Source organism: Cenococcum geophilum (assembly GCF_001692895.1).
Source record: "Cenococcum geophilum 1.58 unplaced genomic scaffold K441scaffold_1, whole genome shotgun sequence".
Taxonomy (NCBI): Eukaryota; Fungi; Ascomycota; class Dothideomycetes; order Gloniales; family Gloniaceae; genus Cenococcum; species Cenococcum geophilum.
In genome coordinates, this window is record NW_027137559.1 from 128,869 (window position 1) to 199,632 (window position 70,764).

The 70,764-nt window shown below is 38.1% G+C and overlaps 8 protein-coding genes across 8 annotated transcripts; 4 read left to right on the plus strand and 4 right to left on the minus strand.

The window, feature by feature from the left end:
• Positions 1-32,687: 32,687 nt before the first annotated feature.
• On the minus strand, positions 32,688-33,191 carry K441DRAFT_650094 (uncharacterized protein; the record flags this gene model as incomplete). Its single annotated transcript, XM_067646977.1, has 1 exon — positions 32,688-33,191. A coding segment is annotated over exon 1 (268 nt), but the record flags the coding sequence as incomplete, so codon positions are not given.
• Positions 33,192-33,376: 185 nt separating this feature from the next.
• Positions 33,377-34,337, minus strand: K441DRAFT_268 (uncharacterized protein). Its single transcript, XM_067640858.1, has one exon. The coding sequence runs from the start codon at positions 34,030-34,032 to the stop codon at positions 33,730-33,732; it is 303 nt and encodes a 100-aa protein (XP_067510173.1). The 5' UTR covers positions 34,033-34,337; the 3' UTR covers positions 33,377-33,729.
• Positions 34,338-35,173: 836 nt separating this feature from the next.
• On the plus strand, positions 35,174-36,898 carry K441DRAFT_599535 (WD repeat-containing protein jip5). The gene is made up of 2 exons (XM_067645151.1): positions 35,174-35,562; positions 35,655-36,898. Exons 1-2 carry the CDS (start codon positions 35,216-35,218, stop codon positions 36,547-36,549), a joined length of 1,242 nt encoding a protein of 413 aa, XP_067510174.1. The 5' UTR covers positions 35,174-35,215; the 3' UTR covers positions 36,550-36,898.
• A 674-nt stretch (positions 36,899-37,572) lies between these two features.
• K441DRAFT_599537 (kinase-like protein) lies at positions 37,573-39,398 on the plus strand (the record flags this gene model as incomplete). The annotated part of the gene is made up of 6 exons (XM_067645152.1): positions 37,573-37,754; positions 37,827-38,131; positions 38,199-38,414; positions 38,488-38,600; positions 38,657-38,726; positions 38,785-39,398. The coding sequence occupies 6 exons, from the start codon at positions 37,573-37,575 to the stop codon at positions 38,988-38,990; spliced, it is 1,092 nt and encodes a 363-aa protein (XP_067510175.1). The 3' UTR covers positions 38,991-39,398.
• On the minus strand, positions 38,929-39,398 carry K441DRAFT_650096 (uncharacterized protein). The gene has a single exon (XM_067646978.1). It carries the CDS (start codon positions 39,344-39,346, stop codon positions 39,176-39,178), a length of 171 nt encoding a protein of 56 aa, XP_067510176.1. The 5' UTR covers positions 39,347-39,398; the 3' UTR covers positions 38,929-39,175.
• A 244-nt stretch (positions 39,399-39,642) lies between these two features.
• Positions 39,643-40,932, minus strand: K441DRAFT_650097 (uncharacterized protein). The gene has a single exon (XM_067646979.1). It carries the CDS (start codon positions 40,894-40,896, stop codon positions 39,889-39,891), a length of 1,008 nt encoding a protein of 335 aa, XP_067510177.1. The 5' UTR covers positions 40,897-40,932; the 3' UTR covers positions 39,643-39,888.
• A 116-nt stretch (positions 40,933-41,048) lies between these two features.
• K441DRAFT_624584 (uncharacterized protein) lies at positions 41,049-43,483 on the plus strand. Its single transcript, XM_067646081.1, has 3 exons — positions 41,049-41,095; positions 41,146-41,185; positions 41,237-43,483. Exons 1-3 carry the CDS (start codon positions 41,083-41,085, stop codon positions 43,224-43,226), a joined length of 2,043 nt encoding a protein of 680 aa, XP_067510178.1. The 5' UTR covers positions 41,049-41,082; the 3' UTR covers positions 43,227-43,483.
• Positions 43,484-44,400: 917 nt separating this feature from the next.
• On the plus strand, positions 44,401-46,477 carry K441DRAFT_532512 (uncharacterized protein; the record flags this gene model as incomplete). The annotated part of the gene is made up of 3 exons (XM_067642237.1): positions 44,401-44,493; positions 44,693-44,705; positions 44,748-46,477. The coding sequence occupies 3 exons, from the start codon at positions 44,401-44,403 to the stop codon at positions 46,475-46,477; spliced, it is 1,836 nt and encodes a 611-aa protein (XP_067510179.1).
• Positions 46,478-70,764: the final 24,287 nt, after the last annotated feature.

Consider the following 70,764-nt stretch of genomic DNA (forward strand, 5'->3'; position numbering starts at 1 on the left):
ACTTATGCTCTTCACTAGAGAGGCAATAGGAGGGCTTTATTAAATTGATAATACTCTATAAGTTGGCTATTTTCTTAGCCAGCTTATCTAGCTCCTTTATATTAGCGGTATTAGATAGGACGCTAATAACCTTACTAAGCTCCTATTAAGCCTAGGTATATAAGTCGAACTAGTCTCTAGCATTTATAGATATCTAATCGTTTTAGGATTTAGAAAATGGCTTAAATACTACTAGTGTGCTTCTAGCGGTTTCGTCTACACTAAATCCTAAGGTATTCTGCGATTGTATTACTAGCGTATTACCATCGGGTATAGGCGTCGGTTTTCTTTTCGGAGGCATTATAGAAAAATTAAACCGGCTATCCTCCTAAGGGGATTGGTAAGGATTTAAATATAAGGTAAGGATATAGATAGGGAGTCTAATAATAGAATAATGGGTATATTGTATAGACAGAGACAAATCCTTAAGGGAAAAGGAGGAGTCTGTGTGCGAGGTAGGAAGGGTTTTCCCTAGGCATATGTAGAGCACGTGCCTCACGGGCGAGTCACCCCTGGGTTACTCCAGGGTTGCCCGTACCTTGCGGCTATATAACTATCTACTTAGGTTTTACCTAACAATACTATAATAAATTTATCTAAGTGTTCTCCTAATATATTGTTAATACGTTTTTAGAACGTTACTAGTGCGTTTATAAGCCTAAATTGTATAACTAATAGCTTATATAGTCCTTCCTTTAACCTAAAGGCTGCCTTTTATTCGTCGCCTTCCTTAATTCTAATCTAATGGTACGCCTATCTTAGATCTATCTTTGTAAAGATTTACGCATTACCTATCCTATCTTAGATTTCGCTAATTAAGGGTAAAGGATACCTATCCTTTCTAGTAATGCTGTTTAATTGTCTATAGTCGATATATAGCCTTAGTTTACCGTTCTTTTTTGGTACGAATAGTACTAAATAACCCGCTAATGACTGTAATGGTCTAATATATCCCTTCCGTAGATTTTCTTAGATAAACTCTTTTAACGCTTTACCTTCTTCTTCGGTAAGCTTATAGATTAGAAAAAACCTTAGACTTATTTCTAGTTCTAATTCTATCTTATAGTTCTATGCTATATACTCTAACAGCTTCTCACTTTCTAGTAACTATAGTTTCTTACTATACTTATAGTATCTCTTTGGTATATAGCTTAGTCCTTTTTCTATTTCTTTATAGGTTGCTCCTTGTTATAGGACGGGGGCAGTGGCTACAAAGCGTATGTATTCGAGGAGTCTACAAGACGTTGCGCGATCGATCGTAAGGGTCGAGGGCGTAAGGAGGTGATATACCTACGCGTAGCTGATATAAGCTGTACGCGAGGTATACGCGAGAGCACGGGGCTCTCCTATAGAGGCCCCTGCGGTAGGGTTCCGTGACACTCCAGACCTGCGGAGGATAGATTATCCTATCCGGTCGGGCGGATAATAATCCTATCCGAGGATAGCCCGGATATCGGATAATATCCGGATAATATCCAAATAATATACTACCTATAGCCCCACTAATATAACTCTATATTTTATAAATAGAGGCCTAATTTATAGCTCTATTCTAGGGCTATAAAATAAGCCTTTATTTATATAATNTAAGGCCGTTTTGGTAGAGTTATAGGGGGTACTTATTTCTAGGAATGGAGGGGCCGGATAAGTCAGCGGAGAGCCTTAAGCCATTGCAAAGCACCCCCTATAACCCTACTAATAACGCTCTATATTTTATAAATAATAGCTTATTTTATAGCCCTAAAATAGAGCTATAGAATAAAACTCTATTTATAAAATATAGAGTTATATTAGTGGGGTTATAGGGTGTATATTGTTTTAATAGAGGACAATACACGCCGCTACGGCTTGGCGATTTTTACCGATCTTTTATAGTACGTAGATAGTAGAGGCTCTACATAAAGCTCTGCACGAAGCTCTGCAAAAGCTCTCCATAAAGCTCTGCTTAAAGCCCTATTTAGATCTCTAAGGCTTTACTAATACGTAGCACTAATATACTATAACGCTCTATATAACGCTCTGCACAATACTCTATATTAAAAACTCTATATATAGACGCTCTATAGGACGCTCTATATAACGCTCTATATATAAAGGCTATATATATAGAGGCTTTACGTATAGGGCTCTATACGACGCTCTATATTAAAGACTCTATATATAGAAGCTCTACGTATATAGCTTTATATAAAGCCTAGTACTAGCTATATTTATAGTGTTATATAATAGAAATAAAAGATTTAGTTTTATAGTTAAAATTTTATAGATACTAAGCCTTATCTAAATATTATATCTAGGCTATCCTTAGATAGGATTATTATCCACCTAACTAAATAGGATAGTTTATTCTTTATAAGTATATCTTTAATAGACTTATAAAGGATAGGCTAGATAGGCCTCTTAGATAATAGACCTATTAGCTAATAGTATTTGGAGACTATCTGGATAGTCTTTAGATAGCCTTAGCTATATTTCTTAATATATAATTATTTAAAGCTTAGTAAGGTCTAGATGTCTATAATAAAATAAATATTTATCTTTACAAAAATAATATTTATTAGCTAAGTAGTTATATATATTTTTAATTAAATATTATTATATTATATAGAGGCTCTGCATATAAAAGCTTTATATAAGGCTTTATACGAGGATCTACACGAATCTCTACGTGCAGAGGCTCTGCGCGACAGCTCTGCGTACGACGGTTCTGCGTACGACGGCTACTACGGGAGGCTCTATATAAAAGCTTCGTGCAGAGCTTCGTGTAGAGCTTCGTGCAGAGTCTCCATACGCAGAGCCCCGTGCAGAGCCTCCGTACGCAGAGCTTCGTGCAGAGCCTCCACGCGCAGAGCTTCGTGCAGAGCCTCCATACGCAGAGCTTCGTGCAGAGCCTCCATATGCAGAGCTTCGTGCAGAGCCCCCATACGCAGAGTCTCCGTACGCAGAGCTTCGTGCAGAGCCTCCATACGCAGAGCTTCGTGCAGAGCCTCCATACGCAGAGCCTCCGTACGCAGAGCTTCGTGCAGAGCTTCGTGTAGAGCCTCCGTACGTAAAGCTTCGTGCAGAGCCTCCGTATACAGAGCTTCGTGCAGAGCTTTGGTAGAGCTCCGTGCGCGGCTCTTGTTCCGCAGAGCTCTTGAAAGCTTTATATCTATAATATATTACTTATCCTTAGGATATTTAGATAAAAGTGGTACCATTTTAAAGCGCTTTATAAGCTCTATAAATCTATACTAATAGAAAATTTATTTATTTAATATTGGGAGGTGCATTACAAGTGTAAGCATATTAAGGGGATTTTGCCAAGACTATCCGGAGACTATCCGGATAGTCTCCGGATACTATCAGCTGATAGGCCTATTATCCGAGAGGCCTATCCGGCCTATCCTCCGCAGGTCTGTGACACTCCTACTTAGTACCATACTATCTTAGCTTATTATTATATCTTACGGCGTTAAGTATCTCTAATATTAACCTAACCTATAACCCAATCAATCTTTAGATTATATTCCTATAACTAAGGTATTCTTAGTACTGCCTTATTATTTCCTAATGGTAATATATTAAAAGACATCTCGATTTATCTTCCTTTAATGGTTAACTAAATAGGTCCTGTTTTAAGATTAATAATGCCTCCTCTATAGGCTATTGGATCTCCTAAAATTGTTACTAATAGGTAAGAATGCTCCTTTTTCCAGTGTGGTAAACCTATCCTTTTAACTACCGTTGGCGAGATATAGTTCCTTATTGCTCTACTATCTATTAGTACCTTAAACTGTTAATCTTGCTATTTAACTTATAAATTTAGGTACCGTCCTTAAACTCCTTTAAGGGTCTAAGGCCCTACTACTAGTTCCCTTTAGTCCCATAGGCCTCTACTTTTCCTAACTATTAACTGCTTAATCCTGTTTATACTTAGTCTAACTTAGGCCAATACTTAATTCGCTTTTTGTCTTTAATATGCTATAGACACGTATTTTCTAGGTATTCCTACTACTATTGTCCGTTTAGGCATTCTTCCGTAAGGAATCTTCCTAGCTAAAGTATTAAGTCTTCTAACTCCTAAACTTCTACTAGATGCTAACTATATATATACTTAGCGTTTTAATACCTCTATTCTTCTGCCAACTAATATATTTTTATAGGGTATTTCCAATACTTATCCTTTAGTGCTCTATATATATTATACGTATCATCTATATATGCAATCTACGTTAATATATAATATGCTAGGTGCTTTAGGTTAACTCTTAGCTCATCTTTATCCTTAAGTTTAAACCTCTCTTGTGTTAATCTAAACGTTATAACTTTATTTATAGGTACTAAGATGCGCCTTTTACTTCTCTAGTCCTCTAATTATTCCTCTAGATCCTTTAATATTATAATTAAGGCTCCTTTAATGTAATTTATGGCCTTCTCTATAATTGGGTAGTTTTAGATAACTTTTTCATCTAACTATATATAGAAATTTTCCTACTTATTGTTATGCCTTTGCCTATACCATTTTTGGTATAGCTGCTAGAGTGTATATAGCTTGTTTATAAGGAAGTATCTTCTTATTACTATATCGTGATAACCTTTAGTATATCGTTCCTTAAATCTAGTCGGAATCCCTAGATTCTCTTTATTTTCCAGTTCGGTAAGCCACTTAGCTCTTAGTATGCCTGCCCTAGGCCTATTAGTAATTCTTTGTACTAGCGCTCTATTCCTTATATATCCTAATATGCTAGATCTCTTATCTAGTTTCTGTTCTTACTATGCGATAATTCTTCGTCTAAATTCTTCTATGGTTTCCTTTGGTTTGCGTCTTGCGCTTAGATCCTTAAAATCGTCTTATTTCTTAATCTTAGTATTAATTTTTCGATCTTTAGGCCGAATACCGCGTTCCCCTAGTAAATCCTCTAGGTCTATATATCTGTCTCCTAGTCTAGTTACTATTTATATTATAGATTCTCTAATCTTTTTAATAGTCCTTATTTGTGTCTTAAAGTCTTGGTCCTATAGGATTCTTAATTCTAAGCTCGCTTCTAACTTAAGCTTCACTCCTACCTTAGTCCAACTAGGCTTACTTAGTGTTCTTATTTTATCTTAAAAGTCTTAAATCTCACTTATCTCTTCTTAAGAATCTTATGCCTGTGGGAATCTCTGTCCTAAGCTTATTTATATATCTTTAAACTAAGCTACTGCTCTACTCTATCGGTTTTCGTCCGTTATGGGTCCTTAAGCTTGCCTTATCTCGTCTTAAGAATCTTAGTCGTCTCTTATCTTATCTTAAGAATCTTAAGCCTTTAGCCTTTTGCCTTTATTAAGTGCCGAAGTGGTTTACTGTCCTACTTCTCTTATATCTTATAAAGTAATAGACATTATGTCTAGCGGGGTCTTAATCCCTACTAATGTTCCCTATTCTATAGTGGAATTATCCTTTACCTCTAGTATAATATCTCTAAGGTCTGCTTACTTCTAGTAAGCGGCCCTTATTGCCTTATCGTTATAAAATATTTCGCCTTTATTAAATTTATCGTCCTTAATGTCCGATCTGCGAACTAGTTTATTAATTCCTCTATACTCTATAGATTTTAGCTCCTATAGCTAATAGCTTACGCTATACTTAGCGTCTTTATAAATTTGGTATGTATTATTATAACAAAACGCAAAACTTCTAATTAAACATTCTTTTGTTCCTTATAGTATACTATTATCCTTCTATACATATATATCTTCTACTATTAGTCTAATTCCCTTTATTATATAGTAACTCTAACTATCTTTATAATCCCTTACGAAGTAACCTTATTTTCTGCAATTTATATAAGCTCTATTTTTAAACTATTAACTTTGCTATAGAGTCCGCCTAAACGTCTTCTGCTACTAAGATCCCTAGTTTAGCCTCTGCTTTTTAGTCCTGTAATTACTAGATCCTTAACCTCTAGGTTTCTATAGTTTTTTACTCCATCTTTTATGGGCTTCTTTAGTACTACTTAGGTCCATTGGCTCTGCGCCATACTATAGTTTCTAACTTAGCTTTTATTGTTGTGTACTCTACGCCTTATATAACTATAGAACTCTATCCTAACCTCTTTTAGTCTGTTCCCTTTAGTAGATCTAATTATTAATCTTAATCGCTTAATCTATTAGTTCCCTTAGGGTGTCTGTATCTTCCATTAGGATAATTACATCCTAAACTTTAGCCTTAAGTCCCTGCTTATACTATGCTATAAGTGCCCTATTATTCCACTCTACTTATATCGCTAGCGTTTAGAACTGTATTATATACTTAATTACTAAAGTTCGTTATATAATATCTTAGAGTTTTCTTTCCGCCGTAGTTATTAATTCTAAGTCTCTAAATATTTGCGTAAGTCGCTCTATAAACCCTTTCTAGCTTAAGAATATAAATGTAAGGGATATTATTGCGGACACCTCGGGTTGCCCTCAGGACAACCCCCGGACGCCCCTCGGATGGTCGCCAGGCACGTGCCTCCGGCACGTGCCCGTAGTATATAGTCTCCACAATCCCAGAGGCCTTACCTCCTTAAGGATTCGTCTCTCTTACTAATCTATCTTGTTCTAATCGTGTCCTTATAGCCCCCTGTCTACAAGATCCCCTCACATTTAAATTTTTCCTACTCTTTTTTAGAAGGGTAGTCGGCTTTAAGGACCAGATTGTTTATTTATATCATTTATTTACAACTACTATCCTCCCTTAAAATCTCGCGACAACCTAAACGGAAACTCCACGGATACCTTATAGAAAGCCGTCGCGTAAAGGCAGGAAGGTCCCTTTAATAGCGAGAGATTACAACAATACAACCCTCTAGGTAAGACGGCTAAATAAGCCCCAATACCTAGATGCTCTAAGAGCTCGAAGACTCTCGCACACCTACGGTTACTAGCAACGCTAAGGAAAATACAGACACCCTCTACGACGGTCACAACACTGCTAAAAAGCAGCTAGAACCCCTCCGGCCCTACCTAGGCTAATTAGAAGATTAAGCGCCAGAGGCGACTCTAAGATCTTCCCCTAAGCCAGAAATGCCAGAGGAATATACTAATATATCCAACCAGGGAACCAACCGGAACCCTCCCGGAAGACTACCGGCCTATAATCGGCACAGTAGCGGTATATAGACTGCTTACGAGCCAAGCGGGCCTACCCCTTTAGGTAATCTAAGCTAATTACTAACTTAAGACCCAAGCCCCGTTGGGAAGCCCACACCAGCTACTAGTACTAACACTACCTCTATAGCAGGAGCCTCCCCGGGCCCAAGTTCGGAAGGTTAAGAGCCCTACACCAATCTCCTTTAAAATAGATATTAGGAAGCTGTTGTAAGGCTCTCAAAAGCTATACGGGAGAAAGCCACTAATAAACATATTAGAACCCTTTAAGGGCAAATCCAGATCTGGCAGGGTCTAATCCAAGCTAGATAAATTCTTTTATAACCTAGTTAAGGCTAAGGGCTTCCTGGGGGCTACCTAGTACCTACCTAAAGAGGTATAGAAGACTTAGAGAGGCACCTATATAATAAATAGAAAAAGGATATAGACTAACTAGCTAAGGCCTCTAATAGTCTAGAACTTCGTTATAGACCCAACGCCTAATAGCTGGACGATTGGGTTCGCAAGGTAGACAACTTCTTTAAGATGCTAATAATATAAGATAATACCAAAGAGCGTATACGCTAGATTATTAGCAAGATTAAAGACCGATCGCTAAACCAGATCGCGCTTAATTAACTTAATAAAGAGCAAATTATAATATGGCTATAGCTATAGACCTTCCTAAAGGGTTAGACCTAAGATCTATATATTATATAATACGACAATACAGAACAATTCTAGAATGGTACGCAGCTAGACCGTTAAGACTTCTACTAGTTTATAAACTTTATAGAAACTTATACTTAACAGATAGATCTAAAGCCCTTTAAAAATAAGGACGGCAGCGTCTATAAGAAAAAGAAGATCGGATTTATCTGGGCTAAAATTAAGCTAGTAATTCATAACAAAATAAAGCGCGTAGGAGCCCTACCGCAAATTACCGTATATACGGATTTTGAACGAGCGGTTCTAAACGCTAAGGATACAGTAAAGAACTAGACCTCTTCCAGTAGAAAGCTAGGGGGTTACCAAAAGCATAGGCACTTTAGTAGTAACGCAGGGCAGACCTAACCTTTAAAGAAGCCGTTCTTAAAGAGAACTTCAAAAGGGTTAAAGTTAGAAACCTTAAATAACGGGAAAGACTCCTAGGGCCAACCTAATACCCATCTAGCACCTTTATAGGAACACTCTAAGAAGTTAAGAGAAAACTCTAGAGGCAGATCCTATTAGAAAAACAAGTAGGGCAATAACCGCACTAATAATCTAAAAAAAGAAAAGCCCTAGTTACGGACTTTTCCTAGCTATAACTAGGGCAAGATACAAAAGGAGAGACTCTCTATATTACTGTTAAGCTAGAAATAACACTCCCTATAGATAAGGTATAATAGTTCTAAGCACTATATAATAGCAGCGCCAAAATTAATCTTATACAATATAATTTGGTAAAAGAGCATAAACTTATCCTATTATAAAGGTGGTAAAAACCTATCGTAGGCTTTCTAAATAAGCATTGGATTAAACTATATAGTGCCTATAAGCTTACAGTGTTAGTGGCCGATATATATAACTGCACCAAGGTAGTCGGCCCGCAACCCTTCTAGGCAGCTAACTTCGTAGGTTACAACCTTATTCTTAGATACCCTTAGCTAGCGAAAGTAGATCCTAAGATACGCTTTAAAACTAAAGCCTTTAAATAGTAGAACGATAAAGATTTAGAAGGGCGCATATTACTAATAAGCCTAAAGGACATCCTAGAGAATGTAGCCCTAGGCAAAACAGTGTATACTCTATACCTAAAGGAGTATCGGATTTAACCCCTATTTGGTAGCAAGATAGGTATAGAGCCTAGTATAGGTAATAACTCCTCTATAACGGAGACCCTATAGGGAACTGCTGGATAGGTCGCAGAGATATTATAGGGAGGCGGCGATCTTAAGGATCTTATAAGATACTTTAACCGCTACGGATTACTCTGGCTTAAGCAATATATAGAGAGCATACTACAGCACCTTAAACGCTGCGTTAAGGAGTTCCCTACCCTCCACTAGCTACTGCATAAAACGGTTTAATATATGGTGGCAACTATATATAAGCAACCACTATAGCGTATAACGCTGCCTATAAGCATCCTAAGAGAGCTCCGGGACCTACCCGATAATAATATAAAGAATAAACACAACCCTAATTTATTAAATATCCTAGTAGGCCTAAGGGACTTACTAAGGGTATTTTCGGGTAGGAGAGCAAAAGTCCTACCATAGAACTTAAAGTACGATTATGCAATTAATTTAAAAGAAGGCAAACAACCGCCAAACCTTCCTATCTATAACCTCTCGCGTAAAGAGCTTGAGATCCTACGGGAGTACCTTAATAGGTCACTGGAAAAGGGGTAGATCCGGCCCAGTAAGTCGCCGTTAGGCGCACTGATCCTCTTCGTCCCAAAACCAGATAGAACCATAAGGCTATATATAGACTATTATAGTCTTAACAAGATTACAATTAAGAACCATTACCTACTACTACTGGTTAGTAAAATGCTAGATTAACTATCTAGGGCGAAGATCTTCACGAAGCTGGATCTATAAGACGCCTACCATAGGCTCCGTATCAAAGAAGGGGATAAATAGAAGACCGCTTTTAAGACCTAATACGGCCACTTTAAGTATCTGGTAATGCCTTTTAGGCTAGCCAATACGCCTGCGACATTCTAATTGTACATTTACAGAGCCTTAGGGGGACTAGTTAACCGCATATACGTCGTCTATTTAGATAACATCTTAATCTACTCGGAAGACGAGGATTAATATAAATAACACGTCCGCGAAGTGCTGAAACGTTTAAATAATTAGGGCCTCTACGCTAAGGCGTTAAAATATATCTTTAATACTAAGTAGGTTAAGTTCCTGGGTTATATTATAACGCCTATAGGTGTAGTTATGGACCTAGTACGGGTGTAGACGATTTAGGAGTAGCCGGAGCCAGAGAGCTACTAGGATATTTAAGTGTTTCTAAGCTTTACCAATTTCTATAGGCGCTTTATCTATAACTACTCGGACATTACCCGACACCTATTTAACCATATTATAGAAGCTTCCTAAGACCCAACCTAAGGAGTAAAAAGCTTAAAGGCGGCAAGGAAGAAAACTAAGAAGGGACTAACTAAATGGTATAAGCTATGGTTATAGCCCGGAAAGGTTTAGGAGGCCTTCCGGGAACTTCGCGTAAAGTTTATAGAAGCTTTATTACTGCGGCATTTTAACCCAGATTAGCCATTAATAATAATCACTAATGTATTAAATTTTGCCCTTGCCGGTATCCTATTATAACCTAATAGGCATCTAGACGCTACCCAGCTCCATTAGAGACTAGTAGCATTTTATAGTAGAAAATTCCAGGGACCTAAAGTTAGGTATTATACCCACGATAAGGAACTGCTGGCTATAGTTAACTACTTTAAACAGTGGCGACACTACCTTGAGTACGCGAGCCATACCACTCGTATACTCTTAGATCACTATAATCTATACTACTTTATAACTATAAAGGAGCTTACACCTCAATAAGCCAGATAGGTAGAGGAGCTCGCATAATTTGATTTTAAGATCAAATATAAGCCAGGGGAAAATAACCCTACTAATGGACCGTTATGACGGCTAGACTATGCCAAAGGCTTTAAAACGGGAGAAGGAAAATAGATAATAGATATCTTACTCCCTATATTGTAGAACAAGCTCTAGGTATAGGATGCTTAAGCACCTACAGCTTTATATACTAAGTCTTAGGCGGTATAAGCCCTATTGGTTTCTACTGATATTCTAGCTAGTACCCGGTCCGTTGCCAATAAGGGTCCAAATATACCTAGACAGGACGTCCTTAATACATTCTCGGAACCTAGTAATACACTATCTCTAATTGCTAAGCTATCCCCTTAAATAAATAGCGAAGCTATAGAGCAATCGGAACTCGGAGCCCTGTAACAACTAAAGGACTTTAACCTCGTAGCGGCCTTCTTAACGCACGCGTATTGAAGAGTTATAAAATCTATGGTACCATCTAGTCTTATACTTAGAGCAGTACGGGATGAAACAGCTTTTACCTAGGAACTATCCGAAGGGTTAACGGATCTTATCTATAAGGTGCAACGGAGGGACGCTTCCTATGCCATTCTTAATACAGAAGTAGACCGGAAACGTAACGGAAAGGAAGCTGCTAGGCGCCACTATTAGGAACTAGACCTAATGGGCCTACTATATAGAGGTAATAAGGTTTAGGTGCCATAAGAAGCAAATCTACAATAGAAGATTCTTATGAAGAATTACGATGATCCTTTGGGCGGCCACTATGGTTAAGTAAAGATAGTGGAATTACTTTAGCGCAAATACTATTAGCTAAGGCTTAATTAGGAAGCAAAGGAGTATATTAGCTATTGCGAGAAGTGTTAAGTATACAAGATCCGCAGGTATAAGCTATAGAGTCTACTTAAATCAGTTCCCCCCGCCAGTAAGCTATAGTGACATTACGCCATAAACTTTATCACGGATCTCCCGCCATCTAAAGATAGCTAAGGACAAATATATAATTCGGTCCTCGTACTTATTAATAGGTTTTTAAAGTACGTCCAATACCTTCCTATTAATAAGACGATTAATATATAAGAGCTCGCCAACCTAATTAAGGAGAAATGCTTTCTTAAAGTAGATTAGCCGCACTCCATTATTACTAATAGGGGCAGCGTCTTTATAAGTCAGTACTGGTCGGATCTATACTTCCATTTAAAGATAGACCACCGGTATAGTACGGCTTTCTACCTATAGACGGATGGGCAAACGGAACGCCAGAACTAGAAACTAGAGTCTTACCTACGGATATATTTAAACTACTAGTAAGATAACTAGTGCGAGCTACTTCCGTACGCGGAGTACGCTTATAATTTAAAGCAATATACATTATATAAGTATACACCAATCCAGATTGCCTATAGCGTTCAACTATTTGGGTTTAATAGTATACCCAACGATTACTAGCTAAGGCCGTATAATTAGTTATAGGATCCTACCAGAAAGTCTAAGGACATCCACCGGAGAGTATAAGGATACCTCTAGGAATAGGAGGAGTAATGGAAGCATGCGAAGTAGAGCCTACAAAATGCCTAAGAGTAGTAGAGACTTTAGTATAACCGTAAGCACCAAAATAAGCATTTCGGAGTAGGCGATAAGGTTCTATTATGTTTAACGAATATCAAAACCCGTTAACTATTAAAGAAGCTCAATATAAGATACCTAGGTCCCTTCCAAGTTAAGGAACAAATTAGTAAGCTAGCCTATTGTCTCCAGCTACCCCCATCTATAGCCCATATATATCTAGTGTTTTACATAAACCTACTAGAGCTATGGTATAGACCACCGCTAGAAAAGAACTTCCGTCTAGGTCCAATTAAACACCCTAAAGTGGTAGGCGAGTAGTATAAGGTTGAAGCTATACTACGCCATAAGTCTATTAAGAACAAGCTTTAATTTAAAGTCAAATGGCTAGGCTAGCCCGCTAAGGACTTTATATGGGAACCAGAGGATCACCTCAATTATTGCGAAGATATTCTAAAAGAATATTAGGACCAAGGTCCACAATCTATAAGTTATAGAAAGCGCTCTAATACTATGGTGTTATCGCGACCTATAAAGAAAGCTCGCAAAAAGAGTAAATAGGTTAAATTAGATATAGAACGGATAGGCTCCGGAAACTATAGGGATAGGGCTACGGCCCAAGGCAGGACGGGTCCTTAGCCTTTTCACGTACATAGCATAGAGTTAATAGGGCATTTTGCTAGAATTGCATTCCCATTTATTAATCTATACTAGGAACATTGTTCCTAGGGCTTCCAAGTCCTTTCCAAAAGCCTTATAAGGCCTTCCTAAGCACCTAATTAAGGTCCTTAATTGCTACTATATATAAGAACGAATCCCAAAAGTCTAAACCATAAATGCCTAATCTAAAAAGCCACTATGCCTTATCATTAGGAGTAGGATTAGTATCCATCAGGCCACTAAGTGATGGCTGACGAGAATGGGATCTAGATGCCTTGGTAGGCGTACGAGTAGGCATAAAAACAGGGGTAGGACGATAAGGTATAGCTAGAGCAGAGACTCTTAAACGCTTAACACTAATATTAGGTCCAAACCAATACTAATAAAGCTCTTACGGCGTAAGCTTATAGTTAATAAAGACACACTTAAGCCCAGAATAAACAGAGACGTTAGCTAGCTGGTATAGTCCAGAACTACCAAGACCTTACTATAGCAACTATTAGTTACCTATCCGGCAGGTATCTAAAGGGTAACCTACCTAATAACGTATTATATTATGCTCTTTCAAAACTTAACACGCATACGTAAACTCCTTCCTATAGTAGACAGCAACCTTCTTCTTATCACCCCCATCCTTTACCCTATCCTCAGTATACCAACCTTACTCTTATATCAGGCGTTACTAGCTAGCTTACTAGGAATTATAGGCAGTATAGATGGCCGTAGCATAGTCTTAAATTCGGCTAAGTCATTTAGCATTTGCGCTAGAATAAGAGAGAGCCCGGGCGATATAGTAGTTAAGGATATTAAAGGAACGTCGCCACTCAGGCCCAGGCTATTAAAGCTTAAAGTTAGCAATGGAAATCTATTAAGAATAGAAAAGCTCACCTTAACGCAACTGCCGCTCTTAGTACGCATGCATCAATTACAAGGACTAAAGGTATTGGATCTAACGTAGTGCGTCTTATTACAAGCCTCCAGAATCCTATTATTAGATTTCTAGTCTTTTAAAGACATGCAGGCAAAATTATTTAGGCAGGACTAGCACCAGTTATAAGTTAGCGGAGGTTAGGGTTCTATATACAAAGGTAGGGCTAGGATACGCTGTGGAATCTGCTTAAAAGAGCAGTTAGCAGGAGAACAAAGAGGCATATTAAATTATTAATAGAAAAAAAGAAAATCTTAATAATATATTAAAGATACGTCCAAAATTAAATAAAGGTTAATAATGGGAAAGTAAGGTGTTAAGGAAAAGGAGCTGCTCGATAAGTAAAGGTGTCCTTATACTTTACCATCCAATACCCTTTCAGTAAATAACCGCAACCTTACTAATATAACTCCGTTACAATAGCGCTATTTAGAAGGAAGGAAACACGCGTATAAGTTATTTAACCATTACTTCCTTACAAAAACTAACTACGCGGCCGGGGGAAGGCAATTAAGACGTTAAATTAAAGACGCATATAGGTTAAATTAGACCTAAAACAATACCACAGTATCAAAGAATAACGTCATAGACGTTCTTAACAATCGCATAATAGCTACAATTGCTATTACGAAATGTCCCTATTTACTAGGTAGTAGAGCTACGCTAAATATACGGCATAGGATTACCAGATTTAAAACCATATACACCAAATCTTAAGAGACAAGTCTCTTTAACTAACTAATTGATACCTTAACCGCATCTAATAACCTAAGGGCAAATGCGGGAGCAATACGTTAGTAACGCAGGGGATCATAAGAAAAGGATTATAAGAAAAGATCATAAACTATATCTTAGCAGTTAAAGACAACGGCAAGCCAAGGCTCCGTACGTTAAATCCTATACCAAAGGTTCTATGGAACTATACTGGAACACCAAATTGCCTATAATACTCGTGATTAATTATAGACCGGCATAAAGGCTTAGAAGCAGAGTTATATAAAAATCCCTATATCAGCCCAGGTAGTCACTAGCATGCTTCCGATAGGCTTCTAATAGGTCTCTTAGCAATCCTTACGTCTTTTCTCCAGTTATATTTTTTCCTTATTAAGGTTTTTTAGGAGTTTAAAGTAGGGGTTAGATAGATAGATGATATACAGCGGCATGCCAACACCTCTCCAATATCTCTCTGAACCTCTTCCGGGACGAGCCCTTATAATCTCCCTACCGCAAGGTAATGGCGATCAGGGGCCGACCGTAAGAAGGGGGGGGGCAATGTAAGGGATATTATTGCGGACACCTCGGGTTGCCCTTAGAACAACCCCCGGACGCCCCTCAGATGGTCGCCGGGCACGTGCCTCCGGCACGTGCCCGTAGTATATAGTCTCCACGATCCCAGAGGCCTTACCTCCTCAAGGATTCGTCTCTCTTACCAATCTATCTTGTTCCAATCGTGTCCTTATAGCCCCCTGTCTATAAGATCCCCTTACAATAAATCGCACGTCTTAATTAGTAGTCGTTATTCTGTTCATTTATATCTCTATAGGATAAGGTTTAAACTACTCTAGTGCTCTTCCTAATAGGAATAGTTCTATATAGGCTATTCAATCCATAGGTATTAGTAGCTTTACCCCTTCCTATAAAACTTTAAAGTGCATTTATATAAAAAATCCCTTAAGCTTTAATCTTTCTCCTAAAAATCTCTTAATAGATAGTAACTTAACCTTTACCGCTCTAATCCCATTAACCCTTTCTTCTAACGCTGTATTATTAGCTATTAACTAGTTAATTACCTCTTATAACTATCCAACCGTTATAGGTTGCTATAAGTTAGTATCTGCCATACTAGTGTTACCTAACCTTAAAGTAGTTGCCGCCGTCAATGGCGTTATAGTGGCTACTTTTGGTGGTATATTGTTCAACTTTTTATATTTAATACTATAACTAGGTAGTGATTATGTAACGGAACCTAATAGTAGGAACTACAATAGGTCCTATTATTGGGCTAGGTGTATAGGAAATATAAGTATAAAAGTTAACAACGTAATAATAACTGGTGGAGTGGTTGCCTAATAGATTAACTCTAATTGTATTCTAAGAATTACTATAAGGAAGGAACTATCTAGGTAGGGACTGAGGGTCCTTAAATATATAACTGTACTCCTATAAAATCCTTCTTATACGTAACATACGTATACTCTATCTACTCTGTTATAGATTTTATAGATTATATAGATTATACAGATCACATTATGTAACCTCGGTTACTATTTCTCGTCATATAGTTCTATCGGCTCCATCCTAGACCGTGCTTAAATTAACCAACTAGCTTCTTTTGACTCTTCCCTAAGTAGTTATAACATTGTACTTAAAGCGTTCGTAATAGATCCTATCTGGGAAATATATATAGTAAAGTAGGAGTATAAGCCTAGTATAGCTTTAGAGTTAGTTAAATAGCGTAGTAGTTTATTAATTGCACTATTGTAATACGAAGACGAATTAGACTAGTTATTACTTTTTATTTTTAAAGGTAAACTAATAGAAGATTTTATAGGCAATTTTATATGCAATAAGTTCTTTTATAATAAAGAACGCTATTTATAATAATACGTATATTCTATAGCTGCTATAGTAGTATAGGTATTTACTATATTATAGTAAATAGAAATATAATTAGTAGAGGTTGTTGTTAGGTGACGAAGTCACCTTGCCTATATATATTGTTCCGCACAGCCGTGTCTAGCATTAAGCCAGTCACCCGTTTACCTTTTATGGGTTTATATAGCTGAGTGGTGCGGAGCTTATCACCTCACATTTGTAGATAAGATTTAATTTAAAAAGTAAGATTATATAGCGCTATACAGTTTTGTGGTTGATACCCCCGATACCTAGTATTAGGATACCCGAGTATCGGCCAATACTATCGCCGATACCCCGATACGTATCCAATACTGCAGTATTTTACGCCACTATTACGGGATACCCCCGTGACACCTTATATACGTCCACCTATTTCTACTAACCTAGCAATTAAAGACCAATTATAATATTGCAATATCCGCAATATTCGCAATATTTATGATATCCGCTCGCAATATCCGTAATACCCGAAATATCCGCGACTTCTGCCCCGTATACTTATTATACTCGCTTTGTAACAGCTACTATAAAAGCTAATTTTAGGCTGTTAAGGATTCTCTAGTAAGCTAAGGAGGTAAAAAAGTAGATTTCTACTTTATATAATATAGAATCTAAAGTGGAATACTTAGAATCTCCTCAGCTACCCAATCCTTAAGCATTCTACTGCCTTAAGTATTTTTATATTAGTCTTTGTACGATCCTATAAAACTTAACGTTAAGTACCTAAAAATACCCTTTCTAGCTTATTACTTATTCCAGGTATTAAGAGAACCTTAATTACTAGTTGTAAGAGCCGTGGAAAGCGAATACGCTAAGCTAGAAAACACCACTAGTTAATAGCCTTCGTATAACTCTTTAAAAGTAATATTACTTTTTTACAGATATATACCTTAAACTTATTAACTTTATCTGCTTCTATAGCCTCTTAAAGCATATTATAATAAGCCTTTTTAAACTCAGAGAGCTCTTTTTTAGAAATATCTTCTCTTCCTCTTTAGGTGTTATATGATGGCTTAGGATCTAGTAGTAGTACCTTATAAAGAAATCTCTCCTAAAGCTTTTGTACAATATAGAGTTGCTATTTTCCTTTAAGAGTAAGATTATCCTATTAATTCCTTATAAATATTATATAAGCCTTAGGGTTTAGAACTTGTGTAGCTAGATAGTATAGAGACTTAGTAAGCTCCTTTTAATACTTCTTAAGCTTTACTAAGGCTTATATAACCCCTAAAAGGATAAACTTATCCTTAGATTTATTTTAAGATTATTAGTAAAAGAGAAGAATAGGGTATTATATAATATACTTATAATTTCTAAATAGTACGTTTAAAAATAGCAATTAATTCTAGAACTCTTTTAAGTATTAGACGACTCCCTTTAATAAAAAGGGTTGCATTATAGAAGGCTTTAAGGAAGTTATATATCGTATAAAGCTGTATCCAATCCTCTATTAATAAGAAATCTTCTTTAGAAATATTTTTTTAATATTCCTTAATATAGAGGCTTAATCCAGTCCTAATTTTAGAATTAAGAGCTACTAATATCATCTTCCACCAGCTATTCTATCTCGTATAATTACTAAGAGGAATTATACGTCTAGCTTTATTTATAAACTATATTGTATAATTTATAGAGGAACGAATATCAATAATAAGGTTATAAAGCTTTCCTAATAGGCCTAAAATCGCTTATATATTTCGACCTCGTTTAGCTAATTAAGTTGCCTTTATTAATTGATTTACTTATTATACAATACTTTCTGGCTTAACTTTTTGCGTCTTCCTTTTCCCCTTTTCTCTTCCTTATGGTATCTTTATGGGAGCTAACTATTATATAATATCTTTATCTTCTTTATTCTCTTCCTCCTTATTATTATTATCTTCTTCTTTATCTCCTTCTTACTCTACTTTATCTTCTTAGTTATATAACTCTATAAGCTTCTAATCCTTCTTTAAGGGAAAGAGGAAAGCTTAAATAATTAGATTAATAACGTGTCCCTAGTAACAAATCCTTTAGTATAACACGTTTTAGGAAATCTTGTATATAAGAATAAGCTATTTAGATATTATACAATATAAAATATTATTTAATCCCGCATTATCGCCAATAAGTACTCTAATCTTTATTTAAATACCGTACGACTTAAGAATAGGTTAAAGTGCTTCCTATTAATTCTTACTACTTTAACTCTATACTATACAAAGGCCAATTAAGATATTATAATAGTAATTATTAATATTAAGAAAGCTAGCACAGATGCTAAGAAGAAGAGTATAATTAAGATACGTCTAGATATTAACTGCAAGATAAATAGGTATCTTTGTAGATTAAAGTACTCGTTATATAATATCCTAATTATTAATATAATAACGTTAAATCCATTTTATAATTATTAAGTAATATATTAGGATAATTAGCTTCTTAATTAAGTGCTTTAATAAAAGTATAAAATTCTGGCTATTTAACGTATAAAAAAGGGAGCTATTGTACAACAATTAGATCAACCAGCGTTTGTTTAATTAAGTCTTTCTCCACTATATAATAAAGAACTTTACCCTTAAGCCCCTTAATTCCCCCCTTTTCTAAAAGGCTTTTGTATAATTATTGCATTAAATCCTTTATATAATCTTGTAATATTATATAAGACTTATTCTCAGCTATTATCCAGTTAATATTATACTCCCTTTTAAGGTATAGTTTAAGGCCATATGTTAAAGGATAATACCCTTTAGGATCTAAAGGCTCGCAGTATTTATAGAAATAGTAACCATTCTTTATATAACGTTTATCGTCATTTATAAGACGAGTATCTTTATAGATTAAGGAAGTAAGTTTAGGTGTTATATAAGATACTAAGGCTAATGCAGTATTAGTATCACCACTAAAGAGAACAGTATCGGTATTTCTATTAAGAGAATTAAGAGTTTTAAAGTCATTAGATAAAAGAATAGAATTCTAATTAGCTATTACAGCTTCGTATAAGTAAAATTTTGGATATTTATATAAATGCCAAGACTTTATATAAGTATCGGCGATACATATTGGACACTAGGCCGTATCGGGGTATGGAGGTATCGGCGATACATATTGGGGGTATCGGGTATCAACCGCAAGACTGGCGCTATAACTTATTAGCGCATAGACCCTAAACCTTAAATTAAAAGCAAACTTCACTTTTAGTTAAACTTTTAACATCTCCTATACTACGCCATCTACTATATTATAGTAAATGCCTTTTTATATACCTAATTCGCTCCTAATTTGCTATTCTTACATTATTAGCTTTAAAATATTAGAAAAATATACCGCTCTACCTTTAACTAATGCACCTGAGCTAAAAAGGGTAAATCTCTCTACGCTTTATAATAAAAGATAGGCTATAGTAGCTAAGAATAAAGTAAAACCCATAGACTCTGCCAATATCTTATTATAGGGGGATCTTGTAAATAGGGGGCTATAAGGACATAATTAGAATAGGATAGATTAGTAAGAGAGATAAATCCTTAAGAATGTAAGGCTTCTGGGATTATAGAGACTATATACTATAGGTATATGCCTTTAGCACGTAACTAATAGACGCCTAAGGGGTATCTGGGGGTTGTCTTAAGGGCAACCCAAGGTGACCGCAATAATATCCCTTACATTGCCCCCCCCCTTCTTATAGTTAGCCCCTAATTACTATTACCTTACGGTAGGGAGTTTATAAGCGCTCGTCCTAGAAGGGGTTTAGAGAGATATCGGTATGCTATTATATATTATCTGTCTATCTAACCCCTACTTTAAACTCCTAAAAACTTTAGTAAGGGAAAAACATAACTAGAGAAAAGATATAAGGATTGCTAGGAGATCTATTAGAAGCCTGCTAGAAATATACTAGTAACTACCTAAGTTAACCTAAGGATTTTTATATAACTCTACTTCTAAGTCTTTATACCGGTCTCTAATTAATTATAAGTATTATAGGTAATTTAGTGTTCTAGTATAGTTCTATAGAACCTTTTGGTATAGGATTTAATATATAGGGCCTTAGCTTACCATCGTCTTTAACTGCTAAGATATAATTTATAATCTTCTCTTATAACCCTTTACGTTACTAACACATTACTTCTATATTTGCCCTTAGGCTTTTAAATATAATTAAGGTATTAATTAGTTAATTAAGGAGACTTGTCTCCTAAGATTTAGTGTATATGCTTTTAAATCTAGTAGTCCTATGCTATATAATTGGCGTAGCTTTACTATTTAGCAAATAGGAAGGACACTTCGTAACAGCATTTGTAGCTCTTATGCGATTATTAAAAACGTCTATAACATTGTTCTTTAATACTATAGTATTGTTTAGATATAATTTAACCTATATACGCCTTTAATTAATGTCTTAATTGCCTTCCCCTAGCTATATACTTAGTTTTTATAAAGAAGTAATGGTTAGATAATATATACTTGTATTTCCTTTTAAATAACGCTATTATAACAGAGTTATATTAGCAAGGTTGCGGCTATTTACTAGAAGGATATTGGACGGTAAAGTATAAGGACACCTTGCTTATTAAGCTGCTCCTTTTCCTTAATACCTTACTTCCCCCCTATTAACCTTCGTCCAATTTTACACATATCTTTAATATATTATTAAGATTTTCTTCTTTTTTATTAATAATTTAATATACCTCTTTGTTCTCCTACTAACTGCTCTTTTAAGCCAATTCCTTAGCGTATTTTAGCCCTACCGTTATATATAGAACCCTAACCCCCGCTAACCCGCAACTAGTACTGGTCTTGCTTAAATAACTTTACTTATACGTCCTTAAAAGACCAGAAATCTAATAAGAGGATTTTAGAGGCTTGTAATAAGACGCGCTATATTAGATCTAATACCTTTAGTCCTTATAATTAATGCATGCGTACTAAGAGCAGTAGTTACGTTAAGGTAAGCTTTTATATTTTTAGATAGTTTTCTATTACTAATATAAAGCTTTAATAGCCTAGGCCTAAGTAGCAGCATTCCTTTAATATTCTTAACTACTATATTACCCAGGCTCTGTTCTATTTAAGCGCTAATACTAAATAATTGGGTTGGATTTAAGACTATACCATAGCCATCTATACCGCGTACAATTTCCAGTAAGCTAGCTAGTAGCATCTAATATATAAGCAAGGCTGGTATACTAAAGATAGGGTAAAAGATGGGGACAATAAGAAGAAGGTCGCTATATATCATAAGAAGGAGTTTATATATATATATTAAGTTTTTAAAGGGCATAATATAATATATTATTAGGTAGGTTACCCTTTAGGTACCTAGTAAATAGATAACTAATAGTTACTATAGTAAGGTCTTAGTGGTTCTGGACTATACCAGCTAGCTAATATCTCTATTTATTCTAGGCTTAAGTGTATCTTTATTAACTATAAGCTTATACTATAAGAGCTTTATTAGTATTAGTTTGGACCTAATATTAGTATTAAGCGTTTAAGGATCTCTGCCCTAGCTATACCTTATTATCCTACCCCTATTTTTATACCTACCTATATACTTATAAAGGGATCTTATTTCTATTAGCTATCCCTTAAAGGGCTAATAGATACTAATCCTACTCCTAAGGATAAGGCATAGTAGCTTTTTAGATTAGGTATTTGGGATTTGTTCTTATATATAGTAGTAATTAAGAACCTTAATTAGGTGCTTAGGAAGGCCTTAAAAGGCTTTTAGGAAGGGCCTAGGAGCCCTAGGAAATGTAATTATAGTAAAATACCCTATTAATTTCATGCTTATATATATAAAAAGGCTAAGGACCTATCCTGCCTTAAGCTGTAGCCTTAATCCTTATAGTTTCCGGAGCCTGTCTATTCTATATCTAATTTAACTTTATATTCTTTTTTTAAATTTAATTAACTATATATTTTAACCTAAGGTATAGATAAGATTATTTTATCTATTTTCTTCTAGACGTTTAGTCTTAGTTTCTATACTTAAGGGCACTTTTACTTAGCAATATAGTAGCAGTCGCTATATTAATATTTAAGGCCGTTTATATATTTCTTATACTATTTTAAATCGGAATTGGAATTATAATTATTTTAAAGAGTTATAAATACGGAGCTACTAGTAGTAGTACTAAAGGATGCAATTTGCTATATATGGTAATATTCTTTACATTCCTTAATTAGATTGATAATAGATAGGGCAGCTTTATCCTTCCGCTCTTTATAAATAAGATCTACTTTTAATACTTCTATAAAGCTAGAAGAGATAGACTTAATTACTTAACCAAATTACAGTGTGGCCTAAATTCTTATACGTCTAGTAGCTCCAATTATTCCGCAAATTTATAGATATTCCGCTAGCTGTTTAACTATTTATTAATACTCTTTTATTATAGGTCTATAGAGCTATATATTAAGTAAGAATATTATACTTTTAACCTAAAGTAGTAGAGGTAAGTATATTCTTTAATGCTTAAAGTTATTTATATACTATTTCTTGGCCATTAATAAGGGGAAGGTAGGCTACTAATATAGAGCGAATAATATAGTTGCTAATATCGTTTATAGCTTATTCTCGCTTTTAGTATATATGGAGATTGTCTTTATATTTAGTATAGAGCTAGTTTTAAGTAGTTATCTAGTTTTAGTCTAGCTTTAGAAGCTCGTCTTTTTTTAAATAGGTTAATATATTACTATACTTTATTAGTTTTAGCAGTATCTTAGATAATAAAGAACTATTAAATCTAATTAGATAGCTTATTAAGGATAAGGTTAATTTTAGAATAAATTTTATTTAAGGTAGTCGTTATTTTTAGAGTTTTAAAAGGGTTAGTAAGGGTCTAGGTTAGGGTCTAGTTAGTATCTTAACAAAACCTTATTAGACGTTTTAAACTTTTAATTTACTTCATTGGTTTTTTTTATCGGTTAGGTATATTTGTCGGTTATTTAGTAAATAAAGAAGCTTAAGATACTATAAAGGTAGTAGAAGTAGTTTAGAAGGCTTTTTGGAATAAGGTAGTAGATTAATTGCTTAGCAAGTAGTGCGATCCGGGCTTATAACTATAAGCTTTGCAGTGTGGGTATTAAATAAGCGACTTGATTGTAAATGTAGCTCTAGAGTCTCTATATATACACGAGGTAGGTGGCAAGAGGCTAACGACGATGATCCACAATCTCCACTGTAGATAGTGCCACTTAGTCGGTGATAGGTAATAGAAATAGGTAATAGAAATAGGTAATGGAAATAAGTAGCATAGCTCCCAGTAATAAATGAATGTATATTTATACCACTTATCGTATTCATATCATTAAGGCCTTTAGATATTCGTTATCGTGATAATATTGCGATATTGACTCAATAAGTAATATCACCAGGCTTGGCAAGGCGTTTGAGGGAGGCGATCGTCTTTAGAGTCCTCCCAAATCGTCACCCCCCTTCTGCCTCTTGAACCAATAAGCTCATTAATAGCTCCTGCATCCATCCCAATATAAATTAATACAATATTGCTCGTGCGTATATTTTAGAACGATAGGCGTATTTACAATCCTTTGCGAACACTATACTACCCCTTTACAACACCATCGACTACTACTAACGCTCTAAATTATATATATATATATATTCATAAGCTTATAAATATTTATTTATTTATAAGATTCAATATCATATCCATATCACTTTATAACGATAAGCATATCGCGATATATAAATGAATAAGGTTATCATTGGGAGCCCTGATAAGTAGTGAGACATGCGATGCCAAGAAACAGGATCGTAAGTCATAAGGTAGCGCAAGCTTTGGTACCGGTGGTCGATTACATAAAGGATTAGGTGGATTCTGTTTATAGGAAATTGATGTTGAAATAAACGAAACTTTGTAGGTGGATTTTGTATTAACCACATTCCAAATCCGATCTCTTCGCAGTGAGGTTTTCAATAAGCGAAATTCCAGCCAATAAAATACTGTTATTTGTTAATATTTACGGTGTCAATATTAAATATTAGCAATAATTTAAATAAATTTATTATAATAGAAATATACTTACTTAAAAATAAATATTATATAAATTATTGGCATAGATTGGCAGTTTTACAATATATTCTCCCGTGTAGAAGTATTTGCATACTATAAAATATCTTAGCACGCGCTCCCTTACTAAAATCGATTGATTTAAATATTAACTACCCCTAACTACACCATAACCATACGCAATTAAAGCTCTATATCTCTAATATAGCCTCTTAACTCTGCTATCTACGTTATCTATAAGTAGCTAGTTATATAATAGCTTTATAGTAGCGCAGTAGAAGGGTATTTAGATTTTTTGCGACCGTATACGTCCTACCAAAGCTCTGCAAAAGCCCTACACGAAGCTCTACTCGAAGCTCTACTTGGAGCTCTACTCGAAGCTTTGCTCGAAGCTCTGCTTGAAGCCCTATATAGAGCTCTAAAGCTCTACTAATATGTAGCACTAATATACTACAAAGGTTCTACAATTGGCCGTATAAACGCCCATACGACTAGTTGCTATACGATCGTCTCTACGAACGGCTCTATAAATGTCGCACGATTGCCCGTATAAACGCCTATACAATTTAATTGATTGATTAATTAATTACCTATACAAACGCCCGTACGAACGCCCATACAATCGATTAATTAAACGTCTATATAATTGCCTATATAATCGTCTATACGAACGTCTCTATAAACGCCTCTATAAATGTCTACACGAACGCCTGCACGAACGCCTATACAAAGCTCTGCTCAAAGCTCTATACAAAGCCCTTTACAAGGCCTTCAAAAACAAGCCTAAATGCAAGGTCTATATAGAGAAGCTCTATCAAATCTCTAACCAAGCTCTGCTCGAAGCTCTGCTCGAAGCTCTATCAAAACTCTGCTCGAGGCTCTATCGAAGCTCTGCTCAAAGCTCTGCACGAGGCTCTACTTAAAGCTCTATCAAAGCTCCACTTAAAGCTCCTCGAAGCTCTGCTCGAAGCTCTACCAAGGCTCTGCACGGAGCTCTTCTTAAGCTCTGCTCAAAAGCTCTACGCGAGGCACTGATCGAAGCTCTACACGACACTCCACTCCAATAACCCTTAACCCGTCAAAATTCGTCCAACGGGCGCCAGCCAATCAGATCACGCGAATCAAAATACCCGTGCTCAGAAATATAAGGCTGGCGATATTCGTTAAATACTATATAAAATTGATATATAAACTTATTGCTTGGAGTTGAGTCGCTTAATATAAGGTTGCTAGCATTACTTATTATTATAGAACGGAATTTGATACACTTTACAGCCGTACAGAGTCCTTAGTGCACGCTGCGGTCTCTTCCAATTTAGATCGTCCCTGCCTTTCTTTATAGTATTTGGTGATAGATCTGCCAAAGCCTTCCTTCGTCCTTAATACTTTACCTTAGACTTCCTACTAGCCTCTATGCAGGCTAAGTAGTTAAAGGGTTTCTTCCAAAGCTTCTCCAACGTGTGTTCCTTCACAGGATACTATTTAATCTTATCTGTAGAGCGTCAAGCCTTTTCTTCCTGCGTATAAGCCTTTTGTTTATAAATTAAGCGCTCGAATAAGGCATTGCGAAGATCGATTTAGAATTGCTTATAGCCATCTACACGACCTGCTTAGCGATCAGTAAGAGTATAGGAAGACAATAGGAAGCAGTTGCTAATTACTATATTAAGTAGGAAGTGCCATAGAGGCTTCCAGGTCTGCCTATAAACCCTCTACGTCGTAAAATACGAGCGCAATTGGTCCGCAATATCCACGCCGCCCATATAGCAATTGTACCAGAATATAAAGGTTGGAATAGGCAATATCTTCTTAACATTATTGCTAAAGACTTTCCGAGTCTGTCTGGCGCCGCTAGCGGTAAGGGGAGGACGTTTTTATATAGTAGTCTTTGTGTAGCGACCTGGCAATATATAACGTTATTAGATTTTAAGCCTTGTGGTTAAGGTAATTAACTTACCGTCGTCGATAGTACTCATAAAAAGCACTACATTGGCGTCCTTCTAAGCAAACTCTATTACCTGCCCATCTTTAGAAAGCTCTCTATATAATTTACTCTATGGAATTTAAGCTGCATGGGTTAATTTAAGCTCTGCAAGCGTTCGGTTAATCTACTCAGCAGGCACCTTCTTCTTTGTCTTTCCTTTTGTAGTTATAGGTACCTTAATATTACCTTCAATGTTACCCTATTCCTTACGCTGCGTTTTAGTTATTTAAACGGTTCCTACGCCTCTAATACCAAGGCCTCGTAATTGTGTAAGAAGCTTAACGCTTATAAATAGGTTATTAAGCCAGATAACGTGCTTTCCTAGTTAATAGAGGCGTTCTTCTATTTTGGCGTCTTTTTATAAGAGCAAATTAAGGACTACTGCCTACGTCTTTAAAAAGCCTTCCTTGGTAAATAATGGGTCTAGATTAACTAGGCCTTCCTTATTACCTTTAGCGTGCCACATAAAGTCTAATATATAGCCTTCGTTCGCCAGAACCCATATTTTAAAACCTTTTAGTATTAGTTTAAATGGAATATTAACTATTTTGGGAGCACGGCCTATAAAGCGCTGGATTATTTTATTAACGGCAAGGTAGGTTTTAGGGGCGTAAAGCTTTTTATAAGTAAGCCGAATATACTTAGCAAGCTCATTAATTCGGGTAAATATATTTTTAGGTGTTTTATTAGATTCTAGCTATAGTAGTAAGGCTTAAAAGTGGCGATTAAGCTGCTAAAATCGGGAAACCGCAATGTACTTTTTGATAATATGCTTAGTGCCATATATGTCTAAATCCTTCTAGTAGTCCTTAATGCACGATTCTATAGTAATTCCTATATAAATAAGCACCCTAAAGTACGCGTAGAGTTCCTGCTTGTATATTGGCTGCTATAGGCATAGGTATTCTGCTTTCTCATCCAACAGGTAGAGCTCCGCATACTTATTCGTCCACTCTATAAGCTTATCCATAATCTCATCTATAAAGAAAAGACTAAATAGCTTAAAAGAATTGTGTGTATCGATGTTTGGAGGTAGATTTAATAAGCCATAGTTGTCCCAATCGTCGATATAGAGAGGTTTAAATTTGGGCAACGGCTAGGGCTTTAGGGGAGGTGTTTTCGCCGTCTTATTTGGGGGAACCTTATATTAAGTCTTTTAAACAAGGTCTGCGTCAATTCTAGTACAATTAGAAGGCATAGTGATAGTGTAATTAACGATTGAATTCTATGTAGATACACGCGTTGTTTTAATACTAGTGTTCGTGCACGGACCACATTCTCGTAGGATGTTGACGGGTTAAGGGATAAACGCCCGTACGAACGTCTGCACGTATAGGTATCGGAGGTCGGGGTTAGGCTTAGCATAACCTCGGGTTACGCACGACCCCCTAAGGTCCGCGACATATCGTCTAAATATTACCCCCCCCTTTTGGTGGTGGCCCCTACTTTTTGGACGCGTTTTTGAGGCCTAGGTTAGTACTAGGTTAGTATAGAGGACCTTGTCGCGCGCCTTCGACCTTATCATCGCCTCGACAATCCATTTTTTGACCCTCTTCCTATTCTCATGTCGACCTTATCATCGCCTCGACAATCCATTTTTTGACCCTCTTCCTATTCTCATGTCGACCTTATCATCGCCTCGACAATCCATTTTTTGACCCTCTTCCTATTCTCATGCCCGCGCTAGCTCCTAGCTCGCGCGGGGCTTCTAGTTTTATATAGAACGGCCTACTATAATTCTAATTCTATAATATAGAGCTCTCTTCTTCTCCTCCTCTATTAATATTTACGCGTTTAGTGGCTTTATTTACCCGTACCTGCGCCGCGCTTACGCGTCTTCCCCCTAACCTCTTGCGGAGATAGAGTCTTTTAAGAATCTTCTTACCCTACAGTCTACTTTATAGTCGAAGGAAGCCCCCCTAGCCTCCTCCTCCCCCTCTTTTTATAGCCTCTAGAACGAATTCAAGGCCTAGACGTTACGGCTATATGATATTTATAAGGCCTAGCGCTTAAAGAATACTATAAGGGCGTATAAGCCAAAGTAGAAAGAGTGGAAAGACTAGTATATAAGACTGGAAGGTAATACGGACGGCGCCCGGGTAACAGAAAATAAGCTTTACCTATTTTTAAAGTAGTAAGTTGTTAACCAAGAATTATAGGCTGCTAGCTATTAAAAACAGAAGTTAAAACGGAAAGAGATGTGGAAAGATAGCGAGTGGGTAAAGAAGAGGTAGAAGACGGTTAAGCGGGTAGGGTAGCTAGAGGGGAAGTTAGCCGCAGGGGCAGCTATAGGGGCAGCCGTAGGGGCAGCTATAGGCATAAGGGAGGAAGCTATAAAGGAGGAAGGGGAGATATAGGACGAGGAGGCCCTAGACGCCCTATTTAATAAGATAGTCCAATACTTAGTTATAAATAGCTACGTCTCCACTATTACCGAGCTTTACGTGTAGTAGTTAGAAGGCAAGACCTTACAGCCGCTGTGGGGGGTAAAGCTCTTAGTAGTACTAGACAGCGTCCGCTGTAATAAGGACCGGATTTAACGCGTTAACTTTATCAATTAAGGCCTATTTATAATTACTAGCGGCTACAACGTTAAAGGGCTTAAAAAGGTAATCACTTAGTACTAGGAGACGGGCTCTAAGATACTAGGTTTAGTTAAGTCTTACCTTTAAACTGCAGCCAAGTATTTATTAGGTTCATATATACCCTACCTAGTCTATATAGCTGCCGTTTTCTGACCCGTTTCTTAGGCCATACTACCGTTACCTATAGTAAAAGTAGATAAAACGTTTAGCTTACTAACCTTATTTTTATTAAACTAGAGAATAAAGGGCCTAAACTAGATAAGTTAGCGCTATGTATAATTATATTGATAATATAAGGGAAGCAGAATTAGTATAGTAAGGTTAAGTATATGGGCTATATACGGAACGCTAACCCTATCCTCTACCCCCTCTCTATAGTAGCCTTTTACTTCTTTAACCACTAGGGTAAAGACGGTACTAAGAGCTTCCCATCCTTTTGGTAGCTAAAGGACTACTATAACCTATACGTCTTCCCTAGTAGTATTAAAGTACCATAACGGCCGCTAAGTTATTATATATAGTTTAAATAAAATAAAAAGATATTCTAGGGGGTAGGAATTTACTTAAAGGAGAAGACCTATAGCGCCTATAAGTAGAGCGTCCGGTATACTAAGCTTAGCGGCGTTAAGGAGACCTAAATTAGATGGGCCGGACGCTAGAATATGGACGCGATAATAGGAGCCTACCTTAGCTACCTACCCTATACGTTTATGCGGTCGATCGCCAGCTTCCTAAAGAAAGAAAAGGGCTACTTTCTCCCCCACGCACGGGAGGTGCTAGAGGAGGCCCTCTATTTAAAGATATAGCCTAAGACTAACGTCTGGCTAAAACGCATAGAGGCCTACTACCTAGGTAGGGCCGATAATAAGGTTATACGGCTTAACCTTACGGGCTTAGGATTTCTACGCCTCCTCTACGCGCTTAGGGTAATCCTATATAAGCAGTTCCCGCTCCACCCCCTATAAAAGGACCCCCTCTTTAACTACAAGGAGTACTAAAGGTTCGCCGCGCGGATAGAAAGCTTGCTAGCTAATATAGTTACGCCAGATAAGCTAATAATACGGAAATACTAGCCTACCTATAAGGCCGTAGCTAAGCTAAGATATAAGGCCGCGATCTCTAAGATAAAGGGGGTTTAATTACGTGTGTAGACGATCTTAGAACGCCTTAGCGAAATAGAAAGGTTATTAGCATTATTCGCACCTATATAGATCTAGTAAGGGAAGACGGGTATCTAGATAGGGCCTACGGAGTCCGTATGTCTACCTTTAGGCAAGCCCACGCCGTCTACTATAACGTCTACTATATCCACGCCGCCTGCTCGGCCATCTACAATATCCGTACTACCCGCTTAGCCGCCGTCTATAATATCCGCACCGTCCACTTAGCCGTCTATAATATCCGCACCGTCCGCTTAGCCGTCTATAATATCCGCACTACCCGCTTAGCCGTCTACTATATCTATATTACCCCTACTAGCGCAGGCATAAGCTAATACTTAACTATCTCTCCTATTTATCCTTAACCTATAAGCGCCGCTAAGGAAATATAAAATACTTTAAGGCGGTAATTCGGTCTTCTAGCTCTAGATTAAGTGGACTTTAGGGCTAGCGGGTAGGCCGTTAATTAAAGCTCTTAATCGTTGCTAGGGGGCACGCTAGCGGGTTAACGGCAAGGCTATGTTCTATAGCTGTCGCTATAGAATAATTAAGGATATAAGACGGCGCGTAGAAGACGGTATAGTAAGAGATAAGAGATAGGCTATTGACTAGCTGGAACAGCTATAAGGTCGGCGTTCTTTAGATTAGCTTTATAAGAATATCTAAATAGTTATTTTACTGTAGTAACTAGGACGCCTTAATATATAACTGCACTACGGTAACTAAAACGCCTCTATATACGATTGCACTACAGTAACTAAGACGCCTTAATGTACGACTGCACTACAGTAACCAAGACGTTTTAATGTAGGACTGTACTAGTGACCGAGACGTCTTAATATAGGACTGCACTATAGTAACTAAGACGCCTTAATATACAACCGCACTATAGTGACCAAAACGTCTTAATATAGGACTGCACTGCATTAACCGAGACGCCTTAATATAGGACTATACTATAGTAACCGAGACGTCTTAATATAGGACTGTACTACAGCAATTAAGACGCCTTAATGTAGGAATAGAGCCCGTTTAGGTGTTATAAATTTAGAGTAACATTACGCGACCGTCCAAAAGTACCGATCTAACACAAATTATATACCTTTTCGCCCAAAATCGCGTGCGAAAGTACTCAGGGGCGGTCGCTGCGCGACCTCGTGCGGGGTTCGGGCGCGTTATCAGCAGGGGTGGCCCTAACCTCATATTAACCTGGGTCGTAACCGCGCCAAATCAGCCCCCCCAATATGTGATAGACATCTATACGTCTACACGCCTGCACGCCGCACGTGGCTCTGCATGCCGCACGTGGCTCTGCATAAGGCTCTGCGCGAACCTCTGCACGAAGCTCTACTAAAGCTCTATACGAGGCTCTGCCTAAAGCTTACCCCCTGCTGCGAAGCACGACGGAGGGATAGAATTTGCGAAGCAAATCCCTACCAACTAGTATCTATAGGTTAAAAGTCTTCTTTTACTAGCAGTTTAATAACTCTTCTATATTAAGGGAGTCTAATATAGGTATAAAAAGTAATAAGTCTGCTGTAGAAGCTATAATATTTAATAATTTATCCGTACAATGTTAAAGTTAAAATTTTTAAAGGGGTGCCAAGAAGATCTGCAAATATTACAAATATAGCCAATATTCGCCAATATTCGCCAATATTGATTAGTAACAATATTGATCAATCTGATTGGCCGATATTGATACTGAAACCCTTGTCTCTTCAAGATCTTCATGGCTTTTTTAATAAAAGCTTAAACACAGGGACCTGCCTGCCATATAGCCTGAATTATCAGAATGTTCGTTCCCTCTCGGCCGAAATCAAGACTCTGGGTCCCGAGCTGAACGACAATGTTGCGCCAGTGGATTCGATGCCCGGCACATGGAGAGCCGAAAGCGACGTATTCATGCCTTGTAAACTATGTCCGGGCATTCTGGCTCTTTTGAGATCACACTATTAGATGTATGGCATAGTATTCTCAACCATGTTCTGCATTTCACTGAACGAGCGGGAAGGGAGATCTAGCGTGCACATTCTCCAGACATTGCATACCTCTAGATGATTTGCCGCTAAAGTGTCTGTTCGTGTGTCAAACATCTCATAACTCAGACCGTGATTAATACAGACGTTAGCCTCTGTGGCTTCCGATATTTTCTAAGTTTCATAGTGCAAATTAAGGAATGGATGGTTAACAGAGGCGAGCCGCAGCCGTCCCCTTGGTGAAACATATTTTCCTGACATACCAGCGTACTTGTCAAGGTAGTAAGTTTTCGGATGCCTCGGGAAGAGCACCGGGTGAGAAAATGTCGACCTATAGGGCAAATATCGTATCCCGCCAGAGAAAATTGCTTCAGGAACATCAAGTTCGAAAACAACTGCATTTACCTCCAGTTCTTGCCCTAGGAGAGGTCATTCATGGATATTTATGATTAAATTATCAGCCTGCGAGTCCGATTGGCGTTTCTGGCATGGGCGTTCATAATGAACGTCCTCTTCGCTACCATCACGTCTGTGATGTAGGTGTATCCGAGCCTACCGGCCTTTGTCTTTAGACTAAAGTAACTTTGGAGCGCTTGATAAGTTGTGGCTTCTTTCGGGACCTCGATTCTCTTGCTTCTCTCTCGATCTTACCCCGTAAGGTCTTGTGGTGAGGCGACTGTTCGAGAAAAGGGATTGCTGTATATGTGTATCGCTCGATTACCTTCGCAATGACTACGTTGGAATAACTTCCGTTAATATTGGCATTTAGCCAGCCGTCTAGAAAGAGTTCAACCCACAGCGCTAGGTCGGTAAGAAAGAGACGAGTCTCTTCATGACTCATACCAGATAATAGGCCGCAGTTTGGTAGCTGTGAACTTGATTACATGATGCGGGTGGAACACCTCGTCTTAAGCCCATGATAACTAAAGGCAGGGATTTCCCGAGAAACAATCCGGGATATAAAGGTTGCAAAGTCGGTAGCTTTAGTTTTGAGTCTGCAAGGAACGATAGGCCTGACGGATTCTAATATTTTTGAGTTTGTTCAGGATCGGCGCTCTTCTCCAAATCGTGCCATCTACTAACCAGCTTTTGATAAACCTTAGTAGCTATCTTGCTTACTACCTAGAGCGAATTAGGCTCCACGGTAGTACCCAACTTCCGAAGGCGGCGGCAGATATTTACGTTTATGGAAGGCAGCGCGTCACTAGGAAGAGATTTCTTTGGCGAATAACGCAGGACCTGGGCCTTAAAAATGCCATGAATGGTTTCTGAGATATATGCATATTTGGCGGATTGCCATGGAGAGTTGTTTGTAGAACCACTCGATTAAAAGCCACAAAGGGGAACGGCGCCATGTGTCGGACGATGCGCTAATTGCGATCGTCGTCCTGTTTCCTTTGAGGGTATAGACCAGGGGTGTCTAGGCCATTTGACTTGACTGTATATATTGAGGCTCAACAGCCTACATTAATTCGACAGAGTTCTCCTTCTTGACTGCATAGTTCAACACCATGGTTTTTCAGCATTTGTCCACATAACACCGTCTCGCGTATGTTTGTAAATTCGAGGGATATTATCTGGTTTGCCGATAGCGCGCAGAAATGCCGTGAGCATTTCTGTGACAAATTTCGGGTGTATAGTGTCCCTGGTTTCTGCAACTTGTGACCGTGCCTTTTTTGTCATAGGTATTGCTTCGCTAACAGGTTCGCTGTCTAGCTTAGCAATGAAATCTGTGAAAAGGCTCTCGAAAGTTGACGTCTTTGACTGTCGCTCTTGATTGGCATTACTGCTGGGCCGGAAAAACATCAAATTAACCGTCCTTCCGTTGCCATAACCTTTCAATTAGTTGCCGACAGCTCCAAAGACTCGAAAGGGTATTGATCGTGAGACCCTCGAATGGCAAGTCCGGCATTTTGAGCGCGTATCTCGAGGGCGAGAATATCTTTAGTGGAAAGGAAAAGTTAACCTTCGTCTAAAATCAAGATAATCCATAATTGAGCATACCTTCACCAGCCATCTCATCGAATGCTTCGTCGGACTTTTGGATCAGAAACCTGCCAGAATTGTCTCGCATTCCGCTCATCTCGCAGAGTATTTTGATGCATGGATTCCGTACGGATCTTTGAGCAGAAGGCAAGCTTTGAATTATTTCAGTGATACGAGTACTTGCGCCATGAGAGCCGCATCCATTGCGGGGCTATGGTCGTCCGTCTGGAGTAATCTTGGTGGGATGAAGACATGGCTAATTATGTACATTAAGGCAAGTCATTCGCCCATCTTGACAGATCTGGCAGTTGACTGCTAGACCGGGCGGGCACAGTCCTCAGAGAGGTGCAGCATTTAAAAGTAGAAGAGATGAGAAGTGAGATCGAGTTCGGAGGACAAGCTAAAGACTGTGCGCAACCCAAACAAGATCTGCATTCACTCACTAAGTGTTAGTAAGGATTCAAAGGGCTATATCGCAGATTATTCAAATAAGATGTAGCCTTACAACATTTATCTTTGGGTCATAGGCAACAGCTCGCATAAATTCCGGCACACGTAAAGTGCCTAGAACAAGGCGTATGATGTGGGATCGTATGAAACAGTGACTTTGCATAAGAGGTGCGTAGCACAAAACAACGCTGATAGATGGAAAGAATAGATGGAAAGACTACATAAGACAAGGCAATGATATCTTGACTAGACCATTTCCCACTAATCTGTGTCACAGAATTCCAGCCTCTTAGCCTCTGAGACATTGAAATGACAAGCCTCCCTGACGTAGATAAGCATGAAGGTAAATGTGGCCGTGCCACCTTTAGGTCGGCAACAAACCCTTATTGAGGTTAGAAGAGCATATTCCAGTTTCTGGTGAAGTAGAAGTGCCCAGGTGTGAGTCGTTGAAGAGAAAATGGCACTAATCAGATTCGCGTTAAGCCAAACTTCTCCGCAGAACTTCCGAGCCACAGCTTGAAAACTAAACCACCAACCCTCACAACTCTTCCCCATGTTCGATACAATCTGTACTTTACCTCTCACTTCCGACCTCTTTACCCAAGCAATCCATCCTACTGAGCCTATCCTTTCTGTCGGGCTAGCGGGGGGCCACGTCCACACCTTTCTCCTTCCTCCGACTAGCGACGACAGTAGCGACGAACATGTGACAGTTTCGGAAAATGGCCATGGACAGATAGAAACGGCATGGAGAACACGAAGGCACAAAGGGAGTTGTAGGAGCTTGAGCTTTGGAATTGATGGCGGGCAATTGTATTCCGCAGGCACGGATGGGTTGGTGAAAGCCGCCGATACAGCAACTGGGCAGGTGTTTGCCAAAATCGCAGTGCCGCTCGACACGTATGCCTTCCCAACATATCCTAATTACCCGCAGCTTCTATCTCGTAGATTATTGCGGCTCTTAATTGGCTTCTCTAGCTAACTAGAACTAGTTCAAAGGGCACCCCCGATCCACCAGCTCTCCTCCATTGTCTCTCCCCACAAACTCTCCTCCTGGCAACCGATTCTTCTGCCCTTCATATCTACGACCTACGTACCGCAAATTCAATGCTTGCCCCTAAGCCCAGCCAAACACACCATCCGCATGACGACTATATTTCTTCGTTAACTCCTCTCCCACCATCCCCAACCAGTACAAGTGGATTCAGTAAGCAATGGATCAGCACAGGTGGGACAACCCTCGCTATCACCGATCTTCGCCGTGGCGTGTTGGTCAGAAGTGAAGACCAGGAAGAAGAGCTGCTCAGTAGCGTGTTCGTTGATGGTCTCCCGGCACGGGGTAGCAGCAAGGGCGAGAAAGTTCTTGTGGGTGGCGGTACAGGTGTTCTAACCCTGTGGGAGCGAGGCGTGTGGGATGATCAAGATGAACGTATTATTCTAGATCGAGGGGCAGGAGGTGGGGAGAGCTTGGATAGCCTGGCGTTATTGCCAGAGGGCCTGGGATTGGGAGGAAAGGTGGTTGCGGTAGGAATGGGAGATGGCGGACTAAACTTTGTGAAGTTGGGACCAAATAAGGTTGTCGCGAAACTCAGACACGATGAGACGGAGGCAGTAGTTGCTTTGGGCTTTGATGTGACTGGGAGGATGATCAGTGGTGGAGGGCAAACCATCAAGGTGTGGCATGAAAAGATTAATGAGGAGGATGGAGAGGATGTTGGAACGGGCAAGAGGGTGGTTGGGAGTAGTGATGAAGAAGATAGCGATGATGAAGACGAGGAGAGTAGCGAGGAGGAACAAAGCAGGAAGCGAAGGAAGAGAAGGAAGAGGAATAAGGGGAAGGACAAGAATGCTGGAAAGGGTGTTATGGCATTCAAAGGGTTGGGTTAGCGTGACGTTTGGCAGAATATGTGACTTTTCTCGTTGGGAAGTCTGCCATCTCATTCTCCTTCACTCGGCAATTATGTCAAGCAGTTAACGGGTAACTAAAGTTATTGGCATTAAAACACCTATGATCATGCACGCATGTATATTATGTGATTTTGATTTGTTGAAGTATGGATTAGGCCTACTCACAAAGTAGTTATCTAAAAGCTATGGAGGACTATGTGGGTCACTACGGACCGTAGGGAAGCACTAAGGGAGAAAGTCTCATTACTACCAGAGCATTTTGGTAGCTCTGCGGCTGTCATTAAGGGAAAGAGCGTGTACCGATGACCTCGCTTTCGCCATTAACCACACTTTTGCCCCTACCTCTACCTTTGTCTTAGTCTTAGTCCTACAATTTCACTACTCTCAGACAAGCAAAACCTTGGCCTCTCAAGTCTCCATTTCGGATAAGTTTATTCTCTTTTTAGCTTGAGCACCTTGGAACAGGCCCTTTTCCTACTGTTATTTCCTTTGCATATCCCAGAATCTTGCCATTGAATTCCTTTTGATCGAATTTCTGCTAATGGTTCATAGTCAAGCCCAGTCCCACGATTTACCAGCAGACATTTTGGTTCGACGTTCCCAAAGTAATGTCACCACCGAGACTGTGACATGGTAATCGAGTAGTCTAAAATGAACGCCGGATTCTGCTCTGCTGAGGCGGGTTAAGCAACTCAACGGTCTGCCTGAATAGGACTGGTGCTGCCTGGTCGGTCCGGGCGTCTACCTTTTGGAGGAATTGTAGCTTCGCCGGATTCGCCGCGCCGCTACGCCGTTCGGGTTCCCCTGGAGTACTTTTACCACGTTTTTGTCGACCTTTGCCTACCACCCTGTTGCCTAACTAGGTCTGGGCGCAAAGGCAGTGAAGAGGTCAAACCATATGCCTGCTTTCCTTGCTTCTTGCATCACTACCAGTCCACCATCGCCACGATTACCATCCTCAGAAACTAGCATCAAAGACTTATCTAATTTGATGAAATAAAAATGGCTCCGAATTCGCTACCGCAATACAGATGCCAATACATTGAAGGGGTGGAAAAGGTAGAAGGCTACCGCATAGGCGGGTTTTGTCCGATCGCCATTGGCCAGATGCTAGATGATAAGTACGAGGTTATCGCTAAACTTGGTCACGGTGGATATTCTACTGTTTGGTTGGCTAAAGACGTGTCTGTAACGTACGACTTTCCTGCTTCTGATGCTATGTTTGCTTGCTAACTTAATAATCGTCGACATGGTAGAACATACAACAGCTGGGTGGCAGTGAAAATCCTGAAAAGCGAAAAAAGTAGTAAAACCAACTCTGAGCTGGCGATTCTTCAATCTGCTCGATATGCGACAATTGTTCAGTATCTGGGTAATTTCTGGACTCAATCTCCCAACGGATATCACCTTTGTCTCGTCATGGAAGTCACCGGGCCGTCAATTAGAGATTACGTTGAGTCATTATGGTATGGAATGCTAGACTCAAATACTGCAATAGATCTAAGTAGACAGTGCGTAACAGCGCTGAAGACCCTACACGATAGCGGATTTGCTCATGGTGGTCAGTCACTTCAAGCCAACACTAACGGAACCCTAGACAATATGCTAATATCATTGTGCAATAACAGATGTCTGTTCAGCGAACTTCGTACTTGGTCTATCAGATATTTCTAGTTTCACAAAAGAGTCCATGCAACGTTTTCTTGGTGATCACCGGAGCGGATTAGTCTTGTCAAGAGATGGGTCTGCTTTACCAGCTGGAGTGCCAGAGCGTCTTTTCTTATCAGTTTCGTTTAAGGACCTGGTTGATCCATCAAAGGTTAAGATAATTGATCTTGGAGAAGGTTAGTCTAAAACTCCATTCCGCCAAAAGCAACTATAGCGGGGGCTTAGAAACTGACATTAAAACGGCAACAGCTTTCTCTGGATGCAAGAAGGGCGTAGCGAATCACGTAACTTCTAGAGCTCCAGAGCTATTGGCAGAACAGGCTGCTACTATGCAATCAGATATCTGGAGTATAGGCTGTCTAGTAAGATCCCTTAGCACTTTATTACTTCTCATACCCTAGTCCTAACTCGTTAATAGATGTTCGAGCTTGTAACTACACATCCGCCATTCTCAATTCCCGTGGGCAAAAAGCAATCATCATTTTTCGGTACAGCGAATGATTATCCCACCAGTTAGTTCCATATGCTAATTTCCATTCTCTCCAGCCAAAACCCCCGACGAACAGTATGAATATCTATGGGAGTTTCTTTCACGACATTCCGTTCTTGACTACGAGGAAGAAAATGACTACTTAGCAGGACTACTCTGTCATATGCTCGTCCAGGACCAGCAGGGACGAGTAAGTCTTGGGCGCGTGTTGGAGCACAACTTCTTTAAGTTTGCAGATATACCTCCTGAGTTATTAGGGTGATTTCGCTCGGATAGGCGGCGTTGGGCTGTAGGGTTATCGTGATTTACAATTTCCTGTGAGCAACAGGTACTCAACTCCATTCCGGCAAACATGGGTCAGCGCTGAGCGCTGCAACTAGTATTTATTTGCTCGGCCAACCCAATCGTGCGCATATGGCCTCAGCTGCCAGAAACTTCATCCCCTCCTCATATTTTTCTCCTTTCCCTGCGACGCTCCAAGAATTTCAGCTCTGCTATGTCGAAAACGTGATCGTATTCGTAACCTTTGCGGCGTAAGAGTTTGCTGAATAAGTCGTGTAGATATCCATAATTAGTAGTCTGGTTAAAGCTGAGGGAGCGGACGTGCTTGAAATACATCGCGAACTCTTCGGGCAGACTCTCGCAGAGTTCCTGGATCGATGTCGTCTCTTTCTTCTCAAGAATCAGCTCTTCTTTCAGCCCTTGCGTTTCAGCCTTTAGTCCCTGCTAAGGGATGGAGCCGCAAATGAAGTATACTAGTGTGGTGGTGTGGAAGATTCCGAACGGAATGTCACGTGGATTGTGGCTCAATAGATATACCTTCTTCCTTTCCATGTAATAGAGATTCAGGCGGGCAGGACAGATCAGACACGGCAAGTAGTACAGACGGTGCTGACAGTAACAGAAGTCCAACAGGCTATCCGAATATTAGATAGGCTTCAGATACTTGAATTCAATTCTTCTTTCCTTCTTGTATATTTCATTTTTCATACACGGCCTTTGCTACATGGTTATCCAGCCCTATGTACAGTCCAAATTGGGGACAGTCTTCCAACATGATCGTAATAAAGATTAGTCAAAATTTAACATAGACCCAAATCTCTTGATCTCTCATTGTCAATGCTGCGTCCAGTATATGCCCTAACCCACAGTAGTTCCTCCTACCACCCCCACCACCCCTTAATAGTGTCGCCGATTGTTTCTCTTCCCTCCTCTTTCCGCTGCAACCTATGTATTCTTTCTTTGATGAACTCTGCTTCAATCTGTTTGCTATATGCCCTTGTAGCCGCCAGCTCTCCTTCTATAGCCCTCTCTTCCACTGCTCTCTCGATGGGCGATAGGTTTTCTAGCCGTTTCTCATACTCTTTCCGTGTTGACTCGGCTACGCCTTCCCAGATGGTGGAAGTGTGCTCGCATGAAGGTGTTGATGGACCTTCCGGATCGGTGATGAGTGGCCTTCCATTCACTGCGGCAAAGATATTCTCTTTAGACATGACAGACGGGAATTCCGGTATTGGCCTTCCCTCCTTCTTTGCCTTTTGCATAATTTCCTCTTGCTCAATCATCCGTCGATACAACTTATCCGCATGAATTTGAATTTTCTCCTCTTCTTCCACTGATCTGTCTACGATGTTTAAATATCCTAATGCTTTTAGAAACTTCTTTTGCATGTCATAGCATCGATCAAAAGCTCTGTTCTCTGTCCTGCATAATGTTGCGCGTGATGCCCAAGAGCCATAAGTGAAACATTCGGAGACCGCTAACTGTTCCAAGGCACAATTTTCGAGAGCTATTCGGCCAACAGAGGCCTTTCGATCATTGTAGACGCCGACGATATCAGATAACCTTTCTTGGTCTGACTTCCCCCTAGACTCGATGACCGATTGGGGCTCGTAAGTTTTCCAAAGGTGCGCATATCGGCCGTCCGGAAAAAGCGATTCGCTTGGGACTTTTGGATTCGAATCATCCTCAGAAGGTGGTTTGTGTACCACTTGTATAGGTTGAGGGGTTTGTGCAAGTGGTGATTGCGGAGAATACGAATCTGGAGGAGAGCTAGGTGTGTATTTTACAGGAGCTTCTTTATCGAGAAATTGGCGGAGGGCAGGATCAAGCTTGCTGACAGCATCATTCTCCGATGGGCCATCAGAGTTCTTCCACCACCAACCCATAGCAACAGTAGCGGGGATACCAGGTTATTAAGAGAGGTGACGTGCAATTGAAACTTCGGAACTTTCACAGAACGGGGATGGAATATCATTTCACCGATGGTGTTTGTGTGTATGGCGAGCGCGTCCGCCGCCCGGAAATCATGACGCGCTCCCGCAACTAGTACATTATTTCATAGTATTTCAATTATGGCACCTAAAGGTATGTGCACAAGGTAGCTCTATAGGAAGCGCTAACCAACCCTCATCTAGACCGAGAAGAGCGCCGCCGAATGCGCCAGCGTGGAGCTGGGTATGCCATCTAAGGATCACTTTAAGCGGCTTCTTATTGACTATATAATAGTACCCAACAGCTGCAGAACGTTAACTTTGGTTTTAAATTTGGCGCACCTTCGCTGCCTGCACAGCGCTCATCGCGTCGGACTCCACAACCTCTACCTCCACGCCCCTCCTCTAGTCAAACACCTAAAACCATTCCACCACGACCGTCATTGCACAGAACGCCAGTTGAGGCGAGCATACAAAAGCGAGGTGAATCTCCCCGACAAAGCCGGAGCGCTTCGGTTCCGATTCACAGCAGCGCGCAAACGGGGAAATTGAAGTCGATCAAAAACCCCAAACCGAAAAGCCCATTGTTGTTTGTTACGCCCACTGTAACTGGTAAAAGGAAAAGAGGCAAGCAAGAAGCAAAAGCTGCGCAGGATTTAGAACAGGACGAATTGGAGCAAGACGATGAACACAGAACATCTGCCCAGAAGAGTGGGGCTACGAGAGCAAGATCTACCACAACCCCAAAATCAATGACCGATCGCGATGATGTACCGGATGAGCTTGAGGAGAATGATGAGAATCATTTTGTGTCAAGTGATCAGAAACGGCGGGAGAGATTGTCAAAATCATTAGAAGCTACGCCAGCAACTCCGAACATCAATGAGCATGAAGATCCCCTTCAGAGCCATCGACTACGCCAAGCGCTAGCCGCCATTGAAGATAATACCCCTGCTCCCTTGCAAAAACGAAGTAGGCAACAGGGAGAATTAGCCAGAATCGGAAACTCAAATCGCACTACCCGGTCACAAACAAAACAGCTGATACCCAATAGGGGCGGCGCTCGTCATTCAGCGCTATTGAAACCTGATCCACAAGCTACCGCGCAAGAGGATAACGAAAGTGGTGATGAGCTGTCTCCAGACAAAAGTCAACATACACCGGGGAAGCAGAGAGGAAGAAAGTCCGCCGAGCCTGTAGTGGGGGAGTTAGAGACTGGAAATGTCGCAAAAGGGGATGGAGCGGAGGATTTTGACGAATTATCGCCGGAAAATGATAGAATACGACGGAGAAACGATAGACATCAAACCCTCTCTGGACCGTCACTACGAGCGCCAGCGCCACTGCTGAAGCCTGGTTCGGACGGAGACAACGAGCTTCATGCTTCCGAAGATGAAGATGTTAACTATCATCGTAGACGTCCAATGAAAGTGGTGGCGACTGAAACACTCCAGGAACGTGGAGAGCTCCACCAATCTGCTACCGTCACTGAAAATGCACATACTCGACGACCAAAACGTCCGAAGCCATCGACTAGCTCCAAGCCCAAGAAAAAACGCCAGAGAGGCGGTGACGCTGCTATCCCAATAACAATCTACCGTCTATTTCACCCCAAGCCCCGCTCTCACACTGATATCGAAGGCGGTGAAGACAGTGCATATGTTGCTGCAGCAGCTATAAACTCCTCGATCCGTCTTCCGGGCGTCAATGCGGTTGATGTCCTTGCCCAGATCACAGAAGAGATACTGTCCCACCGGATTACAGAATTCCATGAACAATCTCAAGTCGCCGTCAGTCAAACCGTGCGTTCTGAACTTAAGCGTAAACGAGGCGTGGTACAGCTGTTTAACGCCTCACTCTCAGATCGACTATTTGAACTTACAGAAGCGGTAGATGCGGGTACAGCGCTAAAGGGGCGGTTGAAAGGGGTCCTAAGGGAGAAGCTAAGGCTTAGAGAAGAGTTCCTATCGATTAGGAAGCAGAGAGAAGATTTAGCCTTAAAAATGGACGAAATCAGGACTGAACATAGGGAGCGGGTGAGATCCAAGAAAGAACGAGATGATATCAATGCAGCGATGTTCGATATCGAGGCCGCGGTGCTGAGAGGTAAGGAAAATGCTGAGAAAGAAGGAAGAGAGAATGAAGGTCCCAAGATGCCGTTGGAGATGCTACTCGAAAACCGGGCAAGGGACGTGGGATCAGATGGTGGCGGTCTATTAGAGAAAGTAAAAGAGTTCAATGGTGCTCTGGAGAGTGCTGCGGCGGTTTTTGAAAGCAGGGCCTGATTCTGGCTACCTTACATTGGCTCTTACGTTCATAAAGCCTATCCCTTGCAACGTCGGTTTTCGTTCTAAGAATCTGACCAATCAGTACACGGGACCCCCCTCCGGTGCTTAGATATATGAGGCTTTTGATAGATCTGCATCAATTCTAGCACGTTTTCGAGGCATGGTAGTGGCGTAATTGATAGTTGATTATATTGATATACACACGTTATTTTGAAAATGGTGTTCGCCCACAGACCACTTGCTTACTGGTAGGGAAATGCGATTAAGGTTCCGATGTAGCTAGTCTCTTCGGAGAAGAAAAAAGCGGCCGAAATTGGCATATAACACATTTTATTCAATATTAAAACAACTGCTTATTAAATTTTTATACGGTTTAGTGCATTAGAATTGCAGAACGCTTCTCTACAAGTCCTACTCTTAGCATATAATTTTATATATGGTAGTAGGGGAGTTTTAAGTGTCTATGATTTAGTGTTAGCGCAAGTGCCAATTTCAGCCAATTTTTTCTTCCCCGAAGAGCTAGTTAGGCAGGCCTGGGTTTAAACTTCCTTGGCAAAATTTTAAGGCTATATATCGCTCCCTAATACGCAGGCTAGCTGGCCAAATAAAGTAGAATATATAAGTAGAAAAGATTAAGATTTAAATGTATTAACAACCGCGATTATAGCTACTGGGTTAGTCCCGTTATAGCTGTTTAAAAATAACCTATAGTTAAAAAACCGCCCGGTTTATAGCAAACGTGCGCCTATAATCTCTTAAGACGCTTTGTAGAGGATTGTTAGGGCACGTGGAGCTGAGGATTAGTAAGAAGTTATGCAAAGGGGTGGGCCTATTATCGGCTGAGGCACCTAAGATAAGGCAATCGGCGTTATTTCTGTTGATTTACGTAAGAGCATTGAACTTCGACCCAAGAATTGCTTTTTAGAACATTCTCGCAATCTGGCTCTGAGTTGCAACCTCCACCGTTATGATTTCCCAGATACTAGTTCTACTCCTCCAAAGAGTGCTGTCATACTATCGACTCTAGGTATTTCCCCCCCTGATATTACCATAAACTAGTCGACTTAGAGCAGAGCTCTCATCGGCAAGTTATAATCTGCGAAGATGGCGTTTCAACAACTTACCTATGATGATACAGGCTTGGACGACACTCGTCTCTACTGTGAACCCAATGGTTAGCAAGGCAGTCCACGACACCCTCGCGGCATTCGTCGCTGAACGCGATTGGGCGCAGTTCCACACTCCGGAGAACCTCGCCAAGAGCGTTGCGATCGAAGCCGGCGAACTACTCGAGTGCTTCCAGTGGGGCGGCGAAGCTGACCCGAAGCGCGTACGCGAAGAACTTGCAGACGTACTGACCTACTGTCTACTTCTCGCTAATCGCATCGGAGCCGATCCTGAGCAGATTGTGCTGGAGAAGCTCGAAATCACGCGCAAGAAGTATCCCGTGGACAAGGCCCGAGGAAGCAGCAGAAAGTATGATGAACTCCAACATGGCGCGGCTTGAATTCTCCAAAGCTGCCGTTACAACGTGGGAGCTCCACGACGAGAAACATGGCAACTGGCCTGTCGTGTATGTATTGGACGATGGCCGTGACACCGCACAGGCCAATCCGAACAGACTAAGGGACATCTACGTTGGGGAATCGCTCAATGCCGCAGGCCGACTGCGTCAGCATCTCGAAACACCCGCGAAACAGCACCTCAAGAATATTCGCGTTATCATCGATGAAAGGTTCAACAAGTCGGTCTGCCTTGACTTGGAGTCCTACCTCATCAGAATGTTGGCCGGCGACGGTGCCAATCGGGTGCTCAACCGAAACAACGGGATCACGGAGTCCAAATACTACCAACGCGAGATGTATCGCGAGGGCTTCCGCAATATCTTCGAACGACTCAAGGCTGATGGCATCTTCACGCGAAGTATCCCCGAAATCGAAAACAGCGTCCTCTTCAAGTTGTCACCATTCAAGGCGTTGACGGAAGATCAAGCAACTTCGGTAGAGGAAATCGTCAAGGGGTTCCTCATTGACGTCGAGAGAGACGCCAAAAGCATGATTGTGATCCAGGGCGATCCGGGCACTGGCAAGACGGTCGTGGCCATATATATGATCAAATTGCTCGTCGACATCAAGACATTCACTTCACTTGAAGATCTGGACAGCGACTCGCGATTCTCTAACTTCTTCACCGAAACCAATCAGAGGCTACTCCAGGGTCTCCGCATCGGCCTGGTTGTGCCGCAGCAATCGTTGCGAGACTCCATCAAGAAGGTCTTCCGGAAGACGCCTGGGCTTAACCCCTCAATGGTCATGACACCCTTCGACGTGGGACAATTCGATGGAATTTTCGATCTGCTATTGGTTGACGAGACTCATCGGCTTAATCAACGTGCTAACCAACCATCGGGAGTGCTCAACGCCAAGTTCGCAACCATCACAAGAGAGCTTTTTGGCAGCGACGATACCAGCAAGACTCAACTTGATTGGATACGGGCGAAGAGCCGACACCAGATCTTCCTTTTAGACGCAGCGCAGAGTGTTCGACCAGCCGATCTACCCTCGGAGCTGCTGTTGGACCTCGTTGCTGATACTCGTGCGTCGGAGCGGCATTTTCAGCTTCGGACTCAGATGCGCGTACAAGCGGGATCGGACTTCGTGTCTTACGTTCGCTGGATTCTCGATTCTCGCCCTCTCTCATTTCCACGAGTGAGACGAGATTTCGGGGAATATGATTTCCGCGCGTTCGACAGTGTTGCACACATGCGAGATGAAATTTTCCGACGCAACGCCGAAGTGGGCCTTTCACGCATGGTCGCTGGGTATGCATGGGAGTGGAAGACCAAAAGGGACAAGAACGCGTTCGACATCGAAATCGGCCTGACGCGGCTCTGCTGGAACAGCACCCCGACCGACTGGATTGCTTCAAGCAACGCGCTCGAGGAAGTGGGATCGATTCATACGGTTCAGGGATACGACCTAAACTACGTTGGCGTCATCATTGGTCCTGATCTGCGATTCGACCCAGAACGAAGGCGTCTTTTCATTGATCGCGACTCGTATTTTGACAAGAAGGGCAAGGAGAACAACCCGGCTCTCGGCAGGACCTACTCGGACGATGACCTGCTGCGATTCATCACGCAGATCTATGCCGTGCTCATGACGCGTGGGATCCGGGGAACGTACGTTTATGCGTGCGATCCCGGTTTGAGGGAGTATCTCAAAGCTTTCATCCCATCCCGCTCCTGAAATCGTGCGGTAAACTAGTTAGAATTAATACGAAGCAGATAACTTGCTCTGCATACTTAGAGGCAGGAGGGAAGAGCTAAATTAAGAAGCTTTTGAGTAGGAAGCCTCTTTGCAAGCTTTTAGTGAATACAATAAAGAGATCGCGCGATAGTAAGGAGTTTGGGAGACCTTAAAGGTCGCCAAGAACAACGTACGGTTGTAGACTCTGTTGAATACCACTATCCCTTGACTGATAACTGCGTCCAATAAATTGTGGCCCGTGCGCATCAATTAAAAGGCTTGCTTGAAGGGAAATGTTGGGGAAGTATTAAACGTGCGCGGGCGTGATGTAGAGTACCTAGAATGTCTCGCACGGGCCACTTATTATTGGCAGTCATCAGTGCAAAGGATATAAAGACGGCCCGTGTTAGCAGGAGCACGTAGATAGGCTCAACACCAAAGGATAAGTGTCTATATATAATATACACCAACATTTCAATATATTCGTAGCTTCAGTAAAGACCTTTGGTGATGCGGCAGAGCGATTGACCGCCTAAGAATGCAGCTTGTTGGTTGGCGCGCACGGGCCACAATTTATAGGACGTAAGTGACAATGTAAGGGATAAAACACGCCTATTTTCTCTTAGACCCTTAGAGAGAAATTTGCCTCACATATGTCCTAGATTATATTACTTACCCCTAGTGCTATCTAATTGGCTAGATTGTTCGCGCACGGGGCCTTCCTTGGCAGAATTTTATGGCATTATTGCATAAAATGCATAACAAGGTGCAGAGGTCGATTCCTCAACGAGGGTTAGGGCACCTGAGATAAGCCAAAGCCCGTCGAAGACTGCGTGTGCACGTGCCCACGCATCTACCGACAGGACCCTTAACTTATCTCAGGTGCCTCAGCCGCTTCTCCAAGGAATTTGTGGCGTTGTATGGCCCCACTCTCCCGCCACAGCCCCACTCTGCCAACTCGTGCAAACTCCTGAGCCAATTAGCGGCGCGCACTAACTCCTGCGAACTCCTAAGCCAATAGAACGTCGCGCTACTCCCTAGCCCCCCTATAACCCTAAAATTCCTCTATAAAGCGTCTAAGAGATTATAGGCGCGCATTTACTATAAACCAGGCGCGATTTTTAACGTATATTAACTTTAAGTAACTATAACGGGGTTAATATAGCGGCTACAGCTACGGTGTGAGGTGATAAGCTCCGCACCACTCAGCCACACAAACCCGCAAAAGGTAAACGAGTGACTGGCTTGATGCCAGACACGGCTGTGCGGAACAATACATATAGGCGAGGTGACTTCGTCACCTGATAATGCATCCCTCCCAATGGCGACTGTCCACAGGCGCAATTCCCTGTCCCGTGGTGAGGCTTAGGAGCGCGGCTTAGTGCCGAGCTACGGTTAATGCCGGCTCGCGGATCGTGCGATCGTTGTGCCCAATATATTAGACCCCCAGCAGCTACAGCACGGCGCCCGAAGAGGCCGCCTCGCGCTTCGGTCGTAGACCGGCATAGGCTGTCCCTGAGTTAGCCTGGGGTTCGAATGAGGTTTGAACCCACGAGGCCCCGGGTATTAAGCCAGTCACTATGTGAGGTGATAAGCTCCGCACCACTCAGCCACACAAACCCGCAAAAGGTAAACGAGTGACTGGCTTGATGCCAGATATGGCTGTGCGGAACAATATATATAGGCGAGGTGACTTCGTCACCTGACATACGGTTCCCGATATAATTAAATTATAACATCCTCTATTAGTATATTCTAGCAAATTTAACTAGCTAATTAACGTATTAGGGGGTAAAGTACAGCCTTAAAGTTTAAAGACGCGTTTTTAAACCTAGTTACGCCTAACTAGCCTTATTAATACAGCGACCGTACTCCACTACTACAACTCTATTTACTACTAAACTTTATAAAATACCTCTTATACCTTATTATAAACAGCTCGCCTAATTATACTACACTTATATAATATTTATAGCGCGTTATTAGTTAAGTACGCTCTTTTAGGGACTTTTATAAGCTTCTGCAAACTTTTAGGCTAATTAAAAAAGCTTTTATAAACTTCTACAAACTCCTAAACTAATTAGAAGAGTTTTTATAAACTTTTATAAACTTTTAGGCTAATTAAAAGAGCTTTTACAAACTTCTATAAACTTTTAGGCTAATTAAATAAGCTTATGCGAGCCCCTAGGCTAAGCTAGGTAGATGCTAAGATACGGGCCTAAACCAAAGAAGAAGAAGAAGGGCGCTAACTATTGGGGTTAATAGTATAGATCTTGGGGTAGGGCAGTAGAGTTACCTATATTATAATCGTTAGCTAATCGATTTAAGCGTAAAGCAATTACTATTAATTATCCAATAGGTAGGGTGTATAGAGAATGTACTATTTTAGTATAAGGTTATTAGCCTTTACCTTTAGTGAATTTTTCTTTAAACCTGTCTATAGCTTAAAGACTTTAAGCCACGTAATAAGTAGGTACGTACTCTGCGTTAGCTTATATTTAGAAAAGGCAATACTCTTCTTATTACCTATATAGGCTTTAGTAAAAGTCTAATCTTTTATATATATTCTATCCTTACCGGTAAAATTACTATTTAGATAATACCGTTAAACAAGCTTGGCGATAAGCAGTTAGATAATATTAAGAAGATAAATAAGTCTAATTTAGTTCTTGTTAACGCTAAGACAAAAAGTTAGGAGAAGGATCTAATTATAAAGATTTAGGAAGGGGTGTATACACATATACTTCTTAGACCCAAGTAGGCGTTAATAAAGTTATTTTAGGACGCCTTAAAGGGGCCAGAGCTGCAGTCTCGGATTAGGCTAGTTATAATTAATAAATATTATCTAATAAAGAATTGGGAAAGCTTCTGACCAGCCTACTTAATACTAGGCGAGCTGCGAATAATCCTCCGTCTAAGTATTGTCTAGTTTACCTATTCTATAACACTTAATAAAAAGGTAAAGAGATTAGTCCTATCGCGCGCTAGGTTCTAAGCAGTTGGCGTTTATTTATACTAGATTAAGGTTATAAGAATATCTATTAATTGTCCGGACGTATCTATATATATATAGCCAATTTCTAGGCAAAAGGTAGACCTATAGAAGAACCTATATTTTCTATTAGATGACTATATAGATGGTAACGGAATACCTATACCTATACGTATACTAAAGACAATAGTCTTTATTAATGGTCGAATTTCTATTCGGGACGCAGTAGAGTACCTCTAAAATGTACTACTTTAGAAGTCTAAGGCGTATACAAAAGGGGCTAACAATAATAATAAGGCCTTTTATATTAGTAGCGTAATCTAGAAGTTTACCGCTACTATATAGGAGTATAATTGCAACTAACGGTATATAGAGTTTAAGAAGCCTTCTTCTATTATCCAAATTATAATAGCTATAACCTCCCTTAGCATGGGTGTAAATGTTACTAATATTAAGTGCGTAATTATTTAGGGGTTTCTAATTATAAAGAGCCTGGGTAATACGTGGCAGCGGATTAGTTAAGGCGGATAAAAAAAGAATTGCACTAGTATAGGCTTTATCTTCTTACCGTACTAGGCGTTTAATATAGAGGGAGTAAATAGGCTAGGATAGAAGCTACTACCACTACGTATAAAGCCGCAGCCTACTTAAGCGCCTTAAAGAGGACGTAATAGCCTACCTACTAGATATAGATAGAGTTAACTTATCTAGAGTTATACGCCTAGCGACATTAATAATATAGAGAGTGTCGCCTTAGAGAAATTAGCTATAAGTTACAATTCTATAGCTAATAGCAACCTTCTATTTTAGTTAAAGGCTAAGATAGCTAGTTATAAGAAGATGATAACTAAATAGAAGGAAATGGTGAATAGTAAATACTATTAAAAGGCCTTCCTTACCTTCCTAGGAGAGGATAGGTTACTACCGGCGGTCTTAAACTATATTATTCGCGCCCTAACTAATTAGTATTATAATTAATGCAATCCCTTATTATTTCCTGCGTTTATATTAGCCTCTAATACTCTAGCACCGCTTTATTGGCTAAGGGCTGGTACCTAGCCTAATATTATATTAGGGTTTATTAACAAGTAGGCGGTTAAGTAGGCAGAGTTAATATATACTAGCAAATATTAACGCTTCCCTATACTATCGTCTATATTTATAGACAAGAAATATCGTTAGCAGCTTACGTATTTATATAATAGGACTACGCCTAATACCTTTTAGGAGACACTTATGGCGGGTTTACTAGGAAGTACGGCTCCCCTATTTATCTTATAGCGATATCGCGATACCTATAGCGATTAGTTAATTAAGTAATTAAGGAGCATAGCTAAGATAGTTAGGACTACTTATAAATTATCTCAGGTGCCTCAGCCGCTTCTCCGAGGAATTTGTGGCGTTGCATGGCCCCACTCTCCCGCCACAGCCCCACCCTGCCAACTCGTGCGAACTTCTGAGCCAATTAGCGGCGCGCACTAACTCCTACGAACTCCTGAGCCAATAGAACGTCGCGCTACCCCCTAGCCCCCCTGCAACCCCAAAATTCCTCTACGAAGCGTCTGAGAGATTATGGGCGTACGTTTGCTATAAACCGGGCGCGATTTTTAACGTATACTAACTTTAAGTAACTATAACGGGGTTAATATAGCAGCTATAGCTACAGTTCCTAATGCAATTAAATTATAATATCCTCTATTAGTATATCCTAGTAAATTTAACTAGCTAATTAACGTATTAGGGGGCGAAGTACAGCCTTAAAGTTTAAAGACGCGTTTTTGAACCCGGTTATACCCAACTAGCCTCGTCGATATAGCGACCGTACTCTACCACCACACCTCTATTCACCCTAAAACTTCCTAAGGTACCTCTTATACCCTATTACAAACAGCTCACCTAATTATACTATACCTATACTAGTAGGTATGGATTTGCTTCGCAGTAGGGGGGAAGCTTTAGGTAGAGGCTCGTGCAGAGCTTCGTGTAGAGCTTCGTGTAGAGCTTCGTGTAGAGCTTCGTGTAGAGTTTCGTGCAGAGCTTTGTACAGAGCTTCATGCAGAGCTTCGTGTAGAGCTTCGTGCAGAGCTTCGTGCAGAGCTTCGTGCAGAGCTTCGTGCAGAGCTTCGTGCAGAGCTTCGTGCAGAGCTTCGTGTAGAGCTTCGTGTAGAGCTTCGTATAGAGCTTCGTGCAGAGCCTTGTGCAGAGCTATGTGTAGGCGTACAGACGTGTAGATTGCAGACGTGCGGACGTGCAGACATTCGTACGGGCGTTCGTATGGGTGACTAATTAATTGATTAATTGTATGGACGTTTATAAAGCCGTTCGTATGGGCGTTTGGTTGGTTAATTGTATAGACGTTTATAGAGCCGTTCGTGTAGACGATTATAGAGACTTCCTAGTATATTAGTGCTGCGTATTAGGAGAGTTTTGGAGCTCCGTATTAAGCTTCGAGTAGAGCTTCCAGCAGAGCTTTGAGTAGAGCTTTAAGCAGATCCTTGAGTAGAGCTTTTGAGCAGAGCTTTTGAGCAGAGCTTTTGAGCAGAGCCCGTGCAGAGCCTTAAGAATAGAGCTTTGAGCAGAGCGTCGTGCAGAGCTTCGAGCAGAGCGTCGTGCAGAGCTTCGAGCAGAGCGTCGTGCAGAGCTTCGAGCAGAGCGTCGTGCAGAGCTTCGAGCAGAGCTTCGAGCAGAGCTTCGATAGAGCTTTAAGTGGAGCGTCGTGCAGAGCTTCGAGCAGAGCGTCGTGCAGAGCTTCGAGCAGAGCGTCGTGCAGAGCTTCGAGCAGAGCTTCGAGCAGAGCTTCGATAGAGCTTTAAGTGGAGCGTCGTGCAGAGCTTCGAGTAGAGCTTTAAGCAGAGCTTCGAACAGAGCTTCGAGCGGAGCAAAGCTTTCAGTAGAGAGCTTCCCTATATAGACCTTGTATTTAGGCTTGTTTTTAAAGGCCTTGTAAACGGCTTTGTATAGAGCTTTGAGCAGAGCTTTATATAGGCGTTCGTGCAGGCGTTCGTGCAGGCGTTCGTGCAGGCGTTCGTGCAGGTTTGTAGGGACGTTTGTAGGGACGTTTGTAGGAACGTTTGTAGGGGTATTAGGGGCCGGCTGGGCTCCATTGCGAATGCAATATAGAGTAGGAAGATAAGCTTTCAAATGGAGGTATTGGCGAGCTGGGAAGCGCTGTATTAGGGGTCGAAGTACGACGTCGAAGGCGATACAACTGTCGTCCACCAGTGAGGCTGTACAGCCCTTATAAAACGCGCCCATAATCTCTCAGACCCTCGGAGAGGAATCCACCTCGGCGCTCTGTAATTGGCTGCTAAAGCTAGCGCAAGCACTAACGCCTGCGGCGTACATTAGCTGCGGCGCCAGTCGCTAATTGGCTTAGATGTGGCGGTGCCAGCCGCTTATTGGCTCAGGAGGTAAGGTGGATTTTCTCTCCGAGGGTCTGAGTCAACTGAGATAACTTATAAAAGCAATCTAGCGTAGAAGAGACGGGCAAAAGCTACTTAGGGCGAGGCCTTAGTAGTACGCAAGTTGCTAAAGCAGCCGTCTATACCGGCGGAGTATACTACGCACGTTTGGCGACGGGATAATAGCCTTACTATTTAGGTTGCTATATAGGAGGTAGTATAGAGCGTAGTAGATATACTAGCTTCGCTACTTAGAAGTTAGGTTACTAGTAGGATTAGCGCGCCAAGCTCTCTATTTAGTACTCCACTTCTAGCTATACTAAAGGGTATTAAACGCGCGGTATAGGTACTTAAGGATATTTAGAGACTAATCTCTACGCCTATAACGCATAGTATGTCCGCTATAGGCTTTTAGAATATCGCTGCTCCTAATACTTAGGATGCCGCAGTTCTTAACTCCTAGGATACAGCCGGTCTTAATTCTTAAGTCGTCGCTGTTCTTAACTCTTAAGTTATAGCTATTCTTAATTCTTAGCCTACCGTTTCAGTTGCATCTTAGTTATAGGTCTTAACGCCTAGCTAGAAAAGACAAGCTAGTAACTAAAGGGACTTACCTATTAAATATTAAACAGTTATATAGGAGAGGGATATAAATGTAGATATAGTACTTATATTTACTCCAAAAACTAGATCTAGGCGTGTTAGAAAAGCAATACTAAGGGGTAAAGAGAATTTCCTTACAGAATTATAGATAGAGGTAGCTTAGGGTTTTATATAATGGCAGTTTTAAACAATAGCTTAGAAGTTAGTGGAAGTCCTAGTAATATATTATAAAGGCAATATTTTTACCTTAGCGTATTCTAATTAGTCTAGGAGTTAGCAGGAGTTAATAGGGGTTAGTAGGAGTTAGTAGGAGTTAGTAGGAGTTTATATAGCGGATTTTATATAGAATCTTACCTATAAACCTATAACCTCTACTTAAAATATTATAACGTGCTCTAATTGGCCTAAGAGTTTATAGGAGTCTTCTAATTAGTTTAGGAGTTTATAAAAGTCTTTAAAAGTTTTATGCTAATGACTTAATTAATAAGGTAAATAAGTATTAGATTACGGTAAGTATTTATAAAGGTAAAGTAGATAAGCTAGTACTTATAGTTATCTATGCCCCTAAGTTCTCTTTATAACAACACCAATTTTTTTTAAAAATTGTTTATAATAACTCCTTTTATAGCTTAGGTGCTTTCGCACCTAATAAACTTTCTAATTAGTAAAGAGACCATTCTCGCCGCCGCCTCCACGCTCTATCGCGGAGCCCTATATTTAGGTCGCGTCCGGCGTCCTCTATAAGTATTTTCCTATACTAAGTGGTTAATTAAAGCTTTAGTAAATTAACCTAAGCTTCTAACTACTTCCCTACTTAGAGAGGCCGTTTACTAACCAATTCTATAGCCCCCCTCGCCCTTACCGCGCTCGCGCTCCCCCTATCCCCGTCCCTATCCCCGTCCCCGTCCCCGTCCCCGTCCCCGTCCCTACCCCTATCCTTACCCTTACCCCCTATTCCTCTCCTATAATACCTCTTAGCGGCAATAATAATAATAATAATAACAACGGTTTTAGCTGGTAGCTTAATCTACTATACGTTTTGCAATGCCTTATATCTTAAACGTTAGCTAATATAGTATATAGATTACTATTACCATTACTACTACCTCCTCCTCTACTACTACCACTACCACCGCCACTGCCGCTCGCGGCCCCGCCGCTACCCCTTGCTTAGTGTAACGGAACCTTATAGCAAGAACTACGATAGGCTCGTTAATGGGCTAGGTGTGTAGGAAATGCAAGTATAAAAGTCAACAACGTAATAATAACTGGTGGAGTGGTTGCCTAACAGATTAACTCTAATTGTATTCTAAGAATTACTACAAGGAAGGAACTATCTAGGTAGGGACTAAGGGTCCTTAAATACACAACCGTACTCCTAAGAAAGTCGTTACTCTATTTACTCTATCTGCTTTACTCGCTCTATTGCAGATCTTATAGATTATACAGATTACACAGATTATATTACGTGACTCTACTTACTATTCCTTATTATATGGTTCCACTAGTTCTATCCTAGACCTTACCTATATTAACTAACTAGCTTCCTCTAACTCCTCTTTTAGTAGTCGTAACATTGTACTTAAAGCGTCCGTAATACTATCTCCCTCCTCTTTATCTTTATCCTTAAAGATACCTAGCATCTCTAGGTCGTTTACTAGAGGTATAATATCCGTTTAATTAATTTGGTTAACATTATTACTTATAATACCTAAAGCATCCTTTCTTTCTTCCACAGCTCGCCAGTCTTGTACCGTTGCTACAATATTATCTCTTAGTAAAATAATACCATCTCCGTATTCTCGTTGTTTAAAAGAGGGGTTAATTTATATTATATTGGCGAACCTATCTTTACAATAACCGTCCTCTTGCTTAAAGTACACCAAAGCGAATATTTATTTATCCTATAACGTTCGCTCTACTTCTAATACTAAATATACGCGACCTATTACTCTTAATAGTCGTCTGGTTCCCTAATTAATTTATCTTAGGGTCTCGTATTTAATCTACTACTACGCGGCTAGATAGTAAACTATTATAAGCCCTTACTAAGTTAGAACGTTCCCGTAACGTAGAACAAAAGGCTTTAAATACTTAAATCGCGGCATCTACTTATCTACTTTGTGTAACGGAACTTTGTAGCAGGAACTATAATAGGCTCGTTAATAGGCTAGGTGTGTAGGAAATACAAGTACAAAAGTTAACAACGTAATAATAACTAGTGGAGTGGTTGCCTAATAGATTAACTCTAATTATATTCTAAGAATTACTATAAGGAAGGAACTATTTAAGTAGGGATTAAGGGTCCTTAAATACACAACCGTACTCCTATAAAATCCTTCTTATACGTAATATACGTCTTATATATAAGGTACGTAAGTTCCTCTTATTCCTCTCGTTTAATATATAGCATATTATATAACCTTAGTTACTATTTCTCGTTACATAGTTCTATCGGCTCTATTCTAGACCGTGCCTAAATTAACTAACTAGCTTCTTCCGTCTCTTCTCTAAGTAGTTATAATATTGTACTTAAAGCATCCGTAATACTATCTCCCTCCTCTTTATCTTCGTCCTTAAAGATTTAAAACATCTCTAAGTTATTTACTAGAGGTATAATATCCATCTAATTAATTTAGTTAATATTATTGCTTATTATACCTAAAGCAATTTCTTCTTTATACGCCCAACGTCGTGCTCGCACTATTACTGCAATATTATCTCTTAGTAAGATTATACCGTCTCCNTATTCTCGTTGTTTAAAAGAGGGGTTAGTCTATATTACGTTAGCGAACCCATCTTCGCAACAACCGTCCTTTTACTTAGAGTGCACTAAAGTAAATATTTATTCGTCCTATAACATTCGCTCTACTTCTAATACTAAATATACGTAACCTATTACTCTTAATAGTCGTCTAGTTCCCTAATTAATTTGTCTTAAGGTTTTATATTTAATCTACTACTATGCGGCTAGATAATAAACTGTTATAAGCCCTTACTAAGTTAAAACGTTCCCGTAACGCAAAACAGAAGACTCTAAATATTTAAATTATGGCGTCTACTTATCTACTTCGTCTTAAGAAGGTTTATAAAAAGGTTTATTCTAAGAAGTGGAAACTTATAAAATAAGGTCTACAGAAACTAGGTGATAAAAAAACGGATTCTCCTCTAATAGAGAAGGAAACAGATCTAAGTAGTTTAGCAACTACTCTTTTTAGGTCCCCCTTAGGTAACTCATTCTTTAGCGATCCTTTTTTATTAATACTGCCTAACCTAATCTCTTCTAATACTCCTATACCTTTCCTATAGCATTTTTTAAATTCTCTAATAGCTCCTAAGTAGTCTTAGTATAGCCTATCCACTTTACTTCGTACTATATTTCGTCGTTAATGTCCTTATAATTAACAATCTTCAAAACTTACTATTTATCTTCTTCTTATCCTTTATACGTATCTACTTTATAAACTAATAGCTTAACATTCCTATATACTGGCTCTAGCATTACGATATACTATATAGGGTAGATCTTCATTTTAGCTAATAGGTTTAACTTAAATGTAACTAGTAAAATTCTCTATATAATTTTAAAAGGTCCTAGTTTAACATAGTCTAACTTCTTACTTAGTTGTTAACTCTTAAAATTTTTATATAGTAGCTATACTTTATCTCCCTCCTTAAGATCTGGTCCCTTAAATCTCTTAGCATTATAGTACTTTTTTATTCTCTTTTATACTTTCTTTACTAATTCCATAAGGTCTATATAAAGATTTATTAACGTTTTTATTCTTTCTTTAGCTATACTACTCGTTTTCTTTACTTACTATAGTAATAACAATATTCTTAGCTTATATCCGTAATTTGCCTTAAATAGTAATATGCCTATTCCTTCTTAAGGTGTTGCATTATATATAAACTATATAACTAGTAATAGCAATACCTAATTATTCTGTATATAGTTAACATAATGCCTTAGATACTGCTTTAGCGTCTAATTTAACCTTTCTATTTAACCGTCTATCTGCAGATAATATACGGTAAAAGTTACTACTTAAACTCCTTGCTCCGCTAAAAATACTTCCTAAAATGCTACTATAAATCTTAGATCTCTATCTAATATAATNTTACTTAGTNCTCNATGNCTTANAAANACTTCTTTAACNTANATTCTAGNNATATCTTCCNCTAAGATTTCTTCTATATATGCTATAAAGTATCCCCACTTTATAAGCTTATCTACTATTACTAAAATNANNTTATAATNTTATCCGGTAATANNNTCTNTTAANTTTNGCAACTTAATAATAAAGTCCTATAATATAACCTCCTATAGTCTCTCTAGTATTTTAATAGGTTATAGCCCTCTATATAGCTTATACCTTATTAGTTTATTCCTTTAATAATCTAGATATTCCTTTATAACCTTTCTAGCTATCCTTTAGATTCTATTAATAATATATTCCTTCTAGAGTCTTAACACTAAGCCCTTAGCTTTATTGTGTCCTTAAGTTGGTCTCTTATAGAAGTCTTCTATAAACTGCTCTACTATACTTCTTAGGATATACTTTACTTCTTAATTTTCGTATATATCCGTCTATAGATCTTCTAGCTATATTTTTAGAATTCTTTATACCTAAAAGCTTTCTAGTGTCTTATAGACTTTCTCTAGTTTATTATCTTTTTAAGTTACTATAATTTTCGGATAATTATACCTAATTAATCCGTCTATATCTTTTCATAATAAAGCCCCTAATAGCTTCTCCTTATTTTATAGTTTAGCTTTATAGCTTAGAGCATCTACCTATATATTATCTATACCTTTAGTATACTAAATCTTAAAATAGTATTCTATAAGCATCTCTACCCATCTAACCTATCTTTAGTTAAGTTCCTTTATTATTAAAAATCCTATTAGGTTCTTATAATCCGTCTTAACTATAAATAGTTTCTCTATACCTTATAAGAATACTCTCTATTTTTTTAATACTATAACTATACCTAATAACTCCTTATTATAGATGTTATAGTTTAACTCTAATGGTATTATCTTCCAACTATAGTATGCTACTAGGTGCCATTTATCTTAATACCTTTATATAAAGCATACCCCTAGTATATAGTTTAATATATCCGTCTTTATAACCATCTCTAGTCCTAGTTAATAGATTTTAAGAACTAGCTCCTAGGTAAACAACTCTTTAACTTTTTTAAAGAGTTCTTTTTGCTCCTCTCCTTATACCTATAGTTCTTCTTTCCTTATTAACCGCGTAAATGGCTTAATATCCTTTAACTACTACGCTATAAACCTTTTGTAGTAATTGTAAAACCCTAAAAATAATCTTAACTATATAACGTTCTCTAGTTCCTACTAATTTACTATAGCCTTAATCTTCTTTAGATCTATACTAAGTTAGCCTAGTTTAATAATAAATCTAATAAAATCGGTCTTCCTAGTAAAGAATTTATATTTCTTAATTGCTACTAGCATCTGTTCTTCTTATAGTCTCTTTAAAACCCATTTAATATATTCCTCGTGTTCTTCCTTAGTTATTAAGTAGATAATAATATTATTAAGATATACTATAATAAATTCATCTAAGTATTCTCCTAATATACTATTAATACGCTTCTAAAACGTTACTAGTGCATTTATAAGCCTAAATTGCATAACTAATAGTTTATATAGTCCTTCCTTTAACCTAAAGGCTACTTTCTATTTATTACCTTCCTTAATCTTAATCTAATAGTACGCCTATCTTAGATCTATCTTTATAAAGATTTGCGTATTGCCTATTTTATCTTAGATTTTACTAATTAAGGGTAAAGGATATCTATCCTTCCTAGTAATACTGTTTAACTATTTATAGTTAATACACAGCCTTAGTTTGCTATTTTTCTTTAGTATAAATAGTACTGGATAACCTGCTAATAACTGCAATAGTCTAATATATCCCTTTTATAAATTTTCCTAAATAAACTCTTTTAACGCTCTACCCTCTTCTTTAGTAAGCTTATAAATTAGAAAGAACTTTAGACTTATTCCTAGTTTTAACTCTATCTTATAGTTCTATGCTATATACTCTAATAGCTTTTTACTTTCCGGTAACCATAGTTTCTTACCATATTTATAGTATCTCTTTAGTATATAACTTAGTCCTTTCTCTATTTCTTTATAGGTTACTCCTACTTAGTACTATACCAACTTGGCTTATTATTATATTTTACGGTATTAAGTATCTCTAATATTAACCTAACCTATAATCTAATTAATTCTTAGATTATATTTTTATAACTAAGGCATACCTAATACTGCCTCGTCCTATCCTAATAGTAGGATATTAAAAGATATCTTAATTTATCTTCCTTTAATAGTTATTTAAATAGGTCCTGTTTTAAGATTAATAATCCCTCCTCTATAGGTTATTAGATCTCCTAAAATTGTAACTAATAGGTAAGATTGCTCCTTTTATTTATAAGGTAGCCCCATTCTCTTAACTACTACTAGTAAGATATGGTTTTGTATTACTCTACTATCTATTAACGCTTTAAACTGCTAATCTTACTAATTAACTCGTAAATTTAGGTATTATCCTTAAATTCCTTTAAGGGTCTAAGGCTCTACTACTAGCTCCCTCTAGTCCTATAGGCCTCTACTTTTCCTAACTATTAGCTACTTAATCCTAGTATACTTAGCTTACTCTTTAGCTAATACCTAGTTCGCTTTTTATCTTTAATATACTATAGACACATATTTTTTAGGCATTTCTACTACTATTATCTATCTAAGTATTCTTCCGTAAGAAATCTTTCTAGTTAAAGTACTAAACTTCCTTCCTTTTAGACTTCTGCTAGATACCATCTATGCATATATTTAGCATTCCTATACTATTACTTATCCGTTATTTAGTATATCCTTATAGGGTATTTCTAATTCTTTTCCTTCGGATTCTTATATATTTTGTATATATTATCTACGCACGCAATCTATAATAACGTATAGTATGCTAGGTGCTTTAGGTTAACTCTTAGTTTATCTTTATCCCTAAGTTTAAACCTTTATTATACTAATCTAAACGTTATAACTTTATTTATAGGTACTAAAATGCGTTTTTTACTCCTCTAGTCCTCTAAGCGTTCCTTTAAATCCTTTAATATTATAATTAAGGCTCCTTTAATATACGTTATGGCCTTTTCTATAATTGGGTGGTTTTAGATAACTTTTTTATCTAACTATATATAGAAATCTTCCCACTTATTATTATGCCTCTACCTATACCACTTTTAGTATAGCTACTAAAGTATATACGGTCTGTCCATAAGGAAGTATCTTCTTATTACTACGTTATAATAGCCCTTTATATATTGTTCTTTAAACCTAGTTAAAATCCCTAGATTCTCTTTGTCTTCTAATTTAGTAAGCCACTTAGCTCTTAGTGTGCCTACTCTTAGCCTATTAGTAATTCTTTGTACTAGTACTCTATCCTTTATACGTCCTAATATGCTAAATCTCTTATCTAGTTTCTATTCTTGCTATATAATAATTCTTTATCTAAACTCTTTTATAGTTTCTTTTAGTTTGCGCCTTACGCTTTAATCCTTAAAGTTATCTTACTTCTTAATCCTAGTATTAACCTTTTAATCTTTAGGCTAAACACTATATTCCCCTAGTAAGTCTTCTAGGTCTATATATCTGTCTCCTAATCTAATCGCTATTTATACTATAGATTCTCTAATTTATAAAGAAGCTCCTTACCTCTTATCTATAGGTGTCCTAATTTATACTTTAAATTCTTAACTCCTTAGATTACTTAATCCTAAGCTTACTTCTAACTTAAGCTTAGCTCCTACCTTAGTCCAACTAGGCTTACTTAGTGTTCTTATCTCGTCTTAAGAGTCTTAAATCTCACTTATCTTGTCTTAAGAATCTTGTATTTATAGGAACTTCTATCCTAAGCTCATTTGTATATCTTTAAACTAAGCTACTACTCTGCTCTATTGGTTATTGTCTATTATAGGTCCTTAAGCTTACCTTATCTTGTTTTAAGAATCTTAATTATCTCTTATCTCGCTATAAGAATCTTAAGCCTTTAGCCTTTTACCTTTATTAAATACTGAAGTAGTTCGCTATCCTACTTCTCTTATATCTTATAAAGCGATAAATATTATATCTAGTAGGGTTTTAATCCCTACTAATATTCCCTATTCTGTAGTAAAATCATCCTCTACCTTTAGTATAATATCTCTGAGGTCTACTTGCTCCTAGTAAGCGGCCCTTATTACCTTATCGTTATAGAATATTTCGCCTAGGTTGAATTTATCGTCCTTAATATCCAATCTGCGAACTAGTTTATTAGTCCCTCTGTATTTTATAGGTGCTAGCTCTTATAGCTAATAGCTTATACTATACTTAGCATCCTTATAAATTTGGCATATGTTATTATAACAAAACGTAAAACTTCTAATTAAACATTCTTTTATTCCTTATAGTATATTATTGTCCCTTTATACGTATATATTGTCTACTAGTCTCGTACCTTTTACTATATAGTAACTCTACCTACTTCTATAGTCTTTAACGTAATAACCCTATTTTCCGCAATTTATATAAGCTCCTTTTTTAAACTATTTCTCTTACTATAGAGTCCGCCTAAATATCTTCTGCTATTAAGATCCCTAATTTAGCCTCTACTCCTTAGACCTTTAATTACCTAATCCTTATCCTCTAGGTTTCTATAGTTTGCTCTATCTCTTATAGGCTTCTTTAGTACTACTTAAGTTTATTAGCTCTGCGCCATACTATAGCTTTTAACTTAGCTTTTATTGTTATGTACTTTGCGCCTTATATAACTATAGAACTCTATCCTAGCTTCTCTTAGCCTATTCCCTTTAGTAGATTTAATTGTTAATCTTAATTACCTAATCTATTAGTTCCCTTAGGGTATCCGCATCTTCTATTAGGATAATTATATCTTAGACTTTAGCCTTAAGTCCTTATTTATACTATGCTATAAGCGCCCTATTATTCCACTCTACTTATATTACTAGTGTCTAGAACTATATTATATACTTAATTACTAAAGTTTGTTACACAAGGTTCTGGAGTTTTCTTTCCACTATAGTTATTTCTTTTAGGTCTCTAAATATCTATATAAGTTATTCTACGAATTCTTCCTAACTTAAGAATATAAATTGCACATCTTGGTTAGTGGTCGTTATTCTATTTACCTATATCTCCGTAAAGTAAGGTTTAAACTACTTAAGTGCTTTTCCTAATAAGAATAGTCCTGCGTAGGCTATCCGATCTATAGATATAGGTAACTTTACTCCCTCCTATAAGACCTTAAAGTATATCTATATAAGGAATCCTTTAAGCTTTAACCTCTCTCCTATAAATCTCTTAATTAATAGTAGCTTAATCTTTACTGCTCCTATCCTGTTAAATCTTTCTTTAAATACTACATTATTAGCTATTAGCTAGTTAACTATTTCCTATAGTTATCTAACCGTTATAGGTTGCTATAAGTTAGTATCTACTATACTAGTATTACCTCCTGTCCTTAAAGTAGTTGCTGCTATTAATAGCGTTATAGTAGCTGCTTTTAGTAGTATGTTATTTAACTTCTTGTATTAATACCGTAACTATAGTAGTAATTGTATAACGGAACCTTATAGTAGGAACTACAATAGGCTCGTTAATAGGCTAGGTGTGTAGGAAATGCAAGTATAAAAGTTAATAACGTAATAATAACTGGTGGAGTGGTTGCCTAATAGATTAACTCTAATTATATTCTAAAAATTACTATAAGGAAGGAACTATCTAGGTAGGGACTAAGGGTCCTTAAATATATAACCGTACTCCTATAAAATCCTTCTTGTATATAATATACGTCTTATATATAAGGTACGTAAGTTCCTCTTGTTCCTCTCGTTTAATACGTAGCATATTATATGACCTTAGTTACTATTCCTCATTACATAGTTCTATCGGCTCTATTCTAGACCGTGCCTAAATTAACTAACTAGCTTCTTCTATCTCTTCTCTAAGTAGTCGTAATATCGTACTTAAAGCGTCCGTAACACTTTGTCTTAAGAAGGTTCGTAAGAAGGTTTATTCTAAAAAGTAGAAACTTATAAAATAAGGTCTATAGGAACTAGGTAATAAAAGAACGGATTCTCCTTTAATAGAGAAGAAAATAGATCTAAGTAGTTTAGTAACTGCTCTTCTTAGGTCCCCCTTAGGTAACTCATTCTTTAACAATCCTTCTTTATTAATACTACCTAACCTAATTTCTTCCAATACTCCTATACCTTTCCTATAGCGTTTTTCAAATTTTCTAATAGCTCCTAGGTAGTCTTAGTATAGCCTATCTACTTTACTTTGTACTATATTTTATTATTAATATCCTTATAATTAACAATCTTTAAAACTTGCTATTTATCTTCTTCTTATCCTCTATACGTATCTACTTTATAAACCAATAGCTTAACATTTCTATATACTAGCTCTAGCATTGCGATATACTATATAGGGTAGATCTTTATTTTAGCTAGTAGGTTTAACTTAAACGTAACCAATGAAATCCTCTATATAATTTTAAAAGGTCTTAGTTTAACATAGTCCAACTTCTTACTTAATCGTTAACTCTTAAAATTTTTGTATAGTAGCCATACTTTATTTCCCTCCTTAAGATCTAGTCCCTTAGATCTCTTAGCATTATAGTACTTTTTTATTCTCTCTTATACTTTCTTTACTAATTTTATAAGGTCTATATAAAGATTTATTAACGTCTTTATTCTTTCTTTAGCTATACTACTTATTTTCTTTACTTACTATAGTAATAACAATATTCTTAGCTTATATCTATAATTTGCCTTAAATAGTAATATGCCTATTCCTTCTTAAGGTGTTATATTGTATGTAAACTATATAACTAATAATAGCGATACCCAATTATTCTATACATAGTTAATATAATGCCTTAGATACTACTCTAGCGTCTAATTTAACCTTTTTATTTAACTATCTGTCTACGGATAATATACGGTAGAAGTTACTACTTAAACTCCTTACTTCGCTAAAAACACTTCCTAAAATGCTGCTATAAATCTTAGATCCCTATCTAATATAATTTTACTTAGTGCTCTATACCTTACAAATACTTCTTTAACATAGATTCTAGCAATATCTTCCGCTAAGATTTCTTCTATACATGCTATAAAGTATCCCCACTTTATAAGCTTATCTACTATTACTAAGATCGCGTTATAATTTTGTCCGGTAATAGGATCTTTTAATTTTAGTAACTTAATAATAAAGTCCCATAATATAACCTCCTATAGTCTCTTTAGTATTTTAATAGGTTATAGCCCTCTATATAGCTTATGCCTTATTAGTTTATTTCTTTAGCAATCTAGATATTCCTTTATAACCTTTTTAGCTATCCTCTAAATTCTATTAATAATATATTCCTCCTAAAGTTTTAACACTAAGCCTTTAGCTCCATTGTGTCCTTAAATTGGTCCCTTATAGAAGTCTTCTATAAACTACTCTACTATACTTCTTAGGATATACTTTACTTCTCGGTTTTTATATATATCCGTCTATAGATCTTCTAGCTATATTTCTAGAATTCTTTATACCTAAAAGCTTTCCAGTATCTTGTAAACTTTCTTTAGTTTATTATCTTCTTAAGTTACTATAATTTTCGGATAATTGTACCTAATTAATCCGTCTATATCTTTTCGCAATAAAGCCCCTAATGGCTTCTCCTTATTTTATAGTTTAGCTTTACAGCTTAGAGCATCTGCCTGCGTATTGTCTATACCTTTAGTATACTAAATCTTAAAATAGTATTCCGTAAGTATCTCTGCCCATCTAACCTATCTTTAGTTAAGTTCCTTTATTATTAGGAATCCTATTAGGTTCTTATAATCCATCTTAACTATAAATAGTTTCTTTATACCTTGTAAGAATGCTCTCTATTTCTTTAATACTATAACTATACCTAATAACTCCTTATTATAAATATTATAGTTTAACTCTAGTAGTATTATCTTCTAACTATAGTATGCCACTAGGTGCTATCTATTTTAATATCTTTATATAAAGTACGCCCCTAGTATATAGTTTAATATATCTATCTTTATAACCGTCTCTAGTCCTAGTTAATAGATCTTAAGAACTAGCTCCTGGGTAAATAACTCTTTAACTTTCTTAAAGAGTTCTCTTTGCTCCTCTCCCTATACCTATAATTCTTCTTTCTTTATTAACCACGTAAATGGCTTAATATCCTTTAACTACTGCGCTATAAACCTTTTATAGTAATTGTAAAACCCTAAAAACAATCTTAACTATATAATATTCTCTAGTTCCTACCAATTTACTATAGCCTTAATCTTCTTTAGATCTATACTAAGTTAGCCTAGTTTAATAATAAATCTAATAAAATTGGTCTTCCTAGTGAAGAATTCGCATTTCTTAATTGCTACTAGCATCTGTTCTTCTTATAGTCTCTTTAAGACCTATTTAACATATTCCCCATATTCTTCCTTAGTTATTAAGTAGATAATAATATCGTTAAAATATACTATAATAAATTTATCTAAGTATTCTTCTAATATACTGTTAATACGCTTCTAGAACGTTGCTAGTATATTTATAAGCCTAAATTATATAACTAATGGTTTATATAGTCCTTCCTTTAACCTAAAGGCTACTTTCTATTTATTGCCTTCCTTAATCTTAATCTAATAGTACGCCTATCTCAGATCTATCTTTATAAAGATTTACGTATTATCTATCCTATCTTAGATTTCGCTAATTAAGGGTAAAGGATATCTATCCTTCCTAGTAATGCTGTTTAACTGTCTATAGTCAATATATAGCCTTAGTTTGCCATTCTTCTTTAGTATAAATAGTACTAGATAACCCGCTAATAACTATAATGGTCTAATATATCCCTTTTATAGATTTTTTTAAATAAACTCTTTTAACGCTCTACCTTCTTCTTTGGTAAGCTTATAGATTGGAAAGAACCTTAAACTTATTCCTAGTTCTAATTCTATCTTATAGTCCCATACTATATACTCTAATAGCTTCTTACTTTCTGGTGACTATAGTTTCTTACCGTATTTATAGTATCTCTTTAGTATATAACTTAGTCCTTTTTCTATTTCTTTATAAGTTGCTCCTACTTAGTACTATACCAACTTAGCTTATTGTCGCATCTTATAGCATTAAGTATCTCTAATATCGACCTAACCTATAATCCAATCAATCCTTAGATTATATTCCTATAACTAAGGCATACCTAATACTGCCTTGTCCCGTTCTAATGGTAGAATATTAAAAGATATCTTAATTTATCTTCCTTTAATAGTTATCTAAATAGGTCCTATTTTAAGATTAATAATCCCTCCTTTATAGGTTATTAGATCTCCTAAAATTATAACTAATAGGTAAAATTACTCCTTTTGTCTATAAGGTAGCCCTATTCTCTTAACTGCTACTAGTAAGATATAGTTTCGCATTGCTCTACTATCTATTAGTGCTTTAAACTGCTAATCTTACTAATTAACTTATAAATTTAGGTATTATTCTTAAATTCCTTTAAGGGTCTAAGGCTCTACTACTAGCTCCCTTTAGTCCCGTAGGCCTCTATTTTTCCTAACTACTAGCTGCTTAATCCTAGTACACTTAGCTTATTCTTTAGCCAATACCTAGTTCGCTTTTTATCCTTAATATACTATAGATATATATTTTCTAGGCATTCCCACTACTATTATCCGTCTAAGCATTCTTCTATAAAAAATCTTTTTAGTTAAAGTACTAAACTTCCTTTCTTTTAGATCTTTGCTAGATGCCATCTATATATATATTTAGCATTCTTATACTATTACTTATCTATTATCCAGTATATCCTTATAGGGTATTTCTAATTCTTTTCCTTTAGATTCTTATACATTTTGTATATATTGTCTACGCACGCAATCTATAATAACGTATAGTGTGCTAGGTACTTTAGGTTAACTCTTAGCTCGTCTTTATCCTAGAGTTTAAACCTTTATTATACTAATTTAAACGTTATAACTTTATTCGTAGGTACTAAGATGCGTCTCTTACTTCTCTAGTCCTCTAAGCGTTCCTCTAAATCCTTTAACGTTATAATTAAGGCTCCTTTAATGTGCGTTATAGCCTTTTCTATAATTAGGTGGTCTTAAATAACTTTTTTATCCAACCATATATAGAAATCTTCCCACTTGTTATTGTGCCTTTACCTATACCACTTTTAATATAGCTGCTAGAGTGTATACGGTCTATCTATAAGGAAGTATCTTCTTATTACTATATTGTAACAGCCCTTTATATATTGTTCTTTAAACCTAGTTAGAATCCCTAAATCCTCTTTATCTTCTAGTTTAGTAAGCTACTTAGCTCTTAGTGTGCCTACTCTTAGCCTATTAGTAATTCTTCGTACTAGTACTCTATCCTTTATACGTCCTAATATACTAGATCTCTTATCTAGTTTCTATTCTTACTATATAATAATTCTTTATCTAAACTCTTCTATAGTTTCTTTTAGTTTACGCCTTACGCTTTAATCCTTAAAGTCGTCTTACTTTTTAATCCTAGTATTAACTTTTTAATCTTTAGGCTAAACACTATATTCCCCTAGTAAGTCTTCTAGGTCTATATATCTATCTCCCAGTCTAATTACTATTTATATTGTAGATTCCCTAATCTATAAAGAAGCTCCTTACCTCTTATTTATAGGTGTCCTGATTTACACTCCAAATTCTTAACTCCTTAGATTACTTAATCCTAAGCTTACTTCTAACTTAAGCTTAGCCTTTACCTTAGTCTAACTAGGCTTACTTAATATTCTCATCTCGTCTTAAAAGTCTTAAATCTTACTTATTTTATCTTGAAAATCTTATATCTATAGGAACTTCCGTCCTAAGCTTATTCATATATCTTTAAACTAAGCTACTACTCTACTCCATTAGTTATCGTCCGTTATAGGTCCTTAAGCTTACCTTATCTCATCTTAAGAATCTTAATTATCTCTTATCTTATCTTAAGAATCTTAAGCCTTTGGCCTTTTGCCTTTATTAAGTGCTAAAGTAGTTCACTGTCCTACTTCTCTTATGTCTTATAAAGCAATAAACATCGTATCTAGTGGGGTTTCGATCCCTACTAATATTCCCTATTCTATAGTAGAATTATCCTCTACCTTTAGTATAACATCTCCAAGGTCTACTTACTCCTAGTAAGCGGCCCTTATTACCTTATTATTATAGAATATTTCGCCTTAGTTAAATTTATCATCCTTAATATCCGATCTGCGAACTAGTTTATTAGTTCCTCTATATTCTATAGGTGCTAGCTCTTATAGCTAATAGCTTACGCCGTACTTAGCGTCCTTATAAATTTAGTATACGTTATTATAACAAAATATAAAACTCCTAATTAAATATTCTTTTATTCTTCGCAGTATATTATCATCCCTTTATACATATATATTATCTACTAGTCTTATACCTTTTACTATATAGTAACTCTACCTACTTTTACAGTCTCTAACGTAATAACCCTATTTTCCGCAATTTATGTAAGCTCCTTTTTTAAACCATTTCTCTTACTATAGAGTCCGCCTAAATATCTTCTGCTATTAAGATCCCTAATTCGGCCTCTACTCCTTAGACCTTTAATTACTTAATCCTTATTCTCTAGGTTTTTATAATTTGCTCTATCTCTTATAGGCTTCTTTAGTACCACTTAGGTCTATTAGCTCTGCGCTATACTATAGTTTCTAACTTAGCTTTTGTTATTATATACTCTGCGCCTTATATAACTATAAAACTCTATCCTAGCCTCTCTTAGCCTGTTCCCTTTAGTAGATCCAATTATTAATCTTAATCGCCTAATCTATTAGTTCCCTTAGGGTGTCCATATCTTCTATTAGGATAATTACGTCCTAAACTTTTGCCTTAAGTCCCTGTTTATACTATGCTATAAGCGCCCTATTATTCCACTTTACTTATATTACTAGTATCTGGAACTATATTATATACTTAATTGCTAAAGTTCGTTATATAAGGTTCTGGAGTTTTCTTTCTACTATAGTTATTTCTTCTAGGTCTCCAAACATCTGCGTAAATTGTTCTATAAATTCTTCCTAACTTAAGAACATAAATCGCACGTCTTAGTTAGTGGTTATTATTCCATTTGCCTATATCTCCGTAAGGTAAGATTTAAACCACTTAAGTGCTTTTTCTAATAAGAATAGTCCTACGTAGGCTATCCAATCCGTGGGTATAGGTAACTTTACTCCCTTCTATAAGACCTTAAAGTACATCTACGTAAGAAATCCTTTAAGCTTTAACCTCTCTCCTACAAATCTCTTAATTAATAGTAGCTTAATCTTTACTGCTCCTATCCCGTTAAGTCTTTCTTCTAATACTGTATTATTAGCTGTTAGCTAGTTAACTACCTCCTATAGTTATCCGACCGTTATAGGTTGCTATAAGTTAGTATCTACTATACTAGTATCACCTCCTGTCCTTAAAGTAGTTGCTGCTGTTAATAGCGTTGTAGTAGCTGCTTTTAGTGGCATGTTATTTAACTTCTTATATTAATACTATAACCATAGTAGTGATTATGTAACGGAACCTTGTAGCAAGAACTATAATAGGCTCGTTAATAGGCTAGGTGTATAGGAAATATAAGTACAAAAGTTAACAACGTAATAATAACTAGTAGAGTGGTTGCCTAACAGATTAACTCTAATTGTATTCTAAGAATCACTATAAGGAAGGAACTATCTAGGTAGGGACTAAGGGTCCTTAAATATACAACCGTACTCCTAAGAAAGTCGTTGCTTTATTTGCTCTATCTACTCTACTCGCTCTATTGCAGATCTTATAGATTATACAGATCACACAGATTACATCACGTGACTTTACTTACCATTCCTCGTCATATGGTTCCACTGGTTCCATCCTGGACCTTGCCTGTATTAACCAACTAGCTTCCTCCGACTCCTCTCCCAGTAGTTATAACATCGTACTTAAAGCGTCCGTAACACTTAGGCTAGTTTTGCGGCCGCCTAATAAGCGGACTAATAGCGGCTCCTATAGGACTAGGCCCTCTACAGAAAGGCCACTGTTAACTATATACTTACGGTCGTAGGCAAATAGTAGTTAGACCTCTTAGTGTTAGTAGGCGCTAAGAATACCACTTATATTAGGAGGATTATAGAGATAAAGCTAGGTAAGTAGCTTATAAAAAAGGA

Bases quoted from the DNA above. Each gene is read 5' to 3' on its own strand.
- K441DRAFT_650096 (XM_067646978.1), bottom strand. From the start codon at position 39,346: ATGTATTTCAAGCACGTCCGCTCCCTCAGCTTTAACCAGACTACTAAT.
- K441DRAFT_268 (XM_067640858.1), bottom strand. From the start codon at position 34,032: ATGTTTTTCCGGCCCAGCAGTAATGCCAATCAAGAGCGACAGTCAAAG.
- K441DRAFT_599535 (XM_067645151.1), top strand. From the start codon at position 35,216: ATGTTCGATACAATCTGTACTTTACCTCTCACTTCCGACCTCTTTACC. The intron at 35,563-35,654 runs GTATGCCTTCCC...AACTAGAACTAG, and splicing joins ATCGCAGTGCCGCTCGACAC to TTCAAAGGGCACCCCCGATC.
- K441DRAFT_650097 (XM_067646979.1), bottom strand. From the start codon at position 40,896: ATGGGTTGGTGGTGGAAGAACTCTGATGGCCCATCGGAGAATGATGCT.
- K441DRAFT_624584 (XM_067646081.1), top strand. The intron at 41,186-41,236 runs GTATGCCATCTA...ACTATATAATAG, and splicing joins ATGCGCCAGCGTGGAGCTGG to TACCCAACAGCTGCAGAACG.